This window comes from Benincasa hispida, chromosome 4 (genome assembly GCF_027475165.1).
Source record: "Benincasa hispida cultivar pf3 chromosome 4, pf3_genome.v1.1, whole genome shotgun sequence".
NCBI classification, from domain to species: domain Eukaryota; kingdom Viridiplantae; phylum Streptophyta; class Magnoliopsida; order Cucurbitales; family Cucurbitaceae; genus Benincasa; species Benincasa hispida.
The window spans coordinates 38,325,476-38,397,564 of record NC_143481.1 but is presented as its reverse complement, the minus strand read 5'-3'; the positions used below and the strand labels follow the sequence as shown (position 1 = coordinate 38,397,564).

The window sequence follows — 72,089 nt, the reverse complement described above, 5'->3', positions numbered from 1 at the left end:
AGGTTCAATTTCTCCTCTCCGATACACCATTTTGCTGAGGTGTACAAGGTGCTAAGAGTTGGGTAACTATTTCATGTTCTATCAAATATTCTGGAACTCATAATCCAAAAACTTTCAACCTCCATCAGATCGAAGTGTTTTAATCATTTTACTTCATGCATTTTCAACTTCAGCCTTGAACTCTTTGAACTTTTCAAAGGATTCAGACTTATGTTACATTAAATAAACGTACCCATACCTTAAATAATCATCAGTAAAAGTGATGAAGTATTCATAGCTTCCCCTAGCTCGCACATTTATCAGACCACAAAGGTCTGAATGCACTAACTTTAGAGGCTCTTTGGCCTTATAACCTTTTCCAGTAAAAGGCCTTTTAGTCATTTTTCCTTCAAGGCATGACTTGCACACAGGTAAAGAATTTTCCTCTGACTCGTTTAGAAGTCCATTCTTCATCAACCTTTCAATCCTATTGAGATTGATGTGCCCTAAACGTAGATGCCAAAGTTGTGCATTTTATTTAGGAGAAACTTTAAGTCGTTTGTTTTGAGTTACTGCAGTTTTAAACATCTCTATGTTATGGAGGGAATTTGTTTGTAACGGCCTTAGCACATACAAATTGTTTTCCAGTTTATCCGAACATATATCAACACCATCTTTCGAAATAAACACTTTATTTACTAAAAAATTCAAGGTGTATTTATATTCTAGCGAAGACTTTATAGAAATTAAGTTCCTCTTTAATTCAAGAACTACATATACATCATTCAGAATGATAAACCTATTCTATAAAGTCAATCGGAGTCCTCCCACTGCCAATGCTGAGACGACGTGTCCGATTCCAACTCGCATCGTCATCTCACCAGTCTCAAGCTGAGGAACTAATTCCCTGAAATGAAGAACAAACATGGTTAGTGGCCCTAGAGTCAATAATCCAGGCAGAATCATCATTCTCCACTAAACAAGTCTCCAAAACCAGTAAATCATATTTACCTTGTTTGGCCTTCTTCTTCTCAGCCAAATAATGTGGGCAATTCCGCTTCCAGTACTCGTCCTGGTTGCAATGGAAATACTTTCCCTTGTCAATCAGCGCTGGTCGCCTACCCATGGAGCAACAGGTTGTGCGTTAGCAGGCGCCTTCCCCTTCCCCTTACTACCCTTCTTCTTCTTCCATTTGCTAGTGCCGGAAGAAAAAGGTGCAAAATTAGTTCCAAAGGTCGAACCTCCATAGAATTTTTTGGAAGCTGAAGCAACATTTGCCTCACCAACCTTCTTCTCCTTGCTTTTTAGCAAAGATTGGAATGTCTGCAACTCGTTCAGTAGAGTTGTAAGGTTGTAATCAACCCTGTTCAAAACGGTGTTGCTAACGAAATGAAGGAAGCTTTCTGGTAACGACTCCAGAATGATGATAACTTGGCTGGCGTCATCGATGCTAGACCCATTCATCTCCGCCACATTGAAGTGGATCATCATGTTCAGAATATGTTCACGAACAGATGTACCCCTCTTCATCTTGGAGTTGAAGATGAACTTAAGAGAGTCGTGCCTGAGCTGCACGGACGGTTGTTCGAACATTCCCCTCAGGGACTCCATGATCTGACATGCAGTGATCATGGGCTCATACTTCTTGGCCAAAACATCATCAAGGCTGGGCAAGATATACGCTCGGGCCTTCTCGTTCGCCCATGTCCATTTCTCGTATGCCTTTCGGACATTTTGAGTGGTGTTGGAAGGTGGAATAGGAGGACACTTCTCCATAAGGACAAACCTCAGGTCATCGATGATTAGTATTGTGCTTATTGTGTTTTTCCAACTAGCGTAGTTTTTGCCAGTCATTTTATCAGCGGCTAAAAGAGCAAGAGTAGCGATAGCCATTTTTTAAAAGTTGCTGAAAAAAAGAACAAACTTAATGAGTCTACTTGCATTACCACTTTTAACACCAATTAAGTTTTAGAAAAATAGTTCTATTGTACCCTAAGTAACATCTATTTTGCAATGATGCCCTAGTAAGGCAGTACAAAAGTCACCGTTTGGGTGATTAAGTACCCCTTCACTGGAATGAGACAATCTCAACCATTAGACAAAAAAAAACTCTTTGTAACTGAATCTAACAGTCACCATTGTTCGGTCCATAATTTGTTAACATCCTTAACAATTTTGTGTAAGTATAACTCCCCATTTTAGGCCCTAGAGTCCCACCCTAATGTACCCATCGTAGGGGAAAAGAAAATTAGGACAAGAGACTAAAGAAACCCTATCCATTTCTGGAGATCAGATAAAAAGTTGTGCAAATACATCCATCCTTTAGGGGGACATTCCCAGGGTGCCTCGAGGCGATGCACAAAAATGTTATCCAACCTAATGAGAGAGACCGTGGGATATGTTGTCACACGTCCCGCTCCCACTTACTATGAACATTCTCTCCATTCACCTTGGTATTGACCTACCCAAATGCCATCCTATAGAGGGATACTCTCAGGGTGCCTCGAGGTCGAGGATAGATCTCACGGTGTGAACTTTTAGGGAGAAACGTGTAGAGGTAAAGTGAAGTATCATATACCCCAATTACCTCCCACTGAATGTTCTACCTAGGGATTTATTAACTTGAAAGATTTGGCTACTGATTTTATCTAAGTGGATATTTAATTTGCTAAAAAACAACACTTCTTTTGATGATTAAACAAGTTTGATTCAAGTCTTATTAAACACTTTAACAGACTTTCATCAAATTTGCATGCATGCAGCAAATCTATCTAATTCACCTTTCCAGGTAGGTTCCCAGGTAGGGGTGCGACGTTTCCATCGACTTAAGTATCCCAGCCTAGCCAAAACCAGCCTTAGCCAAAAGGTCCCTTATAGATAGATTTGGTACATATTTACTCTTTTTATTAGTCAATTTAATCCTATTAAACCGAATTAAAAGATTAAACTTAGGTTTCTAATCTCATTAGTACCGTGACCTTAGGTCTATCTCAATCAAATTTTAAAACATGATTAAAGCCTAAGTTTACGTGCAAGTCTTTCTTATTGATTTTAATTCTAATTTCATTAATTATAACACTTATAAAAAATGAAACAATCGAAACCAACCACATTGCTAAGCCAGGTATATACAAGGTATCTATAACTTTTATAAATAAACCTAAGTGTCATGCTTCATGCAATGTTCATTCATTACTATATATAACTTTTATATAACTTGTAATGAACTAAGTATATATGCTAACATACACCCTTATACTATAACACTTATAATATAAAGATGATGCATGAATATGCTTTGATGCATACATATATTATAACTCTTATATTATATGATGCATGAGCATGCTTTAAAGTAATTTAATCATGCAAACTACTATATTATAACACTTATGATATAAAAATGATGCATGAATGAATGCATAACATATGGTGGGTTTTAAAACTATATGACATACATTATAACATATAATTAAACATACATCACATATATATTCATTAAAAAATTGATGGATCGGGATAATTAGCCTCAGAACCGGAAAAAAAACTAACTATTAAAAAAAACATCGAGTCAACTGGTTCAAACAGGCGAACCGGGTCTTGAATCGCCCAATCGAAGCCTCGTCACTTGATCGTGTAGCAACTCTTTCAGATCGTTGAGTAACGCTTAGCGAGTATAAACGATCGTGTAACGTGGATCGCGTGCCTTTGGACTATGCGATAAGCATGAAGGTTACACGATCGTGCAGCGCACATCGAGCAATGCATGCTATGAGATCGAGTAGACAACAACTATGCGATGAAGCATGATTGTCTAAACGATCGAGGAGCAAGCGTCGAGTATCTTATACTGAGTGGTCGTGTAGCCAGTGACTATGTAATGAGCATGTTGGCCTACATGATCATTTAGCGCGCGTGCCATGCGTCAAGTATCATATACTCTGTGATCGTTTACCCTGAGCGTCTACACAATCAAGTAGCCAACGCAATAAGATCGAGTAAACTCTTTACTCGTTCACGTAGCATTAGCAATGCGATCATTTAGCAAATACCACACGATCGAGTAGAACTTTTCTACACGGTCACATAGCCAAATCTAGACGATCATTTAGCTTAGGCTACACGATGTGACCAACGAATCATCTTCTCCCTCGAAGCGAACAACATCTTCATGCGTTTGAAGCTTCATCACGAATGACTCAAAAAAAATAAAAACTTGAATACATACTTGATAGTAAGTTAATTATGCCCAAAAACGCAAGGCTCTTACAAATTAACTTATGGAAAAGTAAAGAAAGCTTAAACAGAGGAAATTATCCTGTAAACATCAACCAACAACATCCACAAACATATCTAACACTTAAATGCATTGCACAAAACATAAAACCCAGCAAGACTGTAAATGAAATTCAATACATCAATGGAATTTGGAAAATCAGAATAACCTGGCTCTGATACCAATTGAAGGAACTCTAAAACTAGAGGACCAGTGAGTGGAAGTGGATCATTCCAAACTCTATTATGAAAGAAAAGAAACATTTACGATCATACAGAAACGATTATGCATTAAACGATAAATTACAACATGCTTCGAAATTAAATATAAAGGATCGAGTAAACAATACCTTTGAAGAACTCTTTCTTCACGTATGTTCCTCGATCAGTCACGAACGCAATGAGCAATTGGAAAATCCTCGATCACCAGCGAGTATAACTTGATCCTCGATCCTCGAATCTCGACACCACTAGAAGATTACCTTGGTATTCTCGGTGTGAGAATCCAGGTGTTGTGGGCTCTGTATGATTTTGGATAGAGGGATGGAGGAAGTAGACGATCGTGTATGTGATAACCAATCATATAGAAGAAGAAATCTATCATCTAGAATTGTTTACTCAATCATTTATGCTCTAAGGCTATCGTGTAGTAAAACTCCTTTTACTCGATGATGAATATGTGAGACGTATCGACTGAATGATTTGGAAAACTATTTTTCCTTTTATCTCACAGTTACTATAAACCATGTATAACCACCCACTAAGGTGGTTATTGGAGAAAAAGAAAATTAATTATCTCATAATTAATAATTTATAAATAAATACAATAACTAACTTATCATATTATATTTATAACCTATAGTTTTAATATTGTATCATATGTAACATAAACCATAGTTCTTTTTCTCTTTTTATGACATTTAATATAAATCATATTTATATTAATTCATCTAATCAAATAATAATGTATCAAATACCACAAATCAATTATATCATATATAATTGAATCAATTTAATTATATCATATATAATCAAATTTCCTTTTGTTAATTTGAACATTTCAAACTAACCTAATAACTTATTTTCAACTTAAATCCACTGAGCTACCAAGGGGACCTTATGAACCTGTAGCTTGAAGCTCCAATGGTACGTAAATAACTAACTAAACTCTTTAATCATGATATCCACCATCCATTAACTGTCGGGCACTCCATTAAAGACCGACAGTTGTACTCTTCGCACTACAAATATATTTCTGTATCCATTTGATATAACCAATCAACAGTACTATCACCCTTCACAAATCACTCGTAAGTACATCTAGGCCAATTTACCGTTTTGCCTCTATAGTTACTTCTAACTTCTTAAGTACCACTGATTCTCTAATGAACAATAGATCATAGTCTCACTATGACTAAACCCTTCTTGGGCCAAGAGAAGGTGTGGCGCCACATTGTTCAAGCCCCGAAATCAACCCTTAAGGGAGCAATTTATCTACTTACCCCTGCTTCAGGGAATGAGTGAATTTTGTCTTGTGTAGCGGAGTCCAGCTCCTCAATTAGATGAATCCTCAAAATGGTAGGCTTGTTGAGTCGACGATCTGGCCACTCTCACCCATGCAAATCAAAGGATCGTTGTTATAGGCAGGAGCTCACAGTTCACTTAAGATTAAGGTCATGTTACCTATGGTCATCCTAGTGAAATAAAAGTCTCAATTATGAACAATATTGTATAACAAGACTAAAAATTTCGTGGTCCGGTCTTATACAAACTCCTTTGTATAATGCATCCCCACTCGCATGTCTAATACATGAATGATTAGGATCAGATCATTTGTAGCACTTTACAATATTTGTAACACCTATAAAGCGAGCCATACTGGTAGTGTCACCAGGATAAGGTATCCCTCCTTTATCCATATACTACAGACCATTTAGGTTATTACTTAAAGCACGATCCACTTGTATGTCTCCACATACATGCTTAATTTACAACGATAACCATGGATCTTAATTTATTGGTTTGTGGTTAATGCAACTAAAATATCTCATATTTTATAGACTGAAGCAAATAAAATTTCATATATTATATATCACAAAGTATTTGTTCATACATGTGTTTACAAACTATAGGATCCTACGAGATTTAGGGCATAAAACCCAACAGAGAGGGTGTGGCCACTATGTTTAAGACTCAAAATCAACCCTTAATGAAGCAATTTATCTGCTTACCCCTACATCGGGAAGGAGTGAATTATGTCTTGTGAAGCTGAGTTCTCAGCTCCCCAATCAGACGAATCCCCAAAATGGTAGGCTTGTTGAGTTAGCAATATGGTCACTCTCACCCATACAAATCGAAGGACCGCCTTCATAAGTAGGAGTTTACAACTCACTCAGGATTCAGGTCATGTCACCTATGGTCATCCTAGTGAAATGTAAGTCTCTATTATCAATGGTGTTATATAAAGAGACTAATCATTTCATGGTCCGATCTTATACAAACTCTTTGTATAGGATACCTCCGCTCGCATGTATCTACATGAATCATTAAGATCAGATCATTTGTAGCACTTCACAAGACTTGTAACATCTACAAAGCGGGCCGTATCCGTAGTATCACAGGATAAGATACCCAACCTTATCCATCTACTACAAACCATTTAGGTTATTATTTAAACGAGATTCACCTGTATGTCTCTACATACTTGTTTAAATTTACATAAAATAACCTCGGATCTTAATTTATTGGATTGAGTAAATGCTTATAAAATAATACTTATTTTATTAATAACAATATGTTTATACAGAGTTTACAAACTATGAGATTATAAGAAGATTTAGGACACCATTCCTAACAATCTCCCACTTGTCCTAAAGCCTAGGGAGACTAATGTACAATACAAAGACAATACAAAATACACTAAACTAGGGCATAAACTATACCCAGTAACATCTTCCACTTGCCTTAGACAAGGTGTCGCATATCCCGTAGACCCAGAATTTTCAGATGACCCTCGAAAACTTTAGCCGTGAGAACCTTTGTAAACAAATTAACAACGTTGTGCTCCGACGCAATCTTCTGACAATCATATCACCGCGATGCACAATCTCCCAGATCAAATGATATTTCCAATTCTATGTGCTTGCCTCTTTGGTGACTCCGAGGTTCCTTAGAATTTTCCACAGCACCACTATTATCACAATAAAGTGTGATGGGCAAAGACATATTTAGAACAACTTCCAAATCAACAAGGAACTTCTTAAGCCAAACAACCTCTTTAGCAGTTTCACAAGCAGCTACGCATTTGGCTTCCATAGTGGAGTCCGCGATGCATCCTTGCTTGATGCTTCGCTATACTATAGCTCCTCCATTCAGAGTGAACACTGACCCTTATGTGGATTTTCGAGAACCTCTATTAGTCTGAAAGTTAGAGTCTGTGTACCTGTAAGAATCAGATCCTTATCTCCATACACGAGCATATAGTCTCTCATTCTTCAAAGATACTTGAGGATCATTTTGACCGCCGTCCAGTGATCTAATCCTGGATTGGACTGATAACAATTGACAATCTCTACTGCATAGCAAATTTTAGGTTTAATACATAACATTGAATACATAAGGCTACCAATAGCCGATGCATAGGGAATCCGTCTCATTTCCTTAACCTCTTGAGGTGTCTTAGGACACTGTTACTTAGAGAAAACAATTCCATGTCTGAAAGGTAATAAACCCTTCTTGGAATTTTGCATCGAATATCTGACAAGCATCTTGTCAATGTAAAATGCTTGAGACAAGGCCAACCTTTTATTCTTATGATCTCTTATGATCTGTATCCCTAGAACAAACTGCACCTCTCCCAAATCTTTCATTTGGAATTGGGTAACTAGCCATTTCTCAATGTCAGTCAAAAAACCTATATCATTCCTAATGAGTGGATATCATCCACATACAGCATAAGGAAAGCTACTGAGCTGTTGATGATTTTCTTGTAAACACAAGGCTCATCAACATTCTGATCAAAGCCATAAGATTTGATCGCAATATCAAATTTTATATTCTAAGATCTAGATGCTTGTTTCAGTCCATAAATGGACCGATTAAGCTTGCAAACCTTTTTCTCTTGATCTTGTTCAATGAATCCTTCTGGTTAAACCATGTAGATGGTCTCCCCAAGATTACCATTTTAAAAGGCAGTCTTGACGTCCATTTATGATATCTCATAGTCATAATATATGGCTATGGATAGGAGAATCCTGATAGACTTTAACATGACAATAGGTGAGAAAGTTTCTTCATAGTTCACTCCCTCAACCTAGGTATAACCCTTTGCCACAAGTCTAACCTTAAAGGTTTGTACCTTTCCATTTACACCTCTTTTCCTCTTGTAGATCCATTTACAACCTATAGGTTTTATCCCATCAGGTTGATCTATAAGCTTCTACATAGAATTAAAGTACATAAACTCCATTCCTTGATTCATGGCTTTAATCCATTCATCTTTGTCAACATCTTCGATCACTTGCTTATAAGACAACGGATCGTTAACTTCATCATCAGATATGATGTTTTGGGCTTCTATTAAACCCATGTAGTGTACATGTGGGTTCACAACCCTTCCACTACGTCGAGGCAAACTCAACTCTTGAGATGGTTGACTAGATGAGCTGACATCAACAAATTTTGTTGATCTATCAGCCTATTCAACAACTCTTGTTGAAGTCTTAGCAGTCTCATTAGAAATCTCATTTAAAACAAGTTTACTTCGTGGCTTATGATCCCTTATGTGGTATTCTTCCACGAAGGTAGCGTTTGTCGATACAAACACTTTATTTTCACTTGGATCATAGAAGTATCCACCTCTTGTTTCTTTGGGGTGACCTACAAATATGCATACTTTCAAACGAGGTTCCAACTTTTTGGGGTTAGCCACAAGCACGTGGGCTGGACATCCCAAAATCCTGAAATAGTGTAAACTACCTTTACAACCTCTCCATAACTCAAAAGGTATTTCAGAAACACTTTTTGAAGGAACATTGTTCAAAATGTAAACTTTAGTCTCTACTGCATATCCCCAAAATGAGTTTGGAAGATGAGCATAACTCATCAAGACTGAACCATGTCCAACAGGGTTCTTTTTCTCCTTTTTGATGCACCATTCTGCTGAGGTGTACCTAGGGCTAAGAGTTAAGACGTGATTCCCTGTCTATCATATAGTTTTGGAATTCTAAGTCCATATACTCTCCACCACGATCAGATCGTAGTGTTTTTATCTTTTTACCTAACAAGTTTTCAACTTTAGTCTTATACTCCTTAAACTTTTCAAGAGCTTCTGACTTATGTTGCATTAAGTATAGATACCCATATCTTGAATAATCATCTATGAACGAGATGAAATATTCATACCCACCTTGTGTTCTTACATTCATCGGACTATAGAGGCCTGAATGTATAAGCTCCAAGGTTTCTTTGGCTCTATAACCTTTTTCAATAAAAGTTCGTTTGGTCATTTTGCCTTCAAGGCAAGATTCACATACTGTCAAAGAGTTTTCTTCTAAACCATTTAGAAGTCCACTTTTCACTAACTTGTCAATCTTATTGAGATTGATGTGACCTTAGATGCCAAAGATGGGCATTTTCTTTAGGAGAAAATCTTGGTCTTTTTACAGTTGTTGTTTTAAACATTTTAGTATTAAGCAAGGCTTTTATGACTAACGACCTTAGTACATACAAGTTATTTTCCATTGAACCAAAACCTATCTCCACACCATTCTTAAAAATAAACACTTTATTCTCTGAGAAGGTAATGGAATAATTTTGTTCAATCAGACAAGAAACTGAAATTAAGTTCCTCTTGATATGAGGAACCACATAAACATTATCCAATAACAAATACCGTTTCTTGTCCAAAAATAACTTAAGCCTGCCTACAGTAACAGCTGAAACGGTCTCACCAGTATTGACTTTAAGAGTCAACTCTCCAGCTTCCAACTGTTTCCAAGAACTAAATCCTTGATGGGAAGAACACACGTGGTTAGTAGCCCTTGAATCAATTGTCCAGGCAGAATCATCATTCTCTACCAAGCACGTCTCTAAGACAAATAAATCACATTTATCGTCTTTAGAGTTCTTCCTTTGCTAGAGTGGGATTAGTATCAAAACCTATATTATAAACTCCAAGTTTCATTTCAAAGGACAGTCCTCGTCGATGAACTTCATCAGAGTCAGCAACAATTGCTTTCTTTGTTAGTCCCTTGACATTCAATAAGGACTATAGATTATCTTGGGAACTGACATCACTGGTTTCATAGTCATCAATCCCATTTTACTTAAAAAGTGAGAATTTACGTTCAAACAATTCTTGCAATGATTCAATGATCTTACGTGCAATGGCCATGTTCTCAAACCTTTTGGCCAATGCATCAGGTATGCTTGCCAAAATGTGAAGTCGAACCTTTGAATTAGCCTTCATCCACACCTTATATGCGTTACGAACATTTCGTGGTGCATCAGGGGTTGGGACTTGAGAACAATCCTCAAACATGACAAACTCGAGGTCGTTTACCACGAATTTTTTTTTAAAAGACTCTTTCCACGTCATGTAATTAAAACCGGTCAAAGTAGAAAAGGCAACTAATGGAAAATCAAACATTGACATTTTACTGAAAAACAAATATATTGATCTACGTTAAATTTTTAACATAACTCTTTTAAAACAAATCTAATCAAGTTTAGCAAAATCTAAATGAACCCAATATTACATCTAGCTTTGCAATGACGCTTTAGTGATTTAGGACAAAAGCCACTGAAGGGTAGTCGATTTCTCCCTTCATTGAATTGAGACACTCTCAACTAATCATTACACCGGAATAACTCTTATTCCTATAATGATCAGTCATCATTGATTTGGTCAAGAAACCATTAACTTGTTTAACAATTTTCCGTAAGTGTGACCCTTCATTTTAGATTCTAGAGTTCCGCCCCAAGTAGCCAATCGAAGGGAAAAACCGATTGGGGAAAAAACTAAAGCGACCCTATCCATTTCTGGAGCTCGCCTTGATATTGACTAACTACACAACCCATCCAAAGGGGGACGTTCCCAGGGCGCCTCGAGGTCGTGCAAGAAGGTCTCGTGGTGCCCAATGAAAGAGACCGCAGGACATGTTAACACACATCCTTCTCCCACTTACTATAAATACTCTCTCCATTCACCTTGATATTGGCTATGCAAACACCATCCGAAGGGGGACGCTCCCATGGCGCCACGAGGCCAAGCATGAATATCACGATGTGAACATTAAGGGAGAAACATGAGTGGAAATGACATATCATATATATCTTTTCCTCCCACTGAGTATTTTAACAACTAAGGGTTTAATTTACTTAGAAAAATACGACTAATTATTTTTATTAAGTGATTGTTTAAGTTGCACAAAAGTAACACTTACTTTGGAAAGTTAAACAATTTTGATTGACATTCATTAAATACTTTAACAAATATTAATCAACAATTGCATGCTTGTAGCAAATCTATCTAATTCACCTTTCCAGGTAGGTTCCTAGGTAGGGGTGTTCCATTTCCGTCAGCTTAAATATCGCCTTAGACAAAAGATCCCTTATAGATAGATTTGTTACAAATTTAATCTTTTATTGAAATCAATTTAATCATATTAAACCGATTTAAAAGATTAATCTAATTTCTAAACTCATTAGAAATTTGTGAGCTTAGGTTTATATCATTCATATTTTAAAACTATTTTCAAAAAGGATTTTACCTAAGTTTGCATGCAACTCTTGGTTATTGATTTGAATTCTAATTTCATTAATTATAACTCTTATAAAGAATGAAACAACTAAAATCAACCACATTGCTAAGCTAGACATTCCAAAGTTATTTATAACTGTAACGACCCGACCCCCTAAGACTTAGGTTAGGTCGTTACTAAAATAAATGCATGCATAGAATTTAAAACGACCCCAGTTATGTTGAAATAAATGTTAATTAAACAAGAGAAGTTCAAAAGACATTTATTAAATGCAATTGTTAAAACAATAATAGGGTATCCATAATTCGTAAAGACTATTAAAAGTATATAAAAGAAATAATCCTTAATAATAAGTTTAAAACAATAAAACTAAACACTAAGGGAAAAATAAGGACTCTAAATGTCATGATGCGGAAGCGTAAAAACTAGTCCCAGTGGCACGATCACGAATTCCGCTGAGCCATCGTCGGTGCATCTCTACCCTTACCTGAAACATCAACATAGGAAAGAATGAGCATGAAATACTCTGTAAGTAACCCCACCACTAGGGTCAGGCTAGGCATCTATGTCCTCTAGATACCCACCTATGGCACATAAACAAATGGAACAAACGACGGACTGAGTCCTATCCTATTGTAGTTAAGTATGCCCACAAAACTGGTGAATCCCGAAGGAAACACAAAACTGGTGAATCCCGAAGGAAACACAAAACTGGTGAATCTCGAAGGAAACACAAAACTAGTGAATCCCGAAGGAAACAAAAACTGGTGAATCCTGAAGGAAACAAAAACTGGTGAATCCCGAAGGAAACACAAACTGGTGAGCATCTAATTAATCAATGAGGATATTCACACAGTCTTAACGTGCTAAGATTCAACATTATACAGTTCTAAAACATATATAAAAATCCTTGATACCATGGCTTCATCACATACACATATTTCTTAACAACATATTATACATCATCCATGCCTAACTTACATCATAAATCCACAACATGCAAGTATGCCTCAACACCAGCAGATCAGACATTGACATATGAAAACACATACTATCACATACTAACGATCAAGTACTTAGGTGTGTATGTAAACAAATCAGAATTCGTGCCAGAACATACTTTGATTCAGGTCATACTGTCAATCAATATGCTAACATTTACCATAACATACGCTTATCATGCTAGCATACAACTAAAGCCTAGCCTGTGGGCAGTTCCAGTAGTAATATTACTTATCTCGAAATCAAATTCTGATTTTTAATCCAAGCTAATGATCTCCAACCAAAAACCCCTGAACTAAGTTCCCTAATACAGAACATAACACAAATTTTAAATTCTTGGAACCAACACTCGCGAGATTTCGACTAAAAAATTTCCTTTTAGCAGATTTTAGAACCCAAAGGACGACGACTTGAAACCTTCGAGAAACTAAAACCAAACTCTCCATTAGTCCAACAACCAAAAGTGCCTAACAATCAACAACAAGGGTCACAACACTTACCAAAATACTTGCCGAACGAACTCGAATCTGCTAAACAGCACGCTACGCACTTCGAAGTACTCCAATCTTGGATCTAGATTCCAAATATAGAGATAAAAAAATTTTAACCCAAAATCCAAATGGATAATCAAACTAGATCAACCAAAATCCTGCCCAAAAATAATCAATCACTTACTCAAGCACAAGTCTAGTGGTGTAGGCGGGTCCTGGCAACGAACAGGGCTGGCAGTGCTAGAAGTAGCCGGTAGAGACGCGGTGGGCGGCGGAGGATGTCGGCGACTCGAATCTGGGCGGGCTAAGAGCGGCGGACGTGCGGTGAAGGAGTAGGCTAGGCAGAAGCTTACACGGCGAGCGGCGGTGGAGACCAGCTTAGGCTCGGGCAGCGACAGTCTGGAGAGCTGGGCGACTGGCGGCGTGTCTGACCGCGGGATCTGGCCAGCCGAAACCCACGAACGGCGGCGATAGGATGGCTGAGAGACGCGGTGAGGAAGTAGAAAACGGGGGGGGGGGGGGGGTGGGGGGGGAGGGGAGCTCGCATGAGTGAGAGAGAAGATGAGGGGGGTCATTTTTATCTTAAAAAATACTAATAATACTAATAATAATAATAATAATAATAATAATGATAATGATAATAATAATAAAAGAAAAATAGTATAACTCTAATTAGATCATTTCCTTAACCCACTTTATACTATTTAATTCCTTTCTTTTTTCCAAAAATAATTAATTCCTGCCATAACTTTTCAAATTGAATAATTTTTGAATAAATTCCACGACAACACTTAAATCCTCGCATTTATACTTTAAATTCATAATTCCAAACATGCCCTTCAACTAAGGACATTTACTGAAAAGGGAAAATTTTTACATTATTAATAAATAAATAAAAAGGTGTGGGATGTTACAATAACTTTTATAAATAAGCCTAAGCATCATCCTTCATGTAATGTTCATTCATTACTAACATATATAACTTTTATATAACAAGTAATGAGCTAAGCATACATGCTAACATTCATCCTTATATTATAACAGTTATAATAAAGATGATACATGGATATGCTTTAATGCATGCATATATATAACTCTTATATTATATAATGCATGAGCATGCTTTAAGTAATTTAATCATGCAAATTACTATATTATAACACTTATAATATAAAGATGATGCATGAATAAAAATGCATAACCTATGGTGGGTTTTAAAACTATATGTCATACATTATGGCATATAAACTAACATACATCACATGTTCATTAAATCAAAAAATTGATGGACCGGGATAATATGTCTCAAAACCAAAAAGAAAATCTAACTATTACAAAAGGATCAAGTCAACCAATTCAAACACACGAATCGAGTCTTGAATCGCCCAGACGAAGCCTCGTCACTTGATCGTGTAGCATCTCCTTTAGATCATCGAGTAACACACATTAAGTATAAACGATCGTATAGCGTTGATCGCATGGCTAAGAACTATGTGATGAGCATGAAAGTCCACACGATCATGCAACACACATCGTGTAATGCATGCCATGCGATCGTGCAGACAACGACTATGCGATGAGCATGATTGTCTAAATGATCGAGTAGCAAGCGTCGAGTATCGTATACCGAGTGATCTTGTAGCTAGTGACTATGTATGAGCATGCTAGCCTCCACGATCGTTTAGCGCGCGTGCTATTTGTCGAGTATCATATACTCTGTGATCGTTTACCTCGAGCGTCTACGTGATCGGTAGCCAACACAACACAATCAAGTAAACTCTTTACTCGATCGTGTAGCATTAGTTATGCGATCATTTAGTAAATACTACACGATCGAGTAGAACATTTCTACACGATCACATAGCCAAATCTAAATGATCGTTTAGCTTAAGCCACATGATGCAACCAACCATTCGTCTTCTTCCTCGAAGCGAACAACAACTCCTTGCGTCTGAAGCTTTATCACGAACAACTCAAACACAACAAAAACTTGAATACAGACTCAATTACTTGTTAATTATGCCCAAAAATTCAGGGGTCCTTACAAATTAACTTTGGTAAATGTAAAGAAAGCTTTAAATAGAGGCAATTATCCCGAAATTATCCATCAACAAACAACATCCACAACCACATTAACACTTAAATGCATTGCAAAATACTTAAAATTCACCAAGACTGTAAATGACATTCAATACAACAATGGAATTTGGAAATCCAAACAACCTGGCTCTGATACCAATTGAAGGAACTCTAAATATAGAGAATCTTTAAGCGGATACAGATCGTTCCAACTCCATTGTGAAAGAACTCAAACATTTACAATTATACAGAAACAATTATGCATTAATCAATAAATTACAGCATGCTTCTTAGATAAATACAAGGGATCGAGTGACAATAAATTTGAAGAACTGTTTCTTCACGTATTTCCCTCGATCATTTAACAATGCAACAAACAAGAACTCGAACGCAACGATCAAGAACTCGAACTCCCTCGAACACTAGCAATGAGTATAAACACGATCCTCGATCAATCGAACACAACCACAAGATTACCTTGGTATTCTCAGTGTGAGAATCCAAGAGTTGTGGGCTCTGGCTGATTTTGGATAGAGGGAAATATTGGAGTAAACGATCGAGTATGCGATCACACAATCGTGTAGTAGAAGAAGTCTATCGTATAAACTCGACGCTCGATCGTTTAGTAAACAAGTACTATCGTATAGACTCGATGCTCGATCGTTTAGGCTCTGTAAAACTATCGTGTAGTAAAACTCCTTTTACTCTATAGTAAATTATGTGAGACGTTTCCGATTGAATGATTTGGAAAACTATTTTTCTTTTATCTCACAATTACCATAAAACCGTGTATAACCACCCACTAAGGTTGGTTATTTAGAAAAAGAAATATTAATTATCATATAATTAATAAATTATAAATAAATACAATAACTAACTTATCATATTATATTTATAACATATAGTTTTAATATTGCATCATATGCAACATATAAACCATAGTTCTTTTCCTATTTTATGGCATTTAATATAAATCATATTTATATTAATTCCTTCAATCTAATAATGTATCAAATATATTATACCAATTATATCATGTATCATTTAATTAATTTAATTATATCATATATAATCAAATTCCCTCTTGTTAATTTGAACATTTCAATCTAACCCAAAAACTGATTCTCAACTTGAATCCATTGAGCTACCAAGGGGACCTTATGGACCTGTAGCTTGAAGCACCAACAATATGTGAATAACTGACTAAACTCTTTAATCACGATATCCACCATCTGTTAACTATTAGACACTCCATTAAAGATTGATAGTTGCATTCTTCGCACTACAGATATATTTCTGTGTCCATTGGATATAATCAATCAACAATGCGATGACCCTTCACAAATTGCTCGTAAGTGAGCTGGGCCAAATTACCATTTACCCCTATAGTTACATCTAACCTCTTAAGTATCACTGATTCCTCTAATGAACAATAAGTCATAGTTCCACTGTGACTGAGTCCTCTCTTCCCAAGAGAGGGTGTGGCCACTATGTTCAAGACTTGGAATCAACCCTTAAGGGAACAATTTATCTACTTATCCCTGCATCGAAGAATGAGTGAATTCCATCTTGTGAAGCTGAGTTCCCAGCTCCCCAATCAGACGAATCCCCAAAATGGTAGGCTTGTTGAGTTGGCAATCTGGCCACTCTCACCCATACAAATAAAAGGACCGCCTTCATGAGTAGGAGTTCACAACTCACTCAGAATTTAGGTCATGTCACTTATGGTCATCCTAGTGAAATGTAATTCTCTATTATCATCGGTGTTATATAAAGAGATTAATCATTTTGTGGTCTGGTCTTATACAAACTCTTTGTATAGGATACTCCCCCCCCGCATGTCTCTACATGAATGATTATGATTGGATCATTTGTAACATCTACAAAGAGGATCGTATCCGTAGTATCACCAGGATAAGGTACCCAAACTTATCCATCCACTACAGACCATTTAGGTTATTATTTAAACAAGATACACCTGTACGTCTCTACATACTTGATTAAATTTACATAAAATAACCTCAGATCTTAGTTTATTGGATTGAGTAAATACTAACACTTATTTTATTAATAACAATATATTTATACATAGTTTACAAACTACGAGATTACAAGGAGATTTAGGACACCATTCCCAACACTCTCCTGGTCCGAGAGGGACTTGGTCATAGTTGGACTATGATTTATTGTTCATTAGAGGGATCAGTGGTACTTAAGGAGTTAGATGTAACTATAGGGGCAAAATGGTAATTTTGGCCCATCTGTACATATGAGCAATTTGTGAAGGATCATCGTACTGTTGATTGATTATATTCAATGGATACAAAAATATATCTATAGTGTGAAGAGTGCAGTTTTCAATCTTTAGTGAAGTGTCCGACAGTTAGCAGATGATGAATAATTTAATTAAAGATTTTAATTAATTATTCATGTATCGTTGGAGTTTCAAGCTACAGGTTCATGAGGTTCCCTCGGTAGCTCAATGGGATTTAATGAAAATCAGTTTTTGGATTAATTTAAATTGTTCAAATTAATTGAGGGAATTAATTATATATGATATAATTAAGTTAAATTGATTATATATGATATAATTGTTATAATGTATTTTATACATTATTTGAGAGGAAATAAATATTTAAATATGATTCAAATGTTAATTACATGAATTGGATTCATATTATTAAATTTCATATAAATGTGATTCATATTAAATGTTATTAGTGGGAGAAAAGAAACTATAGGTTATATTGTATATGAAACAATGTTAAAACTATAGGTTATATGTTATATTTGATATAACATGTAGTTTAATATATATTATATGATAAGATGGTTATCATATTAGTATATATTAAATTATTTATTTAATTAAATATATTATTTAATATTATTTAATTATTTAAATAAATTATTAGGAGGGAGTTAACTCTCTCCTCTCTTTTCTCTCCACTTTCACGTAAGTAGAGAAATAGGATTCTTTTTCTTCCTTCTACAAAACAAAGAAGGGTGTGAGAAAGATATAGAATAGTTCTGTATTTTTTAAGGAAAAAAATTTATAAGATCTTTCTTCCTCTCTTTTTCATCTCCCTTCCCTCATCAAAATCACTCGAGCTCACACCTCTTGGGTTTTCTACCAGAATACTGAGGTCTCCAATTGGTTTTATCCAAATGACCATTTGATTGTCATTCGTGAATTTCACAGAGAAGGGGTTTTTCGTGAAGTTTTGAGTTCTTCAAGGGTAAGTCCTTCTGGATTTTTTCTTCTTATATTTTCTTAAGCATGCTATAATTTCTCTGTAAATGCATAATTGTTTTTCTTTTCTATAAAAATTTTGTTTTGTAAAAGTTGGGATTTGGGAGATCCACTTCCACTCAAGGGTCCCTTCACTGTGGATCCTTCAGTCGGGATATCTATGACAGATGGGTCAGGACTAATGAAAAAGCCAGAGCCTACATTTTAGCAAGCATATCTGATGTGCTTACTAAAAAGTATTAAACCTTGGTCACTACTAGAGAGATCATGGAATCGTTACAAGGGATGTGGACAGTCGTCCTCATAAGTACGACATGATGCTATAAGATACGTTTACAATATCTGCATGAAGGTAGGGACCTATGTTAGGGAACATCTCCTGGACATGATGGTCCACTTTAATATTGTGGAAGCGAATAGCTGTCATAGACGAGAAAAGTCAAGTTAGTATGATCATGGAATCTCTTTCGAAGAGCTTCCTAATTTTTCGCACAAACGCTGTGATGAATAAGATTGATTATTATTTGACAACACTCCTAAATGAACTCCAGACTTATCAATCATTAATGAAAAATAAAGAAGGGGAATAAAAAAATGTGACCCAAAAGAAATTTCTGAAGAGATCTACATCAAGTACAAAACCTTCAAAAAAAAAAATCTGGTCCTTTAAAGGATAAAAGTATCCAAGTGAAGAAGAAAGGAAAATGGAAGGAAAAGGATCCTGCTAAAAAGAGCAAGACAAAAGTTGTAAAAGAAAATGTTTCTACTTAACGTGGATGGGCATTGGAAGCGAAATTGCCCAAAATATCTTGCAGAAAAGAAAGCTAAGAAGACAAACCAAGGTAAATCTGATTTACTTTTAATAGAGACATGTTTAGTGAAAAGTTCTCATTTGACCTGGATACTGGATTCAGGTACCGCTAATCATATTTGCACTTTCATTGGAGAAACTAGTTCTTAGAGGTAGCTGACGAAAAACGAGATGACTTTCAAGATGGGAACAAGTGAAGTCATTTCAGCTGAAACAATGGGAGATATCAAGTTATTTTTTGGAGAATCTTACATTTTGTTAGAAAATATGTATTATGTACCTAAGATGAAAAGGAACTTAATCTCTGTCTCTTGTTTATTAGAACATATGTACAAAGTTACTTTTGATATAAATGAAGTGTTCATTAGTTCAAGAGGTGTTCCAATATGTTTCGCTAAACTTGAAAATAACTTGTATGTGTTAAAACTAACTAAGGCTAAAGCTATTTTAAATATAGAAATGTTTAAAACTCAAAATAAGAAATGAAAGATTACTTCTAACGCCTATCTTTAATACTTAAGACTTGGACACATAAATCTCAACAGGATTGAGAGATTAGTAAAGAATGGACATCTAAATCAATTAGAAGACAATTTTTTACCTCCATGTGAATCATGTCTTGAGGGAAAAAATGACAAAAAGATCTTTTTTAGGAAAATATCTTAGAGTCAAAGAACCTCTAGAACTTATACATTTAGATATTTGTGGTCCAATGAATATTAAAGCTTGAGGAGGATCTAAGTATTTCATCAGTTTTATTGATGATTATAATAGACATGGCTATGTTTACTTGATGCATCATAAGTTCGAAACTATAGAAAAGTTCAAAGAGTATAAATCTGAAGTTGAAAACTTATTAGGTAAATAGATTAAAATCCTTCAATCAGATTGAGGTGACGAGTATATGGATTTACAATTCCATAACTATTTATTAAAACATGGAATTCAATCCCAACTCACTGCACCTACACCACAACAAAACGGTGTAGCAGAAAGGAAAAATCGAACCCTGTTAGACATGGTTCATTCAATGATGAGTTATGCCCAGTTACCTTAGTCCTTTTAGGGGTGTACAGTGCAAGTTGCTGTATATATTTTGAACATGGCTCATTCGAAAAGTGTTTTAGAAACACCATATGAGCTATGGAGAGTAAAGGTAGTTTACGTCACTTCAGAATCAGGGGATGCCCGACATATGTGTTGGTGCAAAACTCTAAAAAATTGGAACGATGTTCAAAAGTATGCCTATTTGTAGGATACCTTAAAGAAACAAAAGGTGGTCTATTTTATGATCCTCAAGAAGACAAAGTACTTGCATCAACAAATGCTACATTCTTAGAGGAAGACCACATAAGAAATCATTAACCTCGTAGTAAACTGGTATTAAATGAGATGTCCAGAGAATCTACATATAGATACACAAAAGTAGTTGATCAAATTGGTCCTTCAACAAAAGTTGTTGATCAAGTTGGTCCTTCAACAAAAGTTGATGAAACTGATCCATCACATCCTTCTCACTAATTAAGAATGCCTTGACGTAGTAGGAGGATTATTCAACAGCCTGACCAATAAATGGGTTTAACAGAAACTCAGGTCGCCATACCTGACGATGACTTAGAGGATCCGTTGACCTTTAAACAGGCAATGAAAGATGTAGATATAGACCAATGGATAAAAGCCATGAGCATTGAAATGGAGTCTATGTACTTCAATTCTTTCTGGGATCTTAGATTCTTGTAGATCCAGATGGGGTAAAACCTATTGATTGAAAGTGGATCTACAAGAGAAAACGAGACCAAACTGGTAAGGTACAAACCTACAAAACCAGACTCGTGGCAAAAGGTTTTATCCAAAGAGAGAGGATAGACTATGAAGAAATCTTCTCTTCTATTGCCATGATTAAATCTATTAGAATACTTTTATCCATTTCTACTTTTTATGATTATGAAATATGGTAAATGGATATCAAGACAGCCTTTTTGACTGGTTATCTTAAAGAAAATATTTATATGTCTCAACCAGAAGGGATCGTTGACCAGGGTCAAGAACAAAATGTTTGCAAGTTTAAAAGATCCATTTATGGGTTAAAATAAGTATCTCGATCCTGTAATATAATATTTGACACTGCGATCAAATCTTATGGCTTTGAACAGAATATTGATGAACCTCGTGTTTATAAGAAAACAGTCAACAAGACTGTAGCTTTTTTGGTACTTTATGTTGATGATATCTTGCACATTGGGAATGAGATAGGAATACTTGTTGACGTAAAGAGATGGTTAGCATCGCAATATTAAATGAAAGATTTGGAAGATACATAATATGTTCTTGGGATCCAAATAATTCATAATTGCTAGAACAGAACGCTAGCACTATCTCAAGCATCTTATATTGATAAAATTTGTCAAGATATAATATGCAAGATTCCAAAAGAGGTTTATTACCTTTTAGACATGGAATTCATTTGTCTAAGGAACAGTGTCCTAAGACATCACAAGAGATTGAGAATATGAAAAGAATTCCATATGCATCAGCAATCAGGAGTTTAATGTAAGCCATGTTGTGCACACACCCTGACATATGCTTTGCAGTCGGAATAGTCAATAGGTTCCAGTCTAACCCTGGTTATAGTCATTGGACTACTGTTAAGAACATTCTCAAGTATCTTCAAAGAACGAGGGACGATATGCTCGTGTATGGCACTAAGGATTTGATTCTTACTAGATACATTGATTCTGATTTTCAGACTAATATGGATTCTAGGAAATCTACTTCACGGTTAGTGTTCACTCTAAAGAAGGAGAAATAGTATGGAGAAGCATTAAACAGAGTGTATTGCTGACTCCACTATGGAAGCTGAATACGTAGCTACATGTGAAGAAACTAAAGAAGCAGTGTGGCTCAGAAAGTTCTTGACTGATTTGGAAATGGTTCCAAATATGCATATGTCAATCACTTTGTATTGTGATAACAGTGGAGTAGTTGCCAACTCAAAAGAACCAAGAAGTCATAAACAAGGAAAGCATATCAAACGAAAGTACCATCTTATCAGGTAACTAATACATAGAGGAGACGTGATCATCACGCAAATAGCCTCAGAAGATAACTTGGTTGATCCATTTACTAAGGCCCTTACGGCTAAAGTGTTCGAGGGTCACCTAATAGGACTAGGACTATGAGCTTCATAAATCTAGGGCAAGTGGGAGAATTCATGGGTATATAGATGTCATAGTTTATTGTATTTATTCTCTCATACTCAACATTATATATTTGTGCATATATATATTTAAAATCTCACTAGAGTTTTAATCCAAGTGGGAGTTTGTTGGAAATATCCTAAAACTCGTAGTACGTAAACATTAAACATATTATATTCACAATAAAGTTATTATTGAAATTCCTATCAATAAAGTAGTTATTGTATTGCACTATTCTATAAATCTAATAAACTAACCCATGGCTATAATATAAATACTTACACTTTATGTAGAGACATAAAAAATGATCAAGTTTTAGTATATAGCCAAAAAGGTCTATAAGTATATGGATAGAGTTGGGTACCTTATCATGAGGACACTATGGATGCAGCCCTCTTAGTATATTGATACAAACGATATGATCCCAAAATCGTTCATGTAGAGACATGAGAGTCGAGGAATCCTATGCAAAAGACATCTGCAAAAGACCGTACCACAAAATAATTGCTTTTCTTTATAAACAATCGTTTACTATTAAAACTGACTATTTCAATTTAATGACCTAAGGTAACTTGATCTTAATCCTAAGTTAACTATGAACTCCTGTTTATTCGGGATTATCCTTTAAGGTGAGAGTGGTTCAACATTACTGCTCAATAAGTCTCCCATTTTAGGGGTAAGACCGGATAGATAGCTGGAGATATAGTCCTACAAGAAGGAATTCACTCCTACCCATCTTAGGGTTAGTAGATAGGTTGTTTCCTAAGTATTGACTTCTGATCTTGAACAAATGGGCCACACCCTCTCATGGCAGAGAGGATTGGGTTTGTTGGTTGAACCATAAACAAATTGTTCAATAGAGAATCAGTGAAGACTTAAGAAGCAAGATGTATTACAGGGGTAAAATAATAATTTTGACTTATTTGTAAATACGAACGACCTGTGAAGGATCAACTTACTGATTATGGTTAAATCAAGTGGACAAAAATATATCTACAATAAGGAGAGTGTAACTACTGAGCTACAGCAGTATGTCTCAGTAGTTAATGAATAGTTATTAATTCGGTTTAAAGAGTTTAGCCAATTAATCCCAAATCGTTGGAGCTCATGATTTGTAGGTACATTAGGTCCCTCTACTAGCTCGTAAAAGAATTAAACCTTAGAATAGCGTGTTGAGATAATTTGAAATATTCAAACTCAATTTAGGGTTTGGATTATTATTGATATAATCGATATTTAATTAACGAATTAAACATTACAGTTTTAGAGAGTTGACAATATTTAACTATGATCTAAATATTTGATGAGGCATCTTATTAATTTAATATTTGATATTAAATTAATTTTATTAAATTGGTTTAATTATTTTTTTCAAATTAATTTATTAAAATTTTGGATTTTTGAAATTCAGAATTATGAAATTAATTTAATTGAATTTTGATTTATGATTTTTAAAATTATAAAACTAATTTAATTAAAATTGGTTTTTAAATCAGGATTTAATTTTAAAAAATTAAATCAATTTTATGGACAAAAAAAAAAAAAAAAAAAAACAAAGTATAATGGGTTTATTCCACTTTTTCCATTGAAGACCACCTCATGCCACTAATTTGGAAATGGAAAATGAGGTGATTTCTTCTTGTTTCATCCATCTGCATGATCAACAACTTCTATTTATTGAAGTTATTGAACTGATTTTGGGGAGAAAGAACTGAAACTCTGAGATTCACAAAAGTTGAAAAGCTATATTTCTACATTTTCTTCACTCTCTAAAAATCACCTTAAATTCTTCTCAATTTGAAGATCACACTTCAATCTAAGGCTTGAGGATAATAAAGAAGGCTTTAGTGGCAGTCTACTAATAAGATTGTCTTAGCAGTAGAAATTTAAAACTACAAAGGTCATATTCTATGAACCCTATTTCTATTTTTTTAGTGAGCATGCATGTTTTTTTTTTAAATTGATGTAGTCAAAATGCTTAGATCCTTAATTGCTTCCATATGTTGACTCCATCTAATATTCGCTAAGGACTTTTAGAAAATAATAGAATTTTCAAATATAAGAAAGTAGACCATCTTATATTTGAAAATCCTATTATTTTGTTTATTTATATATATATTGATAGTCCTTGATAGACAGTAAGTTAGATATCTATCAATGTCCATACGAATAGATAGTGACATTTCGTTATAATTGAAAATATATACAACAATTTTGTTTATATATATATATATATTAAAAATAAAAGGAATAAAATTGAAATTTAAAAATGATTTTGTACAATTAGTTATAGCTTTGATTGCAAATAATCTTCGAAAATGGAGTTTTGCGCACCTCTGGTATAATTTCCTATTATAACTTGGATAACAGAGTGCACTAATATCAACTATAGTTGTCAAGACTTTATACATTCAACCAAACGGTCTGATGTTCAAATCTCCATCCTAACATTCCTGAATTCAAAATATCAAACATGAGAGGAGAACACCAGCCCTAAAGATCAAGAGAAAAGGCATAAGAGACTACTAATGACGAGGCTCATGAGTCGTTAATAATGACTCTTCCTCGTTGTCGGAGTTCCTGAAGCATGATGAGAGATGCCGAATCAAGCGAGCTCTTCTTATCTGCTCGAGCTTCACCTTCACATTCGATACAGCCAACATTGGGTATTTGCAAAATAACATTTGACAAAAAACTGTTAAATCCTTTTCTCTTCTCTGAGCCTTCGCCAATTTCGATTTGGACCCTGTACGAAGGACAATTACTTGTTACAATAATAAAATATTTGAGTCAACACGATGGTGCTGTTTGTTGTTCAAGGATAGATCCTGAGGGCGTGGACATAGAGGAAAATACAAAGATATTCGTATCCAGTCAGAATAGAGAAGGTGCTAACTAATATTGACTAACCTTGATTTATTTTCTACTGTATTGAAAGTTGGCATTGGCCACTGCAGTTTCTTGCATAGTTCAAACAGCGTACTCCGTGGTCCTCCTTTCTTTAAGTTGATTGGTCCAATAACTGCAACATTGGCAAAAAATTAGTTATAAATCAATGAAAAGAAGCTTGAATTCAGGTCCTAAACTCGACGTGTGCAGCTAGAAATGAATGATATTAACTCCTTTCTTGTCATAAACCCGAGATAAGAATTTTGTGAACGTTGCTGAGAGTACACTTTGGTCTTTGGGTACAAGCCACAACACACCAGTAAACTCCAGCAATTAACATATCGATATAAAGCAGTTGTACAATAAAAAATTCTTTTTTCTTTATTTTTTTTCCTACAAATGCAAAAAAAATTGAAATCATCAAATCATGTATCTCCCAGGCTTCCCAAGTTGTCAAGGTAGTTAAACAAGGTTCATATCAGTGATGATAAAACTTTTGTATGAGTGATAAAATACTCCACCGTTCAAATATCGACCACCAATGAGATCAAATTAAATGAGAACAGAAGCAAACCAGGGGTCTCCAAGTTGGGATCACAGGCTTCTGTAGAACAGTTGACAGATGACGGGAGAACCATAGCAGCCTCTGCCCACCACCCACCCACCCACACAAAAAAAAAAAAAAAAAAACGTGAGAGAGAGAGAGAGATTAGGAGCCATCACCACCTCCATCATTATTTTTTATCTTATGGATTGTAGACCCCAAAGAAAAACTTGAGTTTTTGGCAGGATGCTCAACCGACTCACGAAAATGACACTCACCGATATGACTGGGATTTTGTTTTCTCTTCTTAGAGCCAGAACGAGAGTAAGAAATTCCTCTGGTCTGTTATCAGAAAGTCCAAAATGAGTACCATAACAAATAAAAAGTTAAGATGCCATACAGTGCGGAAAATAAAGATTAAATTCCATGTCTAAGAAAGGATTGCAAAACAGGAAATAAGCTAAGCTACCCCCTAATCAAAAGAGCCATGGGGTTAAGAGAAAAGAAAGAAAAAAGGGATTCCATTTTTGTTTTTATAAGAAATAAGAAATTCAATCTCATCAAAGGAAAAGAAAACCATATATATGGCGGCGGACAAAACATTTTATTAAGTTCTCTTATTCCACCCGGAAGGGATTTCTTTTTGTAATTTTCATTGGCGTAGGGCTTTGGTTTTCCTCCCCATTCTTTCGTTTCTCATCTAAAAATGTGACTACATTCTAGTATCACCCTTTTCCTTGACGAGGGGAAAAACAATATTAAAGTCACAGTTAATGAAACCAAGAACCACAAACAAGAAAATGTCATTAACTCACTAGTCAGAAAACTAATTCAAGCCTTTCTCAATTCGAAACTAATTGGAATAGAGAATATAAGTTCGAAGATTGCTCTAAGATATAAACTCCTTGATTCTAAAAGCTTTTCATAACAAGCAAGCATCGTCAAATAAAGCAGAAACCTCCAACACTAAAAGATCACCAATAGTGACACATTAAATATAAAAGTCAAGAAACACAAAGTTCATAATCCCTCGAGACAGAATATTGTCTGTTTTCAAGTGAATGAACCCCCAAAACTTTTCCAAACTTGATAACTTTCCTTTGTGAACAAAAACATCTTATTTCTAATATTCTCTGCGTCTGTAGAAGACAAAAGTAAAAGAGGGCTCTATTATGATATGTATTTATTTTGTAATTATAACTATTTGTCCTTTATTGTAATTTTATATCTCCTATCTAGGATTTCTGAGTTGCTATATATAATTGAATAAGATCATTATTCTCTCTAAAACTATTGAATATGTGGTATCAGAGCAGTCTAGGGTTTAGAATTTTCGTTTGACGGCTTTGTGGGTTAGGGTTTGTATTTGGGTCATCACTTCGAGTGGCAGTTTGACGACACCACCCACCTCAGGAGGAGCGTTGTCGTCGTCTGCCTCGATCTTCCATTGCCATTCACCGGAAACAGCCGCACGTGAGACGCGCGCCGCTAGTTCAAGTTGCTCCATCGCCACGCACCGGCGCATGGGGCATTTTCTCCACTTTCCGTTAGTTGGGTTCCTCTCGGCTCGTCTTTTCTAATCATTCCGTGCATTTGGTTCCATTGAAATCTACAGTTGTGAATTATTTGGATAAAATACCCTTTTTGTGCTTAGGGTTTGTCGCTGTTTTGTTCAATTTGGAGCTGTTTTGTTCTTTTGTTTCACCTTTGATTTCGATTCTGGTTTGTTCTTTCCGCTCATGAGATCTACAAACTATTTATTAGCTCATAATGGATGAAGTGAAGCATATGGTAGTATCTAATGTAATTTTCCTGGCATCGAAGATAACCGAACACAAGTTAAATAGATCGAATTACTACGATTGGCATCGGATGATTCAATTTTATTTGCTTAGTACAGATATGGATGATCATGTGACTAAGGAGCCACCAAAAGATGAAAAGAAAAAGGCTTGGCTTTGTGATGACACTCAACTTTTATCTTCAAATTAAGAATTCTATTAAAACTAAGGTTGTTGGTTTGGTAGATCATTATGATTCTGTGAAAAAACTCTTAGAATTCTTAGAATTTCTATATTCTAGAAAAGAACACATTCATAGAATGTTTGATGTCTGTATGCAATTCTTTCGAGCTGAACAGAAAACAGAATCTGTTACAAGTTACTTTATGAGACTTAAGAAGACAGTTGTTGAACTTGCTTTACTATTGCCGTTTAGTCCCAATGTCAAAGTTCAACAAGCTCAGCAAGAAAAGATGGTTGTTATGATATTTTTTAATGGACTTTCACCTGAGTTTGGAATGACTAAAACACAGATTTTTTCTGATTCTAAAATTCCATCATTAGAGGAAGCCTTCAATCGTGTTCTTCGTATTGAGAGTTCTCAATCTAGTTTTCCTATTTCTCAACCTAACAGTGCTCTTATGAGTAAGAATAATAACAACTATCGCAGTATTTCAGGGATAACTAACAATTTTCAAAAGCCTAGTTATGATAATCGAATATCAGATTCTCCAGAGATCGTCTGTCACTATTGTTGTAAGTCAGGTCATATGAAATGTGATTATCAAAAGTTATTGTAAAAGACTCAACGATCTCAACATGCTCAGATAGCTTCCACCAGTGATATGGCTGAGAAGTTTTTTACTATCTCTGTCGATGACTTTGCTAAATTTCAAGTATTCCAAGAATCCTTGCTCTTCTTCATCAAATCCTATTGCCACCAATTCTAAGGCAGGTAATACGAAATGTCTTCTTACATCATCTACCAAATGGGTCATAAAGTCTAGTGTCACGCTCATATGACAGGTCATTCTAACCTATTTTCTATGCCTCTGTCTCCTGTCTCATCTTCGCCTGTTACTTTGACAAATGGATCAACCTCCTCTATTCTTGGATCCGACACCATTTCTCCATCACTTTCTTTGTCCTCTGTCTTATATTTGCCTCAATTGTCTCTTAATTTAATTTCTATTAGCCAGCTTACTCGTGACCTTAATTGTTTTGTCTCGTTTTTTTCCTTATTATTGCTTGTTTCAGGATCATATGACGAAGAAGATTATTGGTAAAGGACACGAGTCGGGGAGTCTTCACATTTTTTACCATAAGATATCGAAAGATGTGACTTGTTCTGGAGTTACATCCCCGTTTGAAGTTCATTGTCATTTGGGTCATCCATCGTTGTTTGTGTTGAAGAAACTTTATCCAGAATTTCGTTCCTAATCGTCTTTGAATTGTGATTCGTGTCAGTTCTCTAAATTTCATCGTCTTAGTTCTAGTCCTAGGGTTCATAAATGAGCAATTGCCTTTTGAGGTAGTCCATTCTGATATTTGGGTCCTTATCCAGTCGTATCCCAAACGGGTTTTCGTTACTTTGTTACTTTTGTTGATGATTATTCTCGTGTAACTTGGTTATACTTTAACTTAAAATCGTTTTGAGTTATTGTCCCCTTTTTGTGCTTTTCATGCCGAGATTCGAAATCAATTTAATGTCTCGATCAAAACCTTGCGAACTGATAATGCTAGTGAATATTTCTCCCATGTACTTGGATCTTACTTATGTGGTCATGACATTATTCATCAATCCTCTTGCGCAGACACTCCATCTCAAAATGGAGTTGCTAAGAGAAAGAACAGACACCTCCTTGAAATAGCTCACGCCTTATCCTTTCAAATGCATGTTCCAAAGCATTTTTGAGTTGATGTTGTGTCTACTACTTGCTTCTCGATTAATAGAATACCTTCCTCTGTCCTAAATGGAGAGATTCCTTATCGTACTCTTTTTCCTACGAAATTTTTGTTTCCTGTTGCTCTTAAGATCTTTGGTTGTGATTGTTTTGTTCGGAATATTCGTTCAAATCGAACCAAATTATATCTAAAATCTTTGAAATGCATTTTCTTAGGCTATTTGCGTGTTCAAAAGGGCTATCATTGTTATTGTCCTACTCTGAACAGGTATCTCGTATCTCCTGATGTTACATTCTTCAAAGATATACCCTTTAGTCCATCACTGTAGAGTCCGTGTCAGAGGGAAGATGAAGATCTTTTTTGTCTATGAGATTACATCTTCTACATCATTAAAGATCCCCCGACTCATGTCCTCTACCAATAATCTTCTACATCATCCTCTCCTTCACCTTCCTCTATGTCCTTTCCTTCTGACCCTCCGACTACTCGAATCTACTCCAAGCGTCCTCTACAACCACCTTCAGACCCATGTCCTCCACCACTGGCTTCTTCGACATCTAATCCAAGACCGAGTGATGATCTTCCCATTGCCCTTCGAAAAAGTAAACGCACTTGTACTTGCCCTATTTCTTCGTTTGTTTCATATAACCAGTTGTCTTCTCCCACTTATTCCTTTATTACATCTCTTGATTCCACCTCTATTCCTAACTCTGTTAATGAAGCTTTATTTCATCCCGTGTGGCATAGTGCAATGATTGAGGAGATGACTGCTCTGGATGATAATGGTACTTGGGATCTCGTTTCGCGTTTGGCTGGAAAGAAGGCTATTAGGTGTAAATGAGTGTTCACTACAAAAGGTTAATCCCAATGGAACAGTGACTCGATTGAAAGCTCGTCTTGTTACCAAAGGTTATGCACAAATTTATGGGACTGATTATTCTGATACATTTTCTCCTGTTGCTAAATTAACTTCCATTCGACTATTTTTATCGATGGTTGCTACTCACAATTGGCCTTTGCATCCAACTTGTCATTAAGAATACTTTTCTTCATGGTGATCTTCAAGAGGAAGTCTATATGGAGCAACCAACTTGGGTTTGTTGCTCAAGGGGAGAATGATAAGGTATGTCGGCTTCGAAAATCTTTGTATGGACTGAAACAAAGTCCTCGTGCATGGTTTGGTAAGTTTAGTCAAGCATTCGAATGTTTTGGTATGAAGAAAAGTTCATCTGATCATTCTGTATTCTATCGACGATCTGACAGTGATATTACTTTGCTTGTTGTATATATTGATGATATTTATCACTAGAAATGATGCATTAGGTATATCTTCTCTCAAGACCTTTCCCCAGGGTCAATTTCATATCAAAGATTTGGGGCCATTGAAGTATTTCTTGGGTATTGAAGTAATGAGAAGCAAGAAAGGTATTTATCTATCCCAACAAAAATATGTGCTTGGTTTATTGTCCGAGACAGGTAAACTAGGAGTCAAACCATGTAGTACTCCGATGATACCAAATTTGCAACTTGCTAAGGAAGGAGAATTGTTTAAAGATCCTGAGAGAGATAGAAGAGTAATTGGAAAGTTGAACTATTTAACAATGACACGACCTAACATTGCTTATTCTGTGAGTATTGTGAGTCAATTTATGTCTTCCCCAACTGTGGATCATTGGGTTACAGTTGAACAAATTCTGTGTTATCTAAAAGCTGCACCTGAACATGGGATCTTATATTAAAGATCATGGTCATACAAGGGTTAAATATTTTTCAGATGCTGATTGGGTTGGATCTTGAAAAGATAGAAGATCAACCTCTTAATATTGTGTTTTTGTAGGAGGAAACTTGGTGTCGTGGAAAAGTAAGAAACAAAATGTAGTTTCCTGTTCGAGTGCTGAGTCAGAATATAGAGCTATGACACAATCTATGTGTGAAATAGTGTGGATACATCAACTTTTGTCGGAGATGGGCTTCAGTGTTAATGTGCCAGCTAAACTATGGTGTGATAATCAAGTTGATTTCCATATTGCATCCAACCCAATATTTCATGAACGAACTAAACATATTGAAGTAGACTGTCATTTTATTCGCGAGAAAATACAAGGGTTGATATCTATAGGATATGTGAAGACTGGAGAACAATTAGGAGATATCCTTACTAAAGCAGTAAACGGAGCAAGAATAAGCTACCTGTGCAACAAGCTGGACATGATTGACATATTTGCTCCAGCTTGAGGGGGAATGTTATGATATGTATTTATTTTGTAATTATAATTAGTTGTCCTTTATTGTAATTAGGGTTTCTTAATTGCCTATATATATGTATATTCAGCCTGATTAATTGAATAAGATCATTTATTCTCTCTAAAACTATTGAGGACAGACTCAAAGATCCTGAGCATAAATGATATATAACCATGTGCAATCCACTAGGCAAAATTACCTAAAAGTTGACCAAACCTTAAAAATTCTTAAAATTCAATGAAGGCTTGAGAGCCCAACATTGGACTATTAATCTAATTCTGAATCCCTATGCTTAGATTCTTTTAATTAAAGAAAAGAAGAGAAATAATAAAATTTTGCCTATTGAAGCAGGCAACATTTTACCTCAAGTTGAACTAATAAGCAATGAGCAGCTTCCCCTCTTGCGGCTTTTCTGGTTCGTTCATATCCTTCACCTATCAATAGGGCGTCTTGCAACTGTAATCTAAGTTCTGCATGAAAAATTTCTCCCTTCCTAGTACATTTATCTTTGATGAAATACCCAAGAGAATCACATAATTCAATTAGTTCTCGCAGTGGTGGAAGTTCAAGTTTATCAGGGGTAACAAATGGAGTCAATAGTGGCTTATATATTTTCCACACTTCGTCAAGATTAAGCTTTGTGTCAATCAGTATGGCACCTGCAATACTTTCCACCATATCACCAAGAACCTGCAGTAAAAAAAGATAAGAGTTGAAAGTCAACTTACCAAGAGATCAGGGAGAAGGTAGACTGTATCATATAAAGAACAGTACTGCAAATGGATTTCTAATCTGTAAATAATCTATTATTACACGAAACTCCCAGTCAAGAAATGTGGAATGACAAAATTAGTCTAATAATTGTAGTACATATCATAAATTTGAATGACAAGTACCTTGGGGCCTTTATTGCCATGCAGTGACTTTCCAGTATCATGAGACTCGGACAAATACTTCACATATTCAGTAACTTGACTCATCAGAAGCCCAGAACAATGTTGAAGATGTTGCTGAAGATTCCGTCTCACAGCCACTTGAGCAAAATTTTCATTATTAACAGAAGCTGAACGTAAATCGGTCAACTCCCCTGGGTCAATTTCTGAATGGTTCTGATAATAATGCCAAGTAATGAGCAAGTCTAACACTGAGTCACCAAGAAATTCAAGCCTCTGAGGAAGAGAAGAAAGAGAAATCAGCTGGAATTCTCACATTTCAATAGCATCATTCTTTTGGCATGTAACTTACTTCTGATCTTTGATTTTCTGGAGGAATGTATAACATAAACGAGAAAGAAATCTTGAAATCAACTATGAAATTGGTTACAAATAGCAACATCTTCACTTTTATGATAAAAAGAATTCAATTTATCTCTTTGGACTGAAGTCCATACCCATTACTGGAATTAGGCCACTCCCTCTACACACATAATCATCAAAAAGGAGGTGGGGAGAATTAACACTCTCGTGTTAGGGTTTGAGGACGGTACCCAACTTGATAGGGTCACTGTCCTATATTTATTTGCAGGAGGGGCAGCAGAGGACCTATATCATATTGTTTGAGCTCGTAATTACGCTTTTGCAGTTTGGAGCCGGTTTTTGAGGAGTTTGGTTTTAGCTTGCTTGGTACAGAGACTATCGAGAGATGATTGAGGGGTTCCTTCTCTATCCTCCTTTTTTGTGAGGAAGAAATGTTTTTGTGATAGGGCAGGGGTATTGGGAGCTTCGGGGAAAAAAAAAACTTTAGAGGATTGAGAGACCTCTCAGCGAGTTGTGGTACGATATTAGACTCAATGTATCCGATTGGGCACCTGAACGTTTTCATGGGATTACCGTTGGATGCCGTTTTTGTAGGTTGTCAACCTAGTGAAGACTAAAGAGTCTTGGAGAAATCTTGGAAGAATCTTGAAGCTAAAGTTTGTATTAATTATCAAAATCTAATCAATACAAGAGAGGGATTCTCTATTTATAGAGAATTACATGTGGGATAGGGTAACTAATCTTGAATTTACTAAACTACCCCAATTCTTACTATATCATATTACATCCCTCCCAAAAAAACTCATCCTCGAGTTTTAAAAAGAAGAAAAACAAAATAAAATAAATTTGTACAACGGAGTATGGCCAAACCAACCTCCTGCATCTTGAACAAAAATATTATGGAAAAAAAATCCAAAACATAAAATTTCCATCAAGTTCATTAAGACTCCAAGGGTTGTAGGTGTGCGAGTACCCATCGATCAAGGCAATATCTCTAAGCAAAGAAAAGAACATTTGTGGCCGGCTAGCTATAGGTATTTTTCCATAAGCACATCGGTTGCCTTGAATTTGATCCCACCAAGCCACTCTTTAGTTTCAAAGAAACCAATTTAACCTTATTATTTTTCGGGGTTCCCAAGTAATCGAAGAAATTTTCCCACATTTTTATCCAATCTAAAAAGATCTCAATGTTCATCTTCCCATTGTATGTTGGATATTGATTTTCATTTTGTAGTCGGTTTCTTGCCTACAATATGGTTGACCTTGCCCATTTTGTAGTCGGTTTCATGCGTCCAATATGGTTGATCTTGCCAATCTTGAAAATAATCTTGATTAACACATCTTTGCGGTTGAATGAGAGGAATTTGCCTTTGGGATAAAGGATTTTCTACATGATGATGAGGTTGAAATCTTGGAGGATAGATGGGCTGAGGACTATGGTATTCTTCTACGGATGAGTCATAATGTAAACACATCAAATGTTGTGACATTGGTCTTATTTGTGGATAATTTGGGACTTGAAGAAGGTATGGAATAGGATTAGGCATTAAAACTACTTTATTTAAATCTCCTCGAGATTTTCTGGCTGGTTCTTGATTTCTTGGAAGAACTTGTTGGTTATTTTCTTGGTTTCTTGGTAAGACTTGTTGGTTATTTTCTTGCTTTTGCTGAAAATCCTGAAGTTGCCTATGAATTTCTTGGCTATTTTGTTGATCACACCCATGAAAATCTTGGAGAAAATTCCCACGTTCTTGGCCACAGATTGAATTGTCGTGTTGTTCTTGATTGCACAGAAGGTTATGGTGTTGTTCTTGTATAGGAATTGTATCATTTGGAGCTGCAACATTTGAAATCTCTCTCACTTTTTGAGTAAGATTTTCTACAGCTTGCTGGATGCACAAATTTGAGGCGATAATTCTAGCCATATTGGCTTGAACTTCAAGCAATTTCGTGTTGAACTTTCCTCAAGAAGTCTCTACAAGGGTTAATCGCTAGTTGACAAATTGAGAGGAGAAAAAGGATGCTTTCGCATCTAGAGGTTGGAGGTCAGGAAGCTTGTTGATGTTCTTAATCACCATCAAACCCTTTCACGAAGGCCCTCTGATACTAGGGGTGCACATGGGTTGGGTTGGGTTGGGTTGAAGGTATTTTTTGGACCAACCCGAAAATTCGGGTTGGTTTAATTGGCAACCTAAATGATTCAAATAAAGTTTCCAACCTAACCCAAACCAACCCTTAAAATTCGGGTTGGATTGGGTTGTTGGGTTATAACTTTTCTTTTTTAATTTTTAATGAAAAATATGTAAATTTATATACAACACATGATTAATAACTAAAATCTCATAAAATTACAATGCTAAATACCAAATATCTATGATATTTATTGTAAACTTTAAACAAAGTCAAATATTATAACAATTTTAAAAGAAAAATATTAAAAATTCAAAAATTAATCAATACAAAGAAATCAAACTTTAAACAAAGAGGAATGTGTGTGTGTGTATATATATATATATATATATATATATAATTCGGATTGGGTTGGGGCAACCCATATTTTTTTTTAGCCAACACACAATCCAACTCAACTCAATAAAAATAGAAAAATTCAACCCAACCCACTAGGAACAAAACTAACCCAACCCAACCTTTACATTTTGGGTTGGGTAGTCTGGGTTGTTCAGGTTGTTAGGTTATTTGAACACCCCTATCTGATACCAATTGGTGAAGACTAAAAAGTCTTGGAAAAATCTTGGAAGAATCTTGGAGCTGAAGTTTTTATTAATTGTCAAAAATTTAATCAATACAAGAGAGGGATTCTCTATTAATAGAGAATTACACGTGGGATATCGTAACTAATCATGAATTTACTTAACTACCCCAATTCTTACTACATCACAACCCTTTTTTGTGGGTTCTTCTTTATGTAGGTTTGTATATTCTTCATTTTTTCTCAATGAAAGTTTAGTTCATTAAAATCAATAAATAAAATAAAAATATGTAGGTTGTGGAGATAGAGTAACTACAGTCGATTATAACACAAAACAGTGAGTTTCCTTGACTACCTGGTAACAGTAATTAACACCAAGTTCTTGATCAGATGTGTGTGTTATAGCCTCCAGCAACAATCCTTTGACGGAAAAATCATATCCAATTTTTGACTCTAAGGTTGCAATCTCAGTATCTTCCAAAGGGCAGGATCTTAGAGATGCAGATGTAATTGCATCAGCAACTAATGCTACGTCAAGATCAGCATCAATTCCAAGCCACTTCATCACGTGGAGTGCAGCAATGATTCCACCATCAACATAATAGGCCCCTATAAGGGCTTCGGCACAGTCAGCTATAGTTTTTGAAACCACCCACCTGTGTCCCTTATCACAGCACTTACCCAAAACAACTTTGGGATCTTCAGTGCAGAACTTGTCATCCAAAGGAACTTCTACTGTATCCACTCCACATTTACAAGGAACAGGACGATTGGTACCTTGTCCTGGTGCCACCCACCGACGTGGATCAAATGCAGAATCACGTATGTATCCCTAAAATTAAGAATAAGAAACAGATATAATTCATATACATATATATTTGTGTGCAAGCACATTTTCTGACGACGATAAAAAGGGTCCGTTCATACTACCTATCCTACAAACAGTTAGAAGTTGGAAATTAAACACAACATTAGGATATTGTACATTCCTCAGGAAGAAAAAGAATTTCATGATGGAATAATAACATGAGATCGAGTTAAAGCTAAGGACATTTGTGAATAACTTCAGCTGAACAAACCTCAAAAAATTTTAACAGAACATATAAAAATATTCACCAAAGCCACGTGTCTTTTAAAAAATAAATGAAAGCATATTCACCAAAGCCAACCACGTTCCAGCTCACACCAGATGAGACATGATTCAACAAGAGTGATCCCTAGTGGAACCTGAGTTACAAAAGTTGGAAACATTCAAAATTTGGTCAACTAGGCTGTGAGGAGGACAAGATTTTTCCTCAGTTTGAGTACATTATAGGTGAATTTGAGAAGAGTGTTCCCACCACCACCCTTGGATAGCTTTTTTCTTTTTTTTTTTCCTTTTTCTTTTTTTTTTTTTTTTTTTTGTGTGCTGAGGATGAAGATTAACAATTTCTAGAGGCCTAAATTTTTCCCGACTCCTAAGTCCTAAAGGACACTGCAGACAATGGACTTCTGTGCATGATTCATCCTTTTTAACAAGAGAATATTGTTTTTTATCAATGGTTGAGTAACAATATACTTGAGAACTCCTGTCAGGCATATTACAACGAATTACCAAAAAAGACTTTCAAAGTAATTAAACAAATGCACCCCAACAAGTAGCATTGTAAAGCACAAAGCACACTGAAATGCAATAGCCCTCAAGAGCTTAAGAAGGTTTGAGATTAGGGCTTCTGTTAGCACGAAGCCCCCTCAAGCTGAGCACCAACGTATTACAAATGTAATCATCCATTTAAAACTTCGATAAAAATATCTCCTAATTGCTCTCCAGTTTTCACATATCCAAATATATTAACGTATTACAAATGTAATCATCCATTTAAAACTTCAATAAAAATATCTCCTAATTGCTCTCCAGTTTTCACATATCCAAATATATTGATCATGTTCAACTTGTTACAAAAGTAATCAATTCGAACTCCATTGAAAGCCTTGATGAAAGTATCTCTTAAATTCTTAATTCCTATCCAGTCTTCACATATCCGGTGGACACCAAACATTCTACCAAACAAACAAACAAACCACTACTCGAACTAACAAGCAACCTGCAACTACAAAGACATCAACTAAACTATTTTTTTGAAAAAGGAACAGAACTTTATGAAAATAGACTAATACTCAAGTTACGGTGCGGCAACCAAGTTATGGCACAATCAGTATGTAGTGTAAAACTCCTAGGTCTGAGAGAATCTGAATCAGCCCCTTACTTGGAGGTTGAACTTTAGAAGTTGAATGGGCTACATTCACCCATCCATCCCTAATCCACCCCTTATTGACCGTGAAGATGCATGGTCTTGGAAGCTAGAGCCTAAAGGTTTCTCCACCAAATCATCATACACTCATCTCACCACCAACATGCCTTCTCATACTGACAGTTCATTCAAGATCGTTTGGAGTTGTCCATGTCCGAAAAGAGTAAAATTCCTCCTTTGAGAAGTGAGCCCACTCTTGTCTAAATACAATGGATAGGCTTCAAAAACGCTGCCCTTGGATCAACCTCTCTCCATCTTGGTGTTGCCTTTGCCAAAAGAATAATGAAATTGTACAGCATGTTTTTTTTACTGTCCATTCTTTAGAGAGATTTGGTTCGAGATTTTGGAGGCTTTTTGCTAGTCGGTTGTTCTCCCTCAAGATACTCAAAGTTGCCTTTGATTACTGTTATGTCACCATCCTTTCAAAGCTTCTAAGGGGCGTGTATGATTAGTGCTGTTTTGTGGAAGATTTGGGACGAAAGGAATTCAAGAATCTTCCAAGGAAAATATAGAACGACAAAGGACATTATCGACAAATGTATTCATTCAGCGTTTTTTTTGTGTATTGATATACCCGGCTATAAACATAGTCAGCTTTTCCTCTCATTTCAAATTGGAAACATTTTTTGTAGACCCTTTGGATGGGACCCTGTTGTTCCATCGATATCTTTGGATATTGAAATTATTTCTTATCCAAAAAACACGTGGAATCAGTATGTGAAGAAGAAGAAGAAGTTGAAATCATCCATAACTTAGTTTTGAAATAGGGTGGATACATCAACTCTTGAATGAGTTAGGCTTCAACATTATAGTTTCAACCGAGTTATGGTGTGACAACTAAGTTGCTCACAATATTGTATCCAATTCAGTATTTCATCACCAGACCAAAAATATTGAAATAGATTATCTTTTTTGTTTTTTCTTTTAAAAAGAAATCGACACTTTTCATTAAGGGTATTAAAATACACAAGGTTACAGAAAACAATGACAAACCAAACAAATACAACTAAAAACCAAAAAGCCAAAAATAGAATTAGAAAGGAGTGATGAAGGCACTCCAGTCACTATATGTATCCAAAATTGAGAACCTTTCAAATTTCTTGGAAAGGGAACACCAAGAAGAAGACCTGAAACGAACAAAAGCAAAACGAGTATAAGGAGCTTGAGTAGAATTTTAAAAAATCCGTTAAACCAGAGGTCATAAAGAATTGGGTCGAATGAGTATAATGGCCTTCACAACAGTGTTGTTATTAAAATCGTATGATACAACTCGTGTATCATACAATTCAACTCGAAATGGAGGTATGAGTTAAATTTTGCTTTGAATCGAATTTTAGAGGTACCATACGTTCCAGAATATTGAATCATCTGAATTGGGTCGAATCGTAACGCTCCGTTTCAAGAATATCAGTAAAATTGAAAATAAGAATAATAAAAACTATAAATATTGTGGCTCTTGGTGTCGCTGGTGTGTCAGTCGGGGAAGAAAATGTTATTTTGTGTCGGCCAGATAAGAAAAGCAAGCAGCTAGTGAGGATTCATTCAAGAAAAATGAAAATGAAAAGTCTGGTATGGAGAACAAAAGGCCTGTAAAAGAAGATGAAATAGAAGAGGAACAAAATGAAAGGGAAAAAAGAAAGAAAATATGAATATCAAAGGTCTGGAAAATGAAAAGACAGTTGTAGAAAGAATAATAGAGGAAAAAATGTGGAAAACGAAGAGGCTGACAAGTGGTGGACATTGAAATACGAGAAATTTAATAAACAAATAACTAAAAATGTGGAAAACGAAGGGCTAACTTTATTATTTATATATTTTTAGAACATTTCTTTTTTATCTCATTAATGTGTCATATCAAATTTACTCATTTTTATTTTTTTAAATAGAAACGAGTCTCTTCATTAATAAAATGAAATGCTCAAAGTATAAGAGATTTATATAAAGAGCAAATTACAAAAGGTCAAAGGATCAGGAGGCACACCAAGTCACCTCAACGGGTGGACATCCAATTTACACATTTTTTTTAGAAATTCAAATAGATTAATTTTATTGAATGTTTGAAGGTATATAATACATGGCTATTTATTTCTCTCTCTATCTATATTTGACTATTCATATTTATATTTCAAGATTATTTATGAAATTAAAACATATTATACACTATATGTTACAATACAAGATACACTAAATTTTAATTTCGATACTAGTTCCATTTAACGAGTTAACAACCTTGCTTCACAAGGTTAATCCCCAAATGCCACAAAGAAGCTGAAGCACATTTGCCTTCCAAGAATCAGAAAAAAGCCATTGAATAGAAAAAGCATCAAACAACATCAACCAACAGTCTTGCGAATAAACACTCAAAGAAGATGTGGTTGAGAGATTCTCCTTCTTTGAAACATAAGGAGCAAACTGATGGCAAAAGACACTGTGATGGCTGTCTTTTTCAGCAAAATTTCAGCCAAATTGAGACTACCATTTAACATGATCCAAATGAGGATATTGGTTTTCTTTGGACTTCTTGACTTCCAAATTGCTGTAAATAAGATAGTCTATAATTGTTGAAGAAGCCAAGTGACAAGATAAGGATTTCAACAAAAACAATCCTGAAGGTTCAAGAGTCTATATCGGAGCATCACCGCATGTTCTTAAGGAAAAGGAAGAGAGGTTGGAAAGAAGATTCTAAAACTCAACCACTTTTGTTCCTGAGAAAAGTGGTTGAGTTTAAATAAGGCATTGTCTACATAGATTGTCATTTTGTTCAGGAGAAAATACAAGAAGGTTTGGTGTCTACTAGATATGTGAAGAATGGAGAGCAATTAGGCGATATTTTAATTAAGACAAATGGAGTCAAACTTATTACCTTTTGTAACAAGTTGAGCATGATCAATATATATGCTCTAGCTTGAGAGGGAGTGTAATAGTATATATATGTATAAATATAGAAGCTTATTAGTCTTTTGTCCTTTATTGTCCTTTTTCTATTCTTAGTTTAGGGCTTTCATGTATGCATATATTATATATATTGAACTCTAACGTATAGAATAATTAGGATTCTTCTATATTTTGGTCTCACAATAACAGTCTATTATATTTGGCCAACTGTTAGTTGCTTTATCACTTATTAGGTAGTCAGATAATTAGTTAAGAATGCCGCATCTATTAAATATGGTCTTCTACTGTTTAATCTGAATTTTTTGTATTGAATAAAGAACCTCATTGGATTGTTATACACATTTGGCTGCTCGGCTGCAGCAGTTATTGTCATGTTACAAACTTATATATATATACTTCTGCTTTTATTTCACGTTCTCACAAAATTGAATATTTGAATTCAGTATGCATGCATAAATTTTCAAACGGTTTGAAAAATTATGCCTTAACACGTCAGTCCCATAATTGTCCTTTATGGTGTCCAACTTGTATTAAAATCGGTGTCTGAAACTTGAGAGAAAAAAAAAAAAAAAAAAAAAAAAAGACGAGAAAGGACAAATTACAGAACCTAAAGTATCTAGCTGGTAGCTAAAAGTAGAAATTAATTCCTAAAAAAAGGGTAACCATACAAGATATTTGATTGAAAAGACGTGAGTATATATGTGTAAGCACTAAGCATAGGTAACCAACAGAGAAATTCGAGGACATCTGACCACAGAAGATCACATACCTGTAACATGCACTTTGTTCCCAAAGCATGTAAAGTTGCATTACAGATAACCTGTTGGCGCCTAGAAGATAAGTGCCCTTCGTGTTTTTCAGGGAACTTGAGAAAGAGGTGGCAGCTCACAGCATACTTCAACACTGAATCACCAAGCAATTCCAACCGCTCTAAGGAAAAATTCTCACAACTTCCAAGGGTTGTAAGTGCTTCCAATATCTAATCAAGATGATAGATTAAGATTAATCATATAAAAAGTAATCAAAGTCAAGTGGACATCAACAAGAAGAACATACCAAAGAGCTTGATATACAGAGGCTGTTTGAATGATAATTAATCTCCTTCCTAAGCTGGCTGGCTAACATCAAAGATTCAAAGCGGTGCATCAAAGATGGTAGCAGGTATGAAGACTTCAAAACCCCCTTTGGGACATCCATGCTAAGCACAAGTTCAGGAGGCATATGGACATGCATTTGTGGCTTTCTGAATGCAGGGCCAGATAGCAACTTATCGCTAGTATTACCTACATGACACCAAAATTCAAAAATATTTGTTACAACTTTCTAAAACAAAAAAATAAACTTCTTAAAGATTAGGCTGTTCAGTAGATAGCAAAGTTTATCCAAGCAAAGATTTTTTTCCTAACAAGGATCCAAGCAATTTATATGTCAATAAGAAAAAAATTATAATTATACAAAATTAAATAAATAAAACTGTACTAGAATTATGATCACAAATGAGAGAAACCAAAACGTTGCATCACCATCAATCAAATTGCCTTACCTTAGAATGGACTACTAAGACTTTGATGTTGGCTACCGCATTACCCTTCCAAAGAAACCCACCCCTTGATTATAGAAGAAATGGGATCATTACGCCAAGACTTTGATAACTCACACAAATAAGAAACCACCACCAAACAGAACCATCCAACAAAAAGCTCTGAGACCTCTCAATACTATTAGAGAATACATTGCATGAATTCTTATACAATGCAAAGAAGAACCCTAGAGCACTAAAACATAGAACCAATTCCTCCCCTATGAAGTCATGCCCCACACAAAATGGATCAAATACTCTTTAATACTCCCTGGTAAAAATCCATGATAACCGTAATAGTCAGATAGCTTCCAGCACTGCCGAACCTTTTGATATTCAATAAAAATTGTAAAATTCTTGGAGAGTTCTTAGTTTGCTATATCAAAATCTTCCCGGGGTAAGAACTAACTGAAGCTGTAGATGGGTTTATTGATTTCAAGCAGGACCTCAACGTGTTTTCTCCAACAGATGTTGTTTATTGATTCAAGAGGGACCGCAATGTGATCGTTCCAATGGATCTGTGTTCTTCAGCCTTCCAACTCATCTATCTGAGAATGGGGCTATTCTTTTTCAAATTTTTTCAAAGAGTAAACTAATGGATGAAGAAATGGCTCTTTCTTATCCTTTATATGAATTTAACTAGAAAGCCAAGTACCAAAAAAACCAGGTGTTCATCTATTTCATACAAGACCTGACATTGGCTTTGTTGTATGCACAATCAGCCATGTTTGAGAAAAATCTAGAAGCCTGTTTTTATAGTCCAAATAGAAGGTTTAAAAATTTATTGAAGATGAATGTCTAAGTTTTAGAAATATACATAAGTATAGAGAAGCTTAGTAATATGGAGGAGGAAAAGGAAAACAGTAGTTTCCAGAAACACACTGAGGCTAAACATGGGGCATTTGGATCAAAATGGATCATTTTAATTGTGAGACAGGGAAAAGTGAGGACTTTTTTTCAAGTTCACAAGAGAAAAATTCAAATAAACACTTGACTTGACAATACAGTTAAGTAAACTAAATGACAATAAACCTATCAAAGGCCTTTGCAGATTATTCAATTCAAGATATATGTATCAATTGGAGAGCTTCATAAACCCAGACCTCTAAGATGCTGCCCCTGCTTATCTGCCATTCTTCTACCATGCAGACCCTTTTTCTAGCATTGATCTTTGAGTTTCTTGTTCCCTTTTGGGTGTTTGTATCAAATTCCTTTGCTTGTTTTGCTGTTTGTATCACTTGGTATTAGATGGACCCTCAGTGTTTGGGTCTTGATCTGTTTCCCAATTGTATTTTTGCTTATATTGTTCTCCAGAGAAGTGATGAGGGTGCGATGGGGGTGTCAACCTAGTTAAGATGTTAGGGTACACCTCCTGATCCTAAAGTTTTGTTCTACTAGTATCTTGTTGTATTTTGAACATTAGTCTAATTCCATTATCTTAATGAAGAGGCTTGTTTCTTGTTTAAAAAAAAATAACTAAAGTGACAATAAAGTTTAAATATTATATTTAGGTGTTCTTAACAAGCCCGGATCAAAATTATAGTATAAGAAACATAATGGTAAACTAAAAAAGTTATTGCATGAACTTGAGGCAGAGTACAAAACTAAATATAATCTTTAAGGACAGATCTTAACAACTAAAACTGACAAACCTTCATCCTTAAAGTTGACAAGTAAATTGTGAGGATTATGACTTTGCTTTAAACGCAACAGAGGCTGTTTCGGAAAACTTAGTGAAATCCCGTACCTGGACACCTAGTATAATCATTAGCAGCTCAAAATAAAAGTACTGATACCAAGGAAATGCAACCAAGATATAATTAAATAGAATCTGCACACCTTTTGTTGAAGTAGTCCGCAAAGGTAATGTAGTCAGGTGGTGCTTTGTCACTGTTCCCATCGAAAGGGCTCTCGGCAGATGTATTACTCACAACTTCAACGATTGAGTAGATCCTTCCAGTATGAATAGCCAATACCACCCTGTCCTTTAAAGAATGAACATCTAGAACACAATTTGCAAAGTGAATTAAACTTGCAGCTTTGCTTCCAGTTTCAGTAGAGTTGTTTCTAGAAGGCGATGAATCTGATGTAGCACCAGCACCACAATTTCTTTCAGCATCCAAAGATGAATTTTTCTTCAAAAACTCTACCACCGAAACACAGGAATCAATTGCTCTCCAATGTATTTTCCATAAATCATGAGTTGAATCATCCGGCAAATTGATTGGTAGAAGCAGATACATGTTTGATGAAATCCAAAAAGGTTTTGTATCTTTCTGAAGTAAAAAATCCCTCTTTTTTCCAGTTGATTTTGACCCAATAAACAGTCTCCCAAACAATCCGTTGAAGAAAAGCTCCTGAAAGCACTTTGCTTTTGTTATCTGCTTTTTTTGGGGAGGAGGTGGGGCAATGGTATCACATTAGAGGCAATTCACGGTTGCTTACCAAAAAAAAAAAAAAAAAGACCATTTAGAGGTGATGGTGAAGAACAATGAATCTGATGAAAATTGACATATTTACCTGTTCAGCATCCAAATGAACCTCCCCGCCAAAAGACACAAAAGCCTTAACTGTCTTTGAGAGTAGATAAAGTTCGAGTTCAAAATTTCCCACGTCGTCATCAAGTTTTGATTCTATCAGAAGAACAAATCCAGAATAAAGCTCGTACATAACACTACAGGAGAAGTCAAATTTATAAGCCTGAAAAGTGGCCCCTTCGACTTGTTCTCCCCAAGTTCCAGATAAAGCTCTAATCGCAGTTCTGCCGTGTAGTTCCTTCCTTTTTGTTGATCCTTTAAGACCCAAAAATAGTGCCATCGAATTGTAAATTAAAAACATTAGAAGGAGATTAGCAAAGGACACCTAGCCAATGACCAAGTCGTAGAAACACATACAGAAATATCCCTTCAATGCTACTAGTACTTATCAGTCAAATTCACAGAAAATACCAGGCACCAGGAACAAATACAAGTTTGATTCTTTTTCTTTTGTAAAATAAAAACTTCCATTAATAAAAGAGAGATGCATGTAGGTTGAGTAAAGTTAGATCACACAAAAATCAAAGAAACAATATAGGAATGTAGGTAAATAGACAATTCAAGAGGTCTATAATGATATGTATATAAATACGAATGAGCTGATTACTATTTGGGCATCATAGCTACAAAGGACACAGTTCAGGCTCAACTTTTCCATATTTTCAAAGGGAAAAATGAAGTCATAGCATAAAGAAACTTTTTTGTAGCATATATTCGTACCGCTGTATTTGAATGTTCGTGATGGGGAGATGAAACTTTTTATGGTTTCAAACAAGCACGTCTTTTCTAACAAGAAACAACCTTTATCTAGAATAGAAAATATTGTGCAAATTTTATATATATACAATTTGAATATTTTAATCAATATGCTAATGTAAGGCCACAAATTATTTACACTTACAAAAGAAGGGGTAAAAAGGGAAAAGAACAACTATCCAAAGAAGCCAAGGAAAAGAATGTTGGAGAAAAAGGAGAGGGGGACCACGAGGCCGTTATAAAGGACAGAGATCGTATGGGAGAGGAGGCAGAGATGAATTTGTTGAAAGTTGTGTAGGCTTTTTTGGGAGGAGAGAAGTTCCCGGCTCTCTCTAAGGTGCTGGAGGAGTCCTTGTCGTTTTTCTTCTTTTAGGTCAGCAGTCGAGAGGGATTAGAGAGGAGTGTTGGTGTATTTTGGGTAGTGTTTTCCAGGGAGGTTGTTAAGTGATCGAGAGAGACTAGAAGGAGAAGTTGATAGATAAATAAAGAGCATTCTTATTGTTGTGTTCTTCATTCCTCTATTTTCCTACTATTTTCTTGCGTTTGGTTGGTTGTTTTCATTGTGCAAGGTAGCGAGAAGCTTACAAGTGGTATCAGAGCCGTTTCTCATCCTGGGGTGAATGTGTGCGATGGCTCAGAAACAAATAGAAGAAAGGATGGAAAAAAATGAGAGAGAAGTCTCCGAAATGAAGGAAATGCTGCTGGGGCTTTGCAAAAATATAGAGAAACTGACAGAGGAAATGAGGGAGAGTAATGCAGCTCAGAAGGCCGAAGAGTCGGGTGAAGGGGAAGATCGACGAAGTCGATTCAACTCCCAGCAATGGAGGAGGGGGATCCGACAAGAGCAAGTACAAAAGGTTAGAAATACCTGTTTTCACAAGAGAAAACCTGGAATCGTGGGTATACAGGGCAGAACATTACTTTGAAATCCACGAGTTGTCCGATCAAGAGAAGGTGAAGGTAGCGGTCATTAGTTTTGGGCCAGAGGAAGTCGATTGGTTCCGATGGAGCCACAGCCGGAGACCTATCAGTACTTGGGAGGAGCGGAAAAGAAGAATGTTCAAGTACTACAGACCTACCAGAGAAGGGAGTCTAGTCTAGGCGCGAGGTTGCTGAGAATAAAGCAGGACGGCTCATATTCAGACTACGTGAAGAAGTTCGTTACTTATTCAGCACCCCTACCTGATTTGGCCGAAGATGTTCTCAAGGATGCATTCATAAATGGGTTGGAACCGACGTTGAGGGTCGAGGTCATTAGTAGAAAACCAAATACACTGGAGGAATGTATGCACGAAGCCCAATTGGTGAGCGACAAAAACATGGCCCTGAAGTTGGCCTTAGCTAATCTGGGGGTAGTTGGGCCTGGCAAAAAAGAAGCCCACGTGAAAGAGAGTCTGACAATTGAAAGGAAGAGTGGGAAGGTTGTGCTTCCACAGGTGACCAAATGAATCACATTGCCTATGAAGAACAACTTCATAAAGAAGGATCCACCCATGAAACGCCTCTCCGATAGTGAGTTCCGAGAACGGTTGGACAAGGGACTCTGCTTCAGGTGTAATGAGAAATATGCACCGAGGCATCGATGCAAGACTAAGGAAAATCACAAGTTGATGTTGTTTATCACCAACGAAAGAGATGAGGCAACTGGAGAAGAGGAGGAAGGGGAAAAGTTAAGAGAAGAAGATCTAGAAACAGAGGAATCCGCCGAAATAGCCTTGAGATCAATGTGTGGCCTATCTGCCCGAGGTACGATGAAGTTGAAAGGGAAGATGAAGGGGAAAGAAGTAGTAGTGTTGATTGACTGTGGAGCAACACACAATTTCGTGCATCATAAGATAGTGGAGGAGCTGGAATTACCAATGAATAAGAAGAGTTTCTCAGTGGTGATCGGCAATGGCGCGGCTATACGAGGGGAAAGAGTATGCAAAGCAGCAGAACTGAGGCTCCCCAACTTGAATGTAAAGGCGGATTTCTTGGCTATCGATTTGGGACAGATGGACATGGTGTTAGGGATGCCTTAGTTATGCACAACTGGTTTAATGGGGTCCATTGGCCATCACTGACCATGTCTTTCTTGGCAGGGGAATCGCACGTCATGTTGAAGGGTTATCCATCTTTGACCAAAGCAGAGGTTTCATTCAAGGTCCTAACAAAGTCATGGGAGGAGGAAGACCAGGGATTTCTGGTAGAATTGCAGAACTATGAATTCAATAGTGAGGAAGGGAATGATGATAAAGGAGAGGCCAACGAATCTGGGGAGCTTCCTGTCATGATCCGAGCCCTGCTGGAGCAAAATGTGGACATATTTGAAGAGCTCACAACACTTCCTCCTAGGAGAGCCGTGGACCATCGCATTTTGATGAGTGCTGACCAGAAACCAATCAATATGAGACCCTACAAGTACGGTCACAACCAAAAAGAAGAGATTGAGAAATTAGTGGAAGAGATGCTCAAGGCTGGAATTATTCGACCAAATCAAAGTCCATACTCCAGTCCTGTCCTATTAGTAAAGAAGAAAGATGGTGGGTGGAGATTCTGTGTCGATTATCAAAAGCTAAATCAAGCAACTGTGGTCGACAAGTTCCCTATACCGATATAATTGAGGAGTTGTTTGATGAACTACATGGATCGGCGGTCTATTCCAAGCTTGATTTGAGGTCGGGTTACCATCAGATTAGAATGAATGAAAAGGACATTGAGAAGACAGCCTTCAGGACTCATGAAGGACACTATGAATTCCTTGTGATGCCGTTCGGACTCACAAATGCACCAGCCACCTTCCAATCATTGATACACCAGGTTTTTCGACCTTTCCTTCGTAAATTTGTACTAATTTTTTTTTTACGATATATTAGTGTACAGCCCGGACATTTCGACACACTTAGGAGTAGTATTCAATGTCCTTAGAGATCATAAGCTGTTTGCAAATCAGAAGAAATGTACATTCTGCCAAACCAGGGCCCAATACTTAGGCCACTGGACATCAGCCATGGGAGTAGAAGTAGATGATAGAAAGGTCAAAGTGATGAGGGAATGGCCACAACCGCAAAATGTATCTGAATTAAGGGGATTCCTTGGACTTACAGGGTATTATAGGAGGTTTGTTCAGGGGTATAGAAGCATCACAGCTCCACTTATCAAACTTCTTCAAAAGAACTCGTTCAAATGGAATGAAGAAGCCAATCAGGCCTTTGAAAAATTGAAGCAAGCCTGGTGACAGCCCCGGTCCTAGCTCTCCTTGACTTCTCCAAGGGCTTTGTGATAGAAACCGACGCATCAGGAACGGGGTTAGGTGCTGTATTATCACAAGACTCGAAGCCTATAGCCTACTTCAGTCAGAAACTATCAACGAGGGCCCAAGCCAAGTCCATTTATGAGAAAGAGTTGATGGCAGTTGTCCTAGTAGTGCAGAAATGGAGACATTACCTATTGGGAAGCAAATTCACGGTGATTTCAGACCAAAAGGCATTAAAGTTCCTGATCGAGCAACGAGAAGTGCAACCTCAATTCCAACGGTGGCTAACAAAGCTGCTTGGATACGACTTTGAGATCTTATATCAACCAGGCTTGCAAAACAAGGCGGCAGATGCTTTGTCAAGGGTGCCAGCTCGGGTGGAGTTGAGTGTCTTATCAGCCCCAACCATCATATACATTGAAGTGGTATTGAAGGAGGTTGAGGAAGATGAGGAGCTCCAGAAGATCATCACCATTCTGAAGGATAATCCTGAGGGGAAACCGAAGTATAGATGGCAACATGACAGGTTAATCTATAAAGATAGATGGGTGCTCTCTCGAAGGTCAAGTCTAATTCCCTCACTACTTCACACGTTCCATGACTCAGTGCTAGGGGGCATTCCGGATTCCTGGGGACCTATAAAAGAATGAGTGGGAAACTATATTGGCAAGGGATGAAGTCTGATGTGAAGAAATATGTGGAAGGCTGCGAGATATGTCAAAGAAACAAATATGAGACTCTAACACCGGCTGGTTTACTACAACCCCTCCCCATTCCCTACCTGATTTTGGAGAATTGGAGCATGGATTTCGTGGAAGGTTTACCAAAGGCAGAGGGCTTTGATGCCATAATGGTAGTAGTGGATCGCTTGAGCAAGTATGCACATTTCATACCCCTCAAACACTCCTTCTCGGCCAAGCAAGTAGCTGATATATTTGTACAAGAAGTAATGCGACACCATAGAGTTCCCTTATCCATCTTGACTGACAGAGATAAAATATTTAATTTTTGGAAGGAGATGTTTACTACTATAGGGACTAAATTGAAAGGGAGTACATCGTTCCATCCTCAAACGGACGGGCAAACTGAGAGGGTGAACCGTTGCCTAGAGACCTACCTACATTGTTTATGTAATGAACAACCAAGGAAATGGAACAAATGGATAGTGTGGGCTGAACTGTGGTACAACACGACCTTCCACGTCTTGATCAAGACAACCCCATACCAGGCAGTCTACGGTAGGCCTCCACCACCCTTAGTCACGTATGGAGATAGGAGAACCTTCAACAAAGCGGTGGAACAACAGTTACAAGAGCGTGATCTGGCTCTCAGTGCACCGAAGGAAAATTTGGTCATTGCTCAAAACCGGATGAAAAAGCAGGCAGATAAACATAGACAAGAACTGACTTTTGAAGTTGGAGAAGAAGTTTACTTGAAATTAAGACCATATAGACAGAAATCATTGACAAGGAGGAGGAGTGAGAAGTTGGCACCGAGGTTCTATGGTCCTTACAGAGTAATTGAACGAGTGGGGGAAGTTGCCTACAGACTAGCCTTGCCAGCCAAAGCTGAAGTACACAATGTGTTCCATATATCGCAACTTAAGAAGAAATTAGGAGGCCATCAAGTACAACAACATCCACCACCCATTTTGACTGAGGAAGGAGACTTTATTGGGAGTAAGATGGAATGGAGATCTTGCAACAAATGAATGGTTGGTCAAATGGAAGGGAATGTCGGACAATGAAGCAACCTAGAAAGATGTTCGGGCCATGAACCAACAATTTCCACGTTTTAACCTTGAGGACAAGGTTCTTTTCGAAAAGGGAGGTATTGTAAGGCCACAAATTATTTACACTTACAAAAGAAGGGGTAAAAAGGGAAAAGAACAACTATCCAAAGAAGCCAAGGAAAAGAATGTTGGAGAAAAGGAGAGGGGGACCATGAGGCCGTTATAAAGGACTGAGATCGTACGGGAGAGGAGGCAAAGATGAATTTGCTGAAAGCTATGTAGGCTTTTGTGGGAGGAGAGAAGTTTCCGGCTCTCTCTAAGGTGCTGGGGGAGTCCTTGTCGTTTTTCTTCTTTTAGGTCAACAGTCGAGAAGGATTAGAGAGGAGTGTTGGTGTATTTTGGGTAGTGTTTTCCAGGGAGGTTGTTAAGTGATCGAGAGAGACTAGAAGGAGAAGTTGATAGATAAATAAAGAGCATTCTTATTGCTGTGTTCTTCATTCATCTATTTTCCTTATGTTTTCTTGCGTTTGGTTGGCTGTTTTCATTGTGCAGGGTAGCGAGAAGCTTACAGCTAACTCCCAAGCCATTAATAGCAACAAATATCTTAACCAGTAATGTCCATACAGTATCATCGATATCTTTGCACATGGAGAAACTCTCAAATGTATACATTTCATGCCTGGAAAAATTTTGGCCATTGTGACAATTTTTTGTGTGCGTAGCATATATCAAAACAATCATTAATAAAGTCAGTATATAGCATTGGGGATATGTACCTGCTCTAGAAGTGGATGCATTGCTTTTCAGACCCACATCAAATTCTGATATCTCTTCAATAGAGGGGAGAAGATGGTCATTAAGTGAACCCATTTGATGTAGCCTCTTACATGCTTCCAGGCATACAAGCTGCTTAGACAAATTAGAATTCCTAGTTGAAGGACCAACTATGGTTTGAAAAGGTGCTGTAGGAGGTAAAGTTAGCTGACACTCGTAGGATCCTTCACCGTATGAGAGTTGAAAGATTGGTTTCGGACTGAAATATCTATAATTTATAGCAGCAAATCAAAATGTGATCCCTTTGAATTGGCAACTACCAAAAAAGTTAGAGAACATTAAAAATCGATATTAACTGCTTTCAGTATAAGTTCTAGACAGATAAGAGCTCTAGCCCTAGTTTCGCCCATGATCATACCGGTAGAAAATGGAAAGGCACTAATAGTAAGTACATGTTTAAGCATTGATTGACCAACTCCTTATAAATTCTGGTTTACTTCAATAGGAACAAGCTTTTAATAGATTTAATTCATGAGACCAAAAAAAGAAACACATTCACACACACACACACAAAACACAAAACAATAGAATATCTCGATAATTTATTAAATAAAATAATTTTGATTTTAGACCGACATCCTCATAGTATAGAACTATAGAACTTAGAAGAATGGAAATGTCTTGAGTTGTGGAGAAAAGAATTCAAGAGGAAAGATAATCTGTACTTATCACCAGGGAGCTTTTTGCAGTATTGATATATGAGACCAACACTAGAATCTGCAGTAACCGATGCCCCAGTTGCCTCCACAATGTAACAATCTGTCTCCACAATTGAAAAAGGTTTCAAAATGCATGCATCAGGGTCTCTACTCATAGCTGCATCTGTCATTGATCGGTCACTTCTTATGATATCAAATAGCTGAGCTCTTTGCTTCAGGTTTCCCCTGTAAGCATTACAATATTTAGGATATCAACAGTACATGGCAGGGAAATAAGAAAAAGGAGTTTAACCCAAGTAAGGCCTGACCTCTCCAGCAACAAAATATATTGAGAGTTGTTCTGTCGAGCACGACCTCGAGATTGTACATAACTACGAACAGTCTTAGGAAGGTCAAACCGTACCACAAATGAGCAATTTGGAACATGAAGTCCCTCCTCAACTACATCAGTGGAAAATAATAGATTGAGCTGCAAACATTAAAAGGTTTTAGCCGTAAACAACTGAAGTTTCTTAAACCAAAATACAATCTGAATGATGTAAATGAACACCTTGCCATGACAAAACAACTTTAATGTCTCCTTCTGGACTTTCGGTGCCAGTGCACCAACTGATGCATTACATCCCGTCACATATGAAACCGTAAAATGAGATAAATTTGCTACTTTTTTCACAATTCTTTCGATAACATTAGCGGCAATTATTCTTTCAACAAATATGAGACAGAGCACCTGCCTAGATACTCTGATACAAAAACGTGAGGCAATTATGCAATGGAAATTAGAACCACAGTTGATGGTTAACAAATAGATTTGTATTTACCCAAATGATTCAAAGAGTTGGAGAAGTTCAAACAATTTAGGAGAAATGTATCCCGAGTCTATAGCTTTCCAAAAGTCAAAACCAAAATTCGGAATATTCTCATTTCCTGAATCCAAAAGGAAAATTGGTAAGCAGCAAACACCAAAAAAGAAATGCACCTTTTGGTGATTTTGATTAAAATAGTAAACGTATAAAAGAAAACCAAACTATGAGAAAAATGGTCCCACTTCAGCAGCAATTGTACCATCTCCTAACCTTGTTACCACCGAGCAAGCACCGTTATATTATGATTTCGTAAAACAAAAATAGGAAAGCAATGATTTCATATAACAAAAATAGAAAAGCAAATCCCACATTCACATATCTCCCTCGTCCTTTCCATTCCTCTTGTCTCTACTCTCTAAGCAAATTTTTCTCCGTTTCTTCACTCTTTTAGCCATGATGCTTGAGTTTTTTTTCATCATGAAGTCACAATTGTCATGGGCATTGTCTTGTTAAAAGACAAGGAAACCCTTGAAGATTGATTTTGTTGACAAGTCCAAAGGAGGTAGAGTAAGATGCTCGGTTTTTTCATAAACTACTTCCTCTTTTACTATGGTGTTGCTGTAGGTTCTACAGATGTTTGAAGTTATCTGATTGTTGGAACTTAAAACAACAAACTTGAGACTTGCACATTAGAAGACACCTCTTTCATAGAGAGTTGAATAATAACCAGAAGGATGACAAAGTTGGGCATTCTCATAGTGAAAGCAATCTAGAACAAGGTTTTCCTTTGGTCATTGGCTTGTAGAAGCTTGATCACCCATGAACAGAACTTTAAGATACCAATACTTCAAAAGAAGGGTGGGGGGGTTTGAGAGAACAGAACTTTAAGATTCTCTCCAAGATGATTTTGGTTAAAAAAAAATTAATAGCTGCATGAGCTTCGAGAAGATCCAATTGATACCGACGACTAGATCAAGAAGCTTATGGATAGAAAGCTTCCTACAACGAATCATTTCCTCTTGAATCAAAGACAATTCCTCATCAAGAAGATCAAACCCAGCAGAAAGAACTGAAACAAAACCCTCATCTTTGGTCTCCATCATAAAAAGAGAAGAATCTTGACCAGATAAAGATTGAAAATAGCAAGTCATGCTAGCACCTGTATATAAATAAATAGACGAAAGCTCCAAACGTAGCAATTAATTCAAGAAGACTTTCTACATTCACAACAATCAAACCAAGGAGCTTTTAAAATTCCAAATGGGAAACACCGAAAAACAGCCATACCCATTAATAATCAACCTTTCATCTACCAATTTAATGTGTATCACTTCTTAATCAGTCTCACAATCAATGAGTGGCTAATGTCTTACTTAAAAATGCCTCTCGGTGGTTACCTTCACCCAGAAGATTTTGGGTCAACCAGTGCAAGACAAGATTGAAAGGAGATTGCCAACGTGGAATTAGATTTGCACCTCAGGGGAGCGTAGACTAATTCTTTTGCAGTCATATTTTTCTAGCTTTTATAAAACCCCCTCTCTTCACAGCGTCAATGAAGATAAAGACAAACTTATATTTCTTCCCTCATGGGTTGTGAGGTGAGCCATCTTGCTTCCTCTTACCTAGGGCTCCCTTTCAATAGTTGTTTAGTCAATTATGTGGATAAGTAGTTCTTAGACAAGCTTCTTAATTATTCAGTCCCACGATCAATGAGAGGCTAATGTCTTACTTAAGAATGCCTCTCGGAGGTTACCTTCACCCAGAAGATTTTGGGTCAACCAGTGCAAGACAAGATTGAACGCAGATTGCCAATGTGGAATTAGATTTGCACCTCAAAGGGACACAGACTAATCCTTTTGCAGTCATATTTTTCTAGCTTTTATAAAATCACCTCTTCACAGTGCCGATGAAGATGCATGGGTTGTGAGGGAGCCATCTTGCTTCCACTTACCTAGGGCTCCTTTTCCATGGCAACCCAAAGAGTATGTAGACAGGCCTGTAGTGGTGTGTTCTTTGCATAGACAGGAATCCAAGATTTTATCCATATTCTATGGAGATGTCAGTTTACTCAATCTCTATGGAGTTCTTTCTAGAGTCTTTTGGGATGAGGGGGGGGGGGGGGGGGGGGGGGGGGGGGGCGGGGATTGAGAGTACATGCGAAGAGGTGTGAGATATGGTTAGATTTAACTCCTCTTTGCAGGCATCAGCTTCTCAAGAGTTTGTGTAATTATCAGCTAGGTTTTATTCTTTTGGATTGGAGTTCATTTCTCTATAGTACAGCACCGGGTTGGAGCTGGCCTTTGATATGCTCTTGTTTTTGTATGTATTTGCATTATTCTCAATAAGAGCTTCGTTTTATCAAATAAAACAAAATACAAAATTTGTTTCTTATCAAGCAACATTGTATGAAATTTATTGTAACAGCACGAAATTGAATTGTAATGGAGGATAAAACAAGCAAAGAGTTCAACAATGTATATAAAGTTATGTGGAATGAAGCAAATACTCACATACCAAGTGGAAATGATTCCCCAATTACTAGTAATGCTTCCTCAAGAAAACGTTTATATTGCAAAAAGCTTTCTCTATAAACCTCAGGTTCCTCATTTGGAAAATTGACATTCTCTAATAAAACTTTAATCGCCTACAGAAGTTATAGAGAGAATACACAAATCACACTAACAGAATCTTCAAAAAAAAAAAAAAAGATGGAAAGAATTCAACATATGCAGATGATAATCGAAAGGCATTCGAGTCTTAACTTGTTAACCGTAAATATTACAAGAGGGCCGCGCCAGGCCTGGGCGGTAGTGCAATGACGGTCAAGGGCCAGGGGGAAATATTATAATAAAGAAATTCATACATCTTAATCTGAGTTCTGTTGTATACCCGAAGACAAATTCCCAAGAAGAAAAAAAGAAAGGATGAGAAAAGAGAACGATTGAAAGGGGGAAATGGATGAATTTAGTCGTATGGCCTTTTGGACTAGTCAATGCCCCTTATTAATGGAAAATAAAACTTAGAATTGATTAGTATGCTTGTAAGTTGCAATGAATACACCCAGTTGTCAATGGGAAATTTTTAGGCTTCAATCGAAGTAAGAACTCCCATCTTTGGTGTGTCAGAAAATTGTATATTGTATGCATATTAGCTGACATTTTCTGAATTCACTAATGGCTCTAATTTAATTATAGTTTATCCAATAAGGCTATCCATGCTAGCTTATGACTTTGTATTGTAGTTTACGGTAACTTAATTGGAATGGACATATTTATGTACCTTATTTTGAGGCATGCTAGTTTTTTTCTGAAACTAAAATCTAATAAATATAAAACAAACTACAATCGTACCTCATAGGCACACATAACACCAAGTTCGTCAAGACAATAAGTGATCTTTAAATGATCATTGGACAGTCGTTTCTTCAGTGCCTTAAGCTTACTGTCTACATCTTTATAATGACCTTGCATTGCCCCTTTTGAGTTTGACAATAAAGCATCAAACTGTTCCCAAAAAAAAAAAAAAAAAAAAATCACCAATATGAACATAGTAAAATATCATTTAAATTAAGATAATTGCACACATAGGAACACCTCAGACCACAGGGCTTCTATCTTTGCCTTCAACTCCACAGTTTGAGGCTTAGCTGGTTCATAAAATATGCAAATTTCCTTTGCAGAGGGAACATATATCTCCACTTCTTTCTTATCTTCAATAGCATAAATCTACATCAGCAGAAAGACCAGAGGTACTTGAGTATAAAATCATGAATTCTATACTGAGGTTTACTGATTGAATCTCTTTCAAAGTACCTGAGAATCCAAGATACTTTCAAGGTCTGCTATTTGGCATTCACAATCGAAGGAAGAGGAAACACCTAATGTAGGATGATACATGTTTAGCAATATAGTGTTGTCTGCGAATCAGTCGTAAAGACCACATGTAACTTGTAGATAATGTAGGATAACTTGTGATTTCATGCTTTTCTCTCGCTTAGTTTTTCACTTAACCTCTTCTTTTGTGGTCTTTTTTTCCTCTTTGATGCCCTGTGGGCTGACATCAAAGATGAAATCCACTTTGCAGCTCAAACAATAGGATATTTCTGCTGCCTGTAATGTCATTATACTTTCTACCTTATTTATGCCCTGTGGGCTTATGATCTCTAGTAAACTTTCATCTCTCTTAATGAGTGCGATTCATATTGAACAAAGGCATACAGTTCACCATGTAGATTGACATAAGCGCAACTTACAATACTGTTGATACGCATTATGATATATTTACCAAAGATACATGACAACCCTGAGACCATACCTTTTCTAATAACAGGTGAGGCAGTCATTCCAAAAATCTTTGGTTTGTTGTCAGATTTGTGATAAAATTCCTTCATCAAAAGAAGATTAGAAAAATATTCTTCTTTTAGTAAAAAGAACAAAAACATGACAAAATACAGGCACAACACATAATACAGGGAAAAATAGATTCGCAGCAGAGATATTAACCTTCATGATTTTCGTATAAGGGTGATTACCAGTAACACGATGGCATTCATCAATGATCATCAAGCATACGGTTCCCAGTCTAAAATATGCCTTCCTCAGTGCATCAAGAAGAATTTGGGGGGTCATAACGAGTACCTATTCAGCAATTATATATGAAATGGTACAAAAAGAATACCCAGAATCAAAATCAAGAAGCAAGAGTGGGCCCAGAGATATTTGCAAGTTAAATAATTTGAAATTTTAGTCTGTTTTTAAAAAATAGTTGGTTCAATAGGTAGTGTCCTTAAAAAATAAGGTATAAAAAGGGCAAAAAAAAAAAAGGGAAGAAATTGGTGCACGAATGTTGTGGTCCAGTATTGTTGTTAATATCAGTGATGGTCCTTATCAATAAGCATTGTGAATGAAACGTATTTTTTTAATTTCAGTGGCAATAGCGACTAGATGGTCTCTCCCTTTCTGATCTAATCAAATCATAAGCAGCAGAATTATAATAGAACGTCACCTTTAACTGGTATTGACTGATAGCAATGCCATACTATGAAAATATGTACTAAATTTATATCAGACCGCTGGTCCAGTAGACATGATCTACGTTAATTAAAATGAAAGGTTCTTATATTTGCATTCTGCAGACTGTCCGCATCTTTTCAAATGACCGTCGCGCTTCAGATTTTATCAGGTAATATTGCTTTAAAACCCAATCGAGGAGGCAGGGAATATATACAGTAGGAGCAAAGAAAACAATAATCATGACCAATTCCAACATCAAACTGAATGTTGCAGTCCTTAATGCTTACGCAAGATTCAAAATCATAGTCGATTTTTTCTTAATAATATTACATTATCAATGAATGAGGACTCAAACCGAGGAAAGGCATATGGACATTAACGTTTAATCGCCAAAAACAGGGGAGTGGAAAAGATTGCAACAGTAACACATTGGAGCAAAAGTCAAAAGTAACCAACGTGAAAGATAGGAATACATGTATACATAGTTATACGGCCTTTAGGTAAAAACATACATCACGTTCGCTTGTTTCCTTGTCCCAGCAGTTCATATTCCAATCATCGACCCCCATGGCACCATAATACTCCGCCACTTCAAAATCAGTATGAACTTTAATAACGTTAAATTGCTGCAATAACAAATACCAAGGTTTCAAAATACAAATCAAGCGTCGGCAAATTGCAGGAACATTCCTTATTAAGGAAAAACTAATAGCCTAAAGTACGTGCCTGATGAACCAAATGAACAGTCGGAGCCAAGAAAATGATGAACTTCTTATCACCACTGGACTTCATAGCTTTTCCAATTTCTTTTATAAGCATCACTGCGATCATAGTCTTTCCAGATCCTGTTTCCAACACGGCTATGGTGTTCCTCCTCATCCCAACTTCAAAAACCTCCCTTTGATACCTACAATGCACCAACATTTAAGCAGCAAATTATTTATCGATTGGTGCGTCGGGAAGTAAAGAAAATGATCAAACAAAAAGAAAAATGCAAAGACACCTTCTAGGAATAAAGCCCTCGTCCATGGTTTGGTTGAAATTGGACTGATCAGAAGCAGCACTGGGCTCCAGGTCACTGAATTTTCTCTTGTGAGCACCATCACGATTTTCCTCCTCAGGCTCATGCATGGCAAACGTTGCTGATAAAATGACAAGTTATTCGCAAGAGCTGGGAAAGAATGATAGTAAGAGGAAAATGATCAGAACCCTAAAAATTATGGAAGAACATCAACAAAATTATTATGTTCTCCTGGATTCCCCCGTTGTCCTCTCCCTGTGTCCTGCAATTGTCGCACGCCGGAAAATGAAAGTAAATGTAGAGGAGAATCGGTCACAGACTCGGCGAAGAGTTAAACAGAAAAGCGAGCTCCCTTGGAGTCAAAACGGCACGATATTATAGAGACTTGAAAAAAAAAAAAAAAAAGTCAAAACAAGTCAAACTTGAAACTATTTAGAAAAATAGGGTTTTTTTAAAAAAAAAAAAAAAAAAAAAAATCTAATGCGTCTCTTAAGTATTCAATATTCATCAAAACAAGCAACTTGAGAATGTCTAATTTTAGACCTATCAGCATGTGTAACGTCATTTATAAGTTGGTGAAGAAATCGATTACTAAGGAGTGTTTGATGGTGGACTTGAGTGAGTTGAGTGGGCTTAAAAAGCTCACTCGGTGTTTGATAGTGGTGAATTTTAAAACCAGTGGGTTTCAAACCCATCGTCTTACCCCCTCGTTTCACGCCCCATTTTGCAAGTCTATTCTTCAACCTTCTCTCTTCTGTCACGCGTAATTAATCACCACTCTCTTTCTCTCTTCTCATTTTCTCCTTTCTTTCGTTGTTTGGGTTCTCTTCTTCGTTTGATCTCTTCGTTCTCCCTCCGGCTGGAATGGGTTGTATGTCTTTCATTTATCCGGCTGCAATGGGTTGTATTTCTCTCCATCTCTTTGTTCTCTGCTTTGGTTCCTCCGTGTATGTTTTTTTCTTTGTACGTCTCTTCGTTTTTCTGATTTTGATTGGGTTTTTTGGCTTCTCTGTATGTCTATTCTTCGATTTCGAACGATTTTGTTGTAGATCTAACAATATTTCAGTTTTTTTATTTTATAGTAGATCTAGGTTTTTTTGTGCAAATCTACTTTTTTTTTTTTTTTAGATTATCTTGTTCTACACTGACGATTAGTGTTAGATATAGGTTTTTTTGTTCAGATCTACTTTTTTTTTCTGCGATTATCTTGTTTTACGCCGACAATTAGTGTTAAATTCGTCTTGATTTTCTCATGCATGTTTGATATTATTCATATTTTTTTTATTTCGATTCCTGTTGTCCAAAGGAAAACCTTTATAATTTTTTTTTTATCTATTTATATGTTATTAGATCTGTTTTTGTTCTTCCTCATGCATGTTTTATATTATTCCTTCAAGAAGTTTGATGTTCTTCCTTCGTTGTTTGATTTTCTGGTTTGAGACTGTTTAATGTTCTATTTTGCGATTTCGATTACGGACTGTCAACATCAAACCTTGATGATTTTTATCTTCCTACTATCTACTGTTCTACTTGCTTGAATGAGTTTTTTTTAAAAAAAAAAAAAAAAAAATCAATTTATATGTTATTAAATCCGTTTTTGTTCCTCCTCATACATGTTTGATATTCTTCCTTGAAGATGTTTGATGTTCTTCCTTCGTTGTTTGATTTTCTGATTCTGGACTATTGAATGTTCTTTTTGTGATTCTGATTCCGAACTATCCAAAGCAAACCTTGATGATTTTTATGTTTCTGTTGTCTACTATTCCACTTGCTTGAATGAGTTTGTTTTTTTTAGCAATTTATATGTTATTAAGTTCGTCTCTGTTCTTCCTCATTAATGTTTGACTTTCTTCCTTGCAAACCTCTATAATTTTTATAATCTTCTTCTTTCTCTTACAACTACTGTCTACTTTTCTGATCTGCTTCCAAACTTTTTTTATCCAGATTTTCTCTTGTCGCTTCAATATTAAATCATGTGTCTTCCCTTGCCCTTTTTCTTTTGCTTTTCCATGTAAATTGTGATGGCTTTTATGTCCTAAAACTCATGGTTTGTAAACAATAGAACTTATTTTGGAAATTCAATAAGTTGTTATTGAATATATTGCTTATTAGAAATCCAATAAACCTAAAGGTCCCTTGATTATTACATGAGTACTTGAACTTTATGTGGAGACATAAAAGTGGACCAGTAAATAGTAAAAAATGATCTATAATATATGAACAAGGTTGGGTGTCTTATTCTGGTAACGCTATTGGATGCGGCCTACTCTATAATTATTACAAAGAGTTTTAAAGTGTTACAAATGAAGTTATTTTAATTCGTACATGTTATGACATGAAGAGTGGGAGCGTCCTGTGCAAATGAGTTTTGTACAAAATTGGACCACGAAATCAATCACTATTACTTTATAACGTTGTTTACTATTTAAGACTGACTATTTCAAAGCGATTACCTAGGTAACTTGACCTTAATCCTAAGCTAACTATAAACTCCTGTTTATTTAGGATTATCCTTTGATCTGCAAACGGTGAGAGTAGTCCAACGTCACTACTCAATAAACCTCTCATTTTAGGATAAGACCGAATAGATAGCTAGGGACATAGAGTACAAGATGGAATTCACTCCTACCCGATTAGGGTTAGTAGAGAGGTTATTCAAGTTATAGTATATAGCCAAAAAGGTCTATAAAAATGTGGATGAGATTGGGTACCTCTGAAGGAAATCTAAACAGAGATCTCCATAAGTAGTGGAAGTGGATCGTTCCAAATTCCATTCATAATGAACACAACAATTATAGTCTAACCGGAAACGAACAAATTATACATAACTAGAAATTACAGCATGCTACAAGAAGATACAAGGGATAGAGTATTCATACCTTTGAAGAACTATTCTTCAAGTATCCCTCGATCAGTCTCCAATGCGTCCAATGATGCACTCGAACGCAACGAACGGAACAACCAACAACATAAACAACTGGATGCCCTCGAACCCGATCGAGTCCAACTTGATTCACGAACGAATTTAGAACACCACCACAAGTGTTACCTTGGTATTCTCAGTGTAAGAATCCAAGAGTTGTGGTTTTTGTATGATTTTGGATTGAGGAAAATAGGAGGTATATGATCGAATAAGTGGGAGATGAAGATTGTCTATCATATAGACGATGTACTCACTTGTTTAGAAGATGAAGCCTATCGTATAGACTTTGCTACTCAATCGTCTAACAACGATCAACGAGTAACTATCGTATAGTCAACTCTTAGCTCGATCGTGTATGCTGTCAACGGACCAAGGAGGTCTGAATAATCATCTATGAAAGAGATGAAATATTCATACTCACCTCAAGCTTGAACATTCATCAGACCACAGAGGTCTGAATGTATAAGCTCTAAGGTTTCCTTGGCTCTATAACCCTTTCCAGTAAAAGATCATTTGGTCATCTTGCATTCAAGGCATGATTCACATACCGACAAAGAGTTTTCTTCTAAAGTATTTAGAAGTCCACATTCTAACAACTTCTCATGCCTATTGAGGTTTATGTGACCTAACCTTAGATGCCAAAGATGGGCGTTTTCAATAAAAGAAACCTTTGGTCTTTTTACAGTTGTCGCTGTTTCGAACATTTCAGTATTAAGCAAGGCTTTTATGACTAACAGTCTTAATACATACAAGTTATTTTCTATTGAGCCAAAACCAATCTCCATACCATTCTTGAAAATAAACACTTAATTCTAAAAAACAAAAAAAGAGATGGTATAACCTTGTTCAATCAAACAAGAAACTGAAATTAAGTTCCTCTTGACATGAGGAACTACATAAACATTATCCAGTAACAGATAACGTTGCTTATCCAAAAATAACTTCAGCCTGCCTACAGCAACAGCTGAAACAACCTCACCAGTACCGATTCGAAGAGTCAACTCTCCATCTTCTAACGTTTTCCAAGAACTAAATCCTTGGTAGAAAGAACTTACGTGATTAGTAGCACCTGAATCAAGTATCTAGGCTAAATCATCATTCTCTACCAAACACATCTCCAAGAAAAATAAATCACATTTACTTTCTTTAAACTTCTTCCTCTTTTGGAGAGTAGTGGGATCAGTGTTAGAACCTATATAAGCTCCAATTTCTATTTTAGAGAACAATTCTCGTCGATGAACTTTTCCAGAGTCAGCAACAATTCCTTTCTCTTTTAGTCCCTTGGCATTCAAGAAAGATTGGAGATTATCTTGGGAATGACACTACTGGTTTTTTTTTTTGTCATCCATCCCTTTGTGCTCAAAAAGTGAGAATGACGTTCAAACAATTCTTGCAACGAGTCCATGACTGACATGCAATGCTCATGTTCTTAACCTTTTTGGCCAATGTGATGCGTGTAATTGTGATGTATTATGGTGTGAGTTTATGGTGATGTGTATTATGTGGTGAACATGCAAGTTTCCCTAATAAGACCCAAGTATAAGCCTTCTTAGGTTTCCTGGTAAGTCCAGGGTCAAACACAGGGCTACTAAGTAAATATGTGCCAGACTCTTCGATTCTATTACGGTGGTAAATAAATGAAGTGGGTAGTGTTTGAGTAAGAATCTTTCCTATGCGACGGAGTTGAACGTAGAGTTGATGAAAGCGTAAAGTTACAATGAGTATGCGATTATATTTATAACCTATTGTTTTAATATTTCATCATATGAAACATATAAACCATAATTCTTATTCTATTTTATGATACTTAATATAAATCATATTTATATTAATTCCTCCAATTAATGTATCTAATACATCATATCAATTATATCACATATAACTAAATTTCCTCTTGTTAATTTCAACACTTCAAATCAACCCAAAATCTTATTCTTAACTTGAACCCATTGAGCTACTAAGGGCACCTCATGGATCTGTAGCTTGAAGCTCCAATGGTACGTGAATAACTGACTAAACTCTTTAGTCACGAGATCCACCATCCGTTAACTGTTGGTCACTCCACTAAAGAACGATAGCTACAATCTTCGCACTACATATATATTTCTGTGTTCATATGACCAATCAACAGTGCGATAACCCTTCACAAATCGCTCGTAAGTACAACTGGCCAATTTACCGTTTTGCTCCTATAGTTACATCTAACTCCTTAAGTACCACTAATTCCTCTAATGAACAATAAGTCATAGTTCTACTATGACTGAGTCCTCTCTTCCCAAGAGAGTGTGTGGCCACTATGTTCAAGATTCGGAATCAACCTTTAAGGGAGCAATTTATCTACTTACCTCTGTTTCGGGGAAGGAGTGAATTTCATCTTGTGTAGCTGAGTTCCCGACTCCTCAATCAAACAAATCCCCAAAAGGTAGGCTTGTTAAGTTGGCAATCTGACCACTCTCGCCCATACTAATCAAAGGACCACCCTCATAGGCAGGAGTTCCAACCTCACTCAGGATTAAGGTCATGTCACCTATGGTCATTTTAGTGAAATGTAAGTCTCAATTATCAACGACGTTATATAAAGAGACTAATCATCTTGTGGTCCGGACTTATACAAACTCTTTGTATAAGACATCCCCACTCGCATGTCTCCATATGAATGGTTAGGGTTAGACTATTTGTAGCACTTTACAACACTTGTAACATCTACAAAGCAAGCTGTAATCGTAGTATTGCCAGGATAAGGTATCCCTCCTTTATCCTTATACTACAGATCATTTAGGTTATTACTTAAGGCATGATCCACTTGTATGTCTCACATACATGCTTTAGTTACATGAAATAGCCACGGATATTAGTTTATTGGATATGAGTAAATGCAAATAAAATAACATTTATTTTATTAATAACAATGTGTGTACAAAATGTTTACAAACTATGAGAACACCGAGAGAATTAGGACACCAACCCCAACAACCTCATCCTGGGGATACTATGGATGTGGCCTACTTTGTATCCTTATATAAACGATATGATCCTGAGACCGTTCATGTGGAGACATGCGAGTGAGGACATCCTATGCAAAAGAGTTTTGCATAAGACCAAACCAAGAAATAACCATTTTTTCTTTATAATGATCGTTTACTATTAAAACTAATTGTTTCAATTTGATGACCTAGGATAATTCGATCTTAATCTTGAGCTAACTATGAACTCTCGTTTATTTGAGATTATCTTTTGAGTTGCATAGGTGAGAGTAGTTCAACAGCACTGTTTAACAAGCCTCCAATTTTAGGGATAAGACCGGATAGATAGTTGGGGATATATTCCTGCAAGATGGATTCGCTCCTACTCGTTTTAGGGTTAGCAGATAGGTTGTTCCTTTAAGTATTGATTCCCAATCTTGAACAAAGGGGCCCCGCCCTCTCATGGCCGAGAGGGACATGGTTTATTAGTTGGAATATAAATTAATTGTTCAATAGAGGATCAGTGGGAGCATAAGGAGCAAGATGTATTTACAGAGGTAAAACGGTAATTTTGACCTAGCTGTAAATAAAAACGACCTGTGAAGGACTGACTTATTGATCATGGTTAAATCAAGTGGACAGAAATGTATCTATAGTGAGGAGAGTGCAACCATCAAGTTAAGTAGTATGTCTTGATGGTTAACGAATATTGATTAATTCGGTTTAAAGAGTTTAGTCAATTAATCTTAAATCGTTTGAGCTCATGATTTGTTGGTCCATAAGATCCCTCTAGCTCGTAAAACATTACACCCTGGATTAGAAAATTGAGCGAATTTGAAGTGTTCAAGTTTGGAATTAGGGCCTGAACTTGAAATATTCAAATTCAGTTTAGGATCTAGATAATTATTTTTTATATAATTAAACGTTTAAATTCATCAAAGTCAAATGTAATTGGAGAGTTTAAAATATTTAAATATTGATTTAAATATTGGTCACATGAAGAGGATTCATGTTTGAATCAGGTGTTTCATTAATTTAAATTTGATATTAAATTATTATATATTTATTTAATTAATTATTTAAATTAAATCAAAATTAAAATTTAGATTTTTTTTTTAGAAAAATGAATTTTAGTTTAATTTAATTAAGTTAATTAAAATTAAATTTGAAGTGGTTAGTGGGAAAATCCAAGTTTTAAAATTGTTTAAGTGGATTAATCCAAGATGTTACACCTATCCTACTTTCTTGGTGCTGATTAAAATGTCAATCAGTTGAACCAAGTTGTGCTTGCATGTATTTACATGATAAAAGACTCAATTTTAAGAGATTGAACCCCATGCAAGTGGTTTTTCACAGAAAATTTTGAACTCCCTCAAACCCTCTTCTTCTCTATTTCTACTAAACTCAATTCAGAGTTTCCACCACTCAATCCAAGGCTGATAATAGTAGAGAAGCTACTCTCGATGGTCTACTAGAGATTTGGAGATCAATTTCGTGGAGTTCAACAAGAATCAAGAAGAATTCTACAAAGGTATACACATATGGAACCCTCTTTCTATTGAAGCTATTTTAGCATCCTTTGAATTCAAATTAATTATAATTAGAGTGCTTAATGATTATATCTGCTTCCGCATTTTGCTTCTTTACTCTATTAGTACAAACATCTTACTTATTTAATAAAATATATGTTGTTTTGTTTCATTTTTAGTTGTATTAATCCAAAAACCAATAAACTAACTATTGCGAAATCGACAATTAAAGAACACAAAAAGAAATGTAGAGATAGAGAAGATCGACATACAAATATACGTGGTTCACTAACAGTGTGTTAGCTACGTCCACGGGCAGAGGGAGAACAATATTATTAGAGACCCTCGTACTTGGTTGTTCGAAGTGCCAGCAAATAGATTTAAGGCATTTCAACAAATCTCCACCTTGACTTGAATTCTCTCCCAGATAACAGATGTACCAAAAATGCAACATAAATCAATATTGTCAGACATACCCAGACTTCTCCCTCATGCCTCAAAGTGTCCCATAAAGGGGGCCACTAACAATTCAAAACATTCAGCAAGTCCAAACAATGTTGGAACTTGCCTTGTGGAACAGATTTGGTGAACATATCAGCAGGGTTATCAATAGTACCAATTTTCATCACTTTAACTCTATGCTCACCTCTTAAGAAGTGATATCTTACATCTATGTGCTTAGTTCTCCCATGATGAACTTGATCCTTGGCTAGGCATATGGCACTCAAACTATCACAATATACAATAGCTTGGTCATGATGCAAACCAAGATCACGAACTAACCCCCTCAGCCTTATTCCCTCTTTAGCAACTTCTGTCAAGGCCATGTACTCTGCTTCAGTAGTAGACAAAGTAATTGTAGGCTGTAAGGTTGCCTTCCAACTAACAACAGAACCACCCAGAGTGAACACATAGCCAGTCATATACCTTCTACTGTCAACATCTCCAGCATAGTCAGAATCAGAATAACCGGTCACCAAACACTCTGTGCAATTCCCATAAATAGGACCAACATCAGATGTACCTCTAAGGTAACGAAAAATCCTTTTAACGACTTGCCAATGCTTCTTCCCAGGTTGACCTATGAACCTGCTGACAACACTAACAACATGGGCAAGATCAAGCCTATTACAGACCATAACATATATCAAACTTCCCACTGCATTAGTATAAGGAACTCGAGACACGTACTTCTTCTCAGCCTCAGACTGTGATGAGAATACTGATGACAAACGAGCATTTACAGCACTAGGAGTATCTATAAGCTTAGCTAATGACATACCAAACCTGGACAATATTTTCTGAATATATCCTTTCTGCAACAAGAAGAGCTTATTCTTATCTTTGTCTCTATAAATCTCTATACCTAGAATTTTCTGAGCAGCACCCAAATCCTTCATATCAAACTCAGCACTGAGAAGATTCTTCAATTTTAGAATATCAGACTTGGACTTTGCAGCTATGAGCATATCATCTACATATAAAAGTAGATAAATCATCGAACCATCATCAACTTTGTTGTGATATACATAACAATCATACAAACTCCTGTTATAGCCAAATCCAAACATATAGCTGTCAAATCGTTTGTACCACTGCCTTGGAGACGCTTTAACCCATATAAAGATTTCTTCAACTTGCAAACATAATCTTCTTTACCTGGACACTGGAACTCATCTAGTTGGGTCATATAAATCTCTTCCTCAAACTCTCCATTTAAGAAAGTTGTCTTCACATCTAGTTGTTCAAGTTCCAAATTCTGATGTGCTATTATAGCTAGTAACACCCTGATAGAAGTATGTCTAACTACTGGTGAGAAGATCTCATTATAATCAACCCCTTCCCTTTGTGTGAACCCTCTAACAACAACTCGAGCTTTATATTTAATGCCCTCTGAAGATGATATTCCCTCATTTTTCTTGAAGACCCATTTACAAGTGTCAATTTTTCTCTCCTTAGGTCGTTTAACTAATTCCCAAGTCTGATTTTTGTCAAGAGATTCCATCTCATCCCCCATAGCAGCAAACCATTGAGCAGACTCACCACATGACACAGCTTCTCTATAGGTGGATGGCTCATGAGGATCCACCTCTTCAGCAACCTGCAATGCAAAAGTAACCATATCTTCAAAACCATACCTCACAGGAGGTCCAACACCAACTCTTCTAGCTCTATCACGAGCTATGCTCGGTTGATCTACTCGTGATCTAGAATTCTCAGGCAAAGCAACTTCTGACGTTTCAGGCACATTAATTTCTGGTTGTACATCAGTTTCTTTAGTAACTTGTTGATCTTCTCCACCTTGATGTTGTAATCTTTCACAGCTGAAGTGAATTTCATCTCCACCTGTTTATCAACACTACTACTTTCTCCCACATCAGTAGACGTTACAAAAGGCTTTACAGTTGAGTTAAGCATGGAATTTTCATCAAATATCACAGTCCTACTAAGTATGACTCTATTCTCAAAAGGTGACCAGACTCTATATCCTTTAACTCCATCCCTAGAACCCACAAATATACCATTTCTAGCTCTTGGTTCTAATTTACCCTCATTAATATGATAGTAGACAGTACAACCAAAAACTTGTAATAAAGAATAATCTGCAGACTAACCAGACCACACCTCGTAAGGTGTTTTACAATCAATAACTGTGTGAGGTACACGATTAATTAGATAACATGATGTATTTATTGCTTCTTCCTAAAACTTTCTAGCCAACCCTGCATTAGAGAGCATGCATCTTGCTCTCTCAAACAACATCTGATTCATACGTTTTGCAACCCCATTTTTCTATGGAGTATTCTTAACAATGTGATGGAGAACAATCCCCTTAGCTTTGTAGAACTCATTAAATTCAAATCCACAGAATTCTAGACCATTATCAGTTCGCAGCCTTTTGATCTTCTTCCCAGTTTGATTTTCAATCAATATCTTCCACTGCTTGAAATTCTTGAAGGCTTCACTTTTATGTTTCATCATAAAAACCCAAGTCATTCTTGAGTAATCATCAATTATCGACAAAAAATACCTACTACCTCCAATAGATTCAACTTTGAAAGGTCCACAATAGTCTGAATGAATATAATCAAGTGTTCGTTTTGTACGATGAACACCTTTTAGAAACTTGCTGCGATGAAGCTTCTCAAATACACAATGTTCACAAAATTCAAAATCCTGCACCTTGTGCCCACAAAGAAGATCTCTTTGATAGAATTTGCATCCCTTTTTCACTCATATGACCAAGTCTCATATACCATAACTTAGTCAAATCATCCTTGTGAACGACCGACAATGCAACAACAACATAACCTATTATCGTGGAACCTAATAGAAAATACAGTGTTCTACGCTTTATGCCTTTCAGAACTAGCTCAGAACCCTTATAGACATACATTGCTCCACCTTTACCTTCAAAACTGTAACCCTTGCTGAAGGAAAAATAGGCATGCGCAGCGGAAATGAGGATCAATTTTACTCTAATTGCATAAATTAAACATACAACCCTAAATTAATTAATTAGGATTTTTTTTTTAAATATTACCTTTGAAGCTCCCGAAACTCTTCTATCTCTGCTCGAACACGAATTGGACAACTACTAGAGTTGACCTACTGTTGACCTACTATCCTCTGGACTCAGAACTGGGTTGTGAGACCGGATGGATGAAGAACCTGAGAGAGAGAAAGAGATGGAAATAGAAGATGGATTTTTGGGTTAGGTTTAGGTTTTGAATTTTTCTAAAAAATAGTGATTTTTTCCACCCCAAATTTAGAAACCAATTTTGGCAAAATATCAAAAGTCTTTTATCCAAATTGAAAGCCCAAATTTATAGACAAAAGCCATGTAAAATTACATGAAACAACTTCATAAAAACCCAACACCTCAAAATCCACTATCTAAGTGGGCTTGATGTCTCCACTATAAGCCAACACTTAGCCCACTATCTTGTTAATGGAATTATCCAACACAAATTTGAATTTTTCCACTAACTTTAGTCAATGGGCAAAATAGTCATTTTGTCAAAGTCAAACTTTGACCGAAAAGTCAACATTTTGACTTTTTATGTTTTTTTTCGTGTTGACTAAATCTGATCTCCCGAGCATGAATCCATATTCATTTTCTCGAAATTCAAATCATATTTGAATATAAGGCCCGTTAAAGTTTGACTTTTCAAAGTCAAAAGTCAATTCTTTGACTTTTTACATCTTTGACCATTTCCATTATTTTCGAGCTGCCAAATATGAACGTATTCATATTCTTGATATTTAAATCACATTTAATCATTAAAGTTGTATCTCTAAACTGAAATCGACCACTATATCACATATACTTGTCAGTTTCTCTCTCTTCACCTAATTCGAACAATTCGAATCATTCTATCATACTGTTCTATGTTTATTCCATATGAGCTAGTAGGGGAACCTAGTGAACCTATAGATCATGGGCTCCAACAATCCGAGATTAGCTGGCTAAACTCTTTTAGATGGAGCTAATTACTATTCGTTAACTAACGGGTCATTCCACTATAGTCCCGTAGTTGCACTCTCGTCACTATAGATATATTTGTATCCATTTGATATAACCATGATTAGTAAGCTAATCCTTCATAGGTTGTTTGTAATCTCGGTTAGGTCATAAAAACCGTTTTACCCTCGAAACTACATCTTGTTCCTTAAGTTCCACTGATCCTCTAATGAACAATTGGTTTAAGGTCCAACCTATAAACCGAACCCTTCTCGGGCTAAGGAGAGGGTGGGGCTTCTTTTCAAGACCTGGATTCAGTACTAAAGGGAACAACCTATCTACTATCCCTATAACAGGTAGGAGTGAATTCCGTCTTGCACCTTATGTTCTCAGCTATCCAGCTGATCTTACCCTTGAAATGGGAGGCTTATTGAGCCAGTGATAATGAACTGCCCTCACCGATGTAGATCTAAGGATAATTCCGAGTGAATAGAAGTTCATAGTTAGCTCAAGAGTAAGATTAAGTTACCTAGGTCATCAATTAACGAAATAGTCAGTTTTATACATTAAACGGCGTTTCGAACGTACAAAGTGACTATTTCATGGGGAACTCTTTACATAGGATTCCCCCATTTTCATGTCTTCACATGAACGGTTTAGGATCACATAGTTT

General features: G+C 36.2%; 1 protein-coding gene and 1 pseudogene across 2 annotated transcripts; both read right to left on the bottom strand.

Moving 5' to 3' along the window:
• Positions 1-25,123: 25,123 nt before the first annotated feature.
• Positions 25,124-59,903, bottom strand: DCL3 (dicer-like 3). Of its 2 annotated transcripts, none has more exons than XM_039029645.2 (26): positions 59,519-59,903; positions 59,242-59,422; positions 59,028-59,141; positions 58,006-58,140; positions 57,818-57,887; positions 57,316-57,380; positions 57,097-57,228; positions 56,854-57,006; positions 56,018-56,147; positions 53,519-53,624; positions 53,248-53,440; positions 53,006-53,166; positions 52,704-52,922; positions 51,981-52,246; positions 45,465-45,736; positions 44,784-45,325; positions 44,597-44,691; positions 42,422-42,648; positions 42,135-42,344; positions 36,535-37,011; positions 33,110-33,382; positions 32,577-32,903; positions 26,562-26,625; positions 26,314-26,385; positions 25,761-25,872; positions 25,124-25,596 (listed from the first exon to the last, which is right to left on the bottom strand). In XM_039029645.2, the coding sequence occupies exons 1-26, from the start codon at positions 59,644-59,646 to the stop codon at positions 25,389-25,391; spliced, it is 4,932 nt and encodes a 1,643-aa protein (XP_038885573.2). In that variant the 5' UTR covers positions 59,647-59,903; the 3' UTR covers positions 25,124-25,388. The 2 variants fall into 2 exon arrangements, with proteins under 2 accessions (XP_038885573.2, XP_090169040.1); XM_090312914.1 differs by having other exon boundaries at positions 58,035-58,140; positions 59,519-59,889.
• Positions 59,904-67,440: 7,537 nt separating this feature from the next.
• Positions 67,441-68,351, bottom strand: LOC120076188 (secreted RxLR effector protein 161 pseudogene; annotated as a pseudogene).
• Between the last annotated feature and the right edge of the window lie 3,738 nt (positions 68,352-72,089).

Excerpts from the sequence above, each read along its gene's own strand:
- DCL3 (XM_039029645.2), bottom strand. The coding sequence starts at position 59,646 with ATGCATGAGCCTGAGGAGGAAAATCGTGATGGTGCTCACAAGAGAAAA. Across the intron at positions 33,383-36,534 it reads GTGTTAATTACTGTTACCAG|AGGCTTGAATTTCTTGGTGA; the intron begins GTAGTCAAGGAA and ends TCTCTTCCTCAG. Across the intron at positions 25,873-26,313 it reads TCCCAACTTGGAGACCCCTG|TTATTGGACCAATCAACTTA; the intron begins GTTTGCTTCTGT and ends CCAATGTTGCAG.